Source organism: Triturus cristatus, chromosome 5_1, assembly GCF_964204655.1.
Source record: "Triturus cristatus chromosome 5_1, aTriCri1.1, whole genome shotgun sequence".
Classification (NCBI taxonomy): Eukaryota; Metazoa; Chordata; class Amphibia; order Caudata; family Salamandridae; genus Triturus; species Triturus cristatus.
Genome location: NC_140587.1, coordinates 489,780,768 through 489,852,856, shown reverse-complemented (window position 1 = coordinate 489,852,856; position 72,089 = coordinate 489,780,768). Strand labels below are relative to the sequence as shown.

The window sequence follows — 72,089 nt, the reverse complement described above, 5'->3', positions numbered from 1 at the left end:
TGAAACACTGATGGAGTTAGCTGTGATGGACCACACTAGTGCCCAGCAGGGCCAGAGGCCTAACTGCCCTGATGCGCCACTTTGATGACTGAGTTCAGGGACACTGCGGAGCGTGAGGCTCATTACTTGGGGAAATATTCTAAGGCCCGTCATTATGGAGAGGGAGAGCGGCTGTGATATAAGCTAGCTAGTCTCTTGTGAGCCCCTGTATGTGCGTCCTACATCTCTGAGTCTGAACAACACCGGGAGGATGGCACCCATCTTGTCGGCTTGGTAGATGTACAGGCTAAGCCACTTCGCTATTACCCTGATCTTAACACCCCACGCCTGGGTGATAATGACACTGAAAGCACAGCTTATCTGTGCGAGATTGCCTGGCTGTGGCTCACCAATGCCCACCAACAGTTTCCCAGTGAAGCCTTTACCACTGAGGAGATCGTTCATGCAATTGATTCGATGGATAGCTCCAAGGCCCCTAGCCTTGATGGCTACACCAGTGCCTTTGACAAGGCATACAAGCATCTCTTAGCCCCACACCTTCTAGCCCCAAACTCGAAGGCTCTGGAGAATGGTGTTCTGCCGCCTATGCACTTGAGGCTGTGACCACTTTACTCCGAATACCGGGTACAAATCTGCAAGATTGCAGCTCCTACCGGCCACTCTCTTTAGTAAACTTTGATAATGAAGCCTTCGTTAAGCTGCTGTCAACCAGCCTTGTGCTCTTAATGGATCAAATTATCTCCCTAACCATGTCAGGCCTAGTTCAGCATCGCTCAACATCTCTAAATCTCCATACTGTGTTCGCTGTACTTTACAGGAAATCTCCTGTGGTGCCCGCTGTGGTCACCCTCTTGGATGCGGAGAAAGCCTTTGGTTCCTTGAAATGGTCCTTCTTGCATGCTGCACTTAATAAAACGGGGTTCCTGCATAATTTCTAATCCCTGGTGTCACTCCTGTACTCACTTACAAGGGCCCAGATTAGGGTGAACGGTTTGCCTTCAGCCTCCTTCCCAATTATGCTGGGGACACAGCAGGGTTGCCCTTCTTTGCCCCTACTTTTCATTATAGTGACGGACCCACTAGTGTGTCATCTACAAATCCACACAGCGGTTTGCAGTTTAAACCTGGCCTGCTCCTGATCTCCCTCTATGTGCACGTCATCTTACTCTTTGTACGTCATCATGTGGACAACCTAGCCCTGATACTTTGGGAATTAGTCTGATTTGGAGTCTTGTCTGGCCTCAATATTAAATGTAATAATTGGGAGCTATACTAACTGATGCGACTACTCGGGTACACTGCGACTTCCCACTGAAGTGGTGTGAAGGTTCTCTTCTCTACTCAGGCATCCATATTCACCAAGATAAAGAACAGGTCATACATCTGAACTATGGCTAGGCAGTGGACAGGTTAACTTCGCAAGTAGAATGCTAGATCTGCCTCCCAACTATCCATGGTGGGAAGCATCGCCATTATAAAAATATAATAGTACTCCCTCATTTTCTTTATTTTTATCAAAACATTTCAACAGATTGTGTGGGCGAAAAAACAGCCTCATATTGGCTGGTGTACTCTGGTGCGCCCTTACGAGGGCAAAGGTTTTGGGGTTTCCCATTTACATTTATACTATTTGGTTGCACAGTGCCAACTTGCAGCCACGCCGCCACTGAGAGCGCTCTTACCAGAGGGCCTCCCACTAGATCCGGAAGAAATACAGATATTATCCACGACCCGCTGGGCTTGGAGGCGGCTGATTAGAATGCTCAGTGGTCAAATTCTTTACTGCCCTGTGATCCCCCTGGCAGACATCCCATGGCTACCCAACTTTAGGGAACGGTTGATACAACATACATTAACGGCGCACCCTTTACATACTTTTGAGGCAGTGTTCCCAGATAGGCATGTTTTCTCTCGTATAGCCGATCCACGCTTTGTGGATCCTTCCCTTATGGACCATTTTGTGCTTCAACGGCTCCAGAGTGTATTGAGGGCCCAGATCCCATTCAATTGCCCAGCCCCCCCACCCCTGCATTTACCCCATTGTCAGTAGCAATCAATGCCTCGGAAGGAGACCTGCTTATTTTCTAAACTGTACCACTCCTGCCTGCGACTCCTACCGACCCGTGACTCCAGATTTAGACTTGCATGAGAGACTGACTTGGAAGACTCTGTAGCAGACAAAGTGTGGGCTACTTGTTGTGTAGTAAGGAATCCCTTAATACGTACATACATTGTTAAGTTAGCATAACCACGTTAGATGTTAGAAAGCCATCTTGCTGCTTTTGCGCACAACACTGCGTCTACATGTTATTGTTTAAACAAACTGCTGACTCGCGCTTTGCCTCACACGAGAGCAATCTGTTGTTACCATCCCGAGCTCTGCGCAGCGACCTTGGTCTGTACATGGTGTAACAAACAGTCTGGGTCGTTAGACAATGCATGTTTTCCACTCCAGGTTGATCGACCCACTATTTAGCCATAACACACAGGCAGCTGCGAATACCTGAAAGTTGGTGCTTTTAATATTGCAGACATCATGTTTAATATTCAGACCGAAGACGAGCCTTCCTGCGAGAAGACTTCTGATGCTCCTGTGATGTGATTTCACTAAGCTGATCTTTGAGGTATGGGGTCCCCTGTTCAAGCCTAAGAGACCTTTTATTAGCATAATAATAATATTAGCTTCTTAGTTAAGGGAAGGTGGTAGTATCCACTGTCATTTATAACATGATCACTCCCTTTATATTCTATGGTATTGTAACGATGCTGATGGTTTTGATTATAATCATTTGTCTGCTTGTATTAGCCAAAGTACTGCATCTTAGGACACGTGGTCTATAAAAATAAACTCTTTTTATTTTCACTGTGTCTCTGTTTATTCTTGTTGTGGACTGATGTGAGAATAATATACGAACAGGTATTTCCGATTCCCACCATTCCTGAGAGTACACTGAGTCGCTTGTTCTGGGTTGTCTTTTCATTGGGACCTCCGAGCTAAATCTCGGATAACGAATGGGACACTTATGCTAGCCGGATACTGGGTTCTGGGTTCTGAGGTGAGTTTTTGGTACACCACTATTCACTGAGGTCCTGGGGTTCTACGCATAGTTCTGTGTATAAGCAGAATCCCTGCAACAGTTGCGCGCAGATGCACCTAGTCTCTCTAAACCACTGTTGCAAGCGACTGCATTGTAAGTTTCTGTGCAGAGCATATGCCACACCTGAAGTGCTGGTGTGCATTGATTTCACTCACACGTCAGAATGCCCAAAATGCTGCAATGAGTGTGCGGATTTCACCTCCATGGCATTGACATGTCCTATGCTAGTATCATTTTTGAGGAAGATATTCACTAGACTTGCTTTGATGACCACGATTGCGCTCGACCCTTCCCCTTTACTCACCTTATTGGGCTATGACATCTCTAAATCCATGCATAGGTACACTACCATCACCTAACGTTTAGCCAAATGAGAGGTCACCATGCGTTGGGGAGGTAAGCACTCACCTACAGTAGCTGCATGGCTACACAGCCTCATCCAATGTCATAAATAGTGAAGTTTATGCAACTCTGCAGCCTCCCACCTCCAGTCCGAAAGATATATGGCAACTCCTGAGGGATTATCTACAAACTCTGCCCACACGCGACTCTACCCAATAAAAAGGGGATTCTCCTTGAGGGTACGGACTCTGCACTCCCGCTGTGACACCTGGACAGACTTTGAGACGTTTTTTTTTCTTGTGTTGGCATAAGATGACATGCACTATTACCATGGTATGCACTGATATGTCTCATTTCTTGGTGTTATTTACATCGTGCTCTGACTACAGTGTACTTCTCTTTTTCACCATTGATGATGCTGCCCTGTATGTTTATGATCTGTTTAAAAATTCAAAAAATAAAGCTCTAAAAAAAATGTTGAACCACAGTGTTAAAGGCAGTGTGTCGGTCAAAAACCACGCAGGACTGGAGCTGAGTTGGAGTCAGAGCAGTGCATCCAGACATCGGTGAGGTGGTGCTCGAGACTCACGCAGGGTCGGATCTTCGAAGGTGCTGCGGCAAAGTGGGGATGCACTGTGAGTCGTGGTCAATGTGTCATGCATTCAGTGATTTGGGTCCACAGCTTTGGTGTAGGCAGCGGAAATGCAATGATTTCGCAGGGATTCGCCGATTCCGAACTGACGCTTTGGAGTCTATGAATCAGTTTCTTGGTTGCAGCACCAAATTTATCTCCAAGGGCCTAGGACTGGGTTTGGCACCACTTGGCAGATCAGGACTCACAGCAGAGGATGCAGGTGCTGATAGCAAAATGCAGGTGAAGTCTTTGATGTCCATAAGACTTCAGCAACAAGAGGCAAGCTCAGTCAAGCCCTTGGAGAACCTCAGAAAGCAGGCTGCAGAGTAAACCAGGTTTTTAGAGGAGAGAGAGCATATGCACCTTAGCATTGATTAGCAGGGGTAAAGTACCCAAAGTCTTAAAGCCAACAAAAAGAGGGTCAGAAAAATAGACAAAGGAAGGCAAAACCTTTGGGGATAACCATGCAAAAAAGGCCAGGTCCAACAGAGTGCATGACATTATGATTGAACCAAGCTAGCTTCGTCCCTCTCTATTGTTTGGTAGTTGCTAAACTTCAACTGACCTGTGGAGTGATTGATGCTCTGCCTCCCAGTTATGGCATGTTGTTGTATGATGTTCTCAGAAGTTTGTCTCTGGAGAAGGACATAGCTGCTGAAAGCAGGATATTTGAACAGAATGGAAACAGTAATTAAGTTTGGGATATAGTTAAATGACAAAGTAGCGGGGTTTAGAATATTTCCTGTTATCTGTAATGTTATATTATCCCACATAATTAGCACTATATCTTTTTATCTGCTAACCAGTCAAGTGTTTCCTCTCAATGCCTTTTTAATACTTACATTTTTCCCCTGTGTATGTATGATTCCATTCTTTGTTTAATATCAGAGTATAAACTGATTTCACTTGTTTTTGTTTTGCTTTACCTGTCAAAATAAAAATAAAATAAATGGTTAGGAGTTATTTATCGAGAGATAATAAAAATAATTTTTGAATTAGAACTTTTGGGAGTCTGTTTCATGTTAAACGTTAGAAATTGGAGAAGAGTCTCAGTTCCAAAGGCCATCGTGATGTAATTGAAGATTATGGGAGATAAATGTACTTGTAATGTGAAATCCTGAGGTTTCTCAGAAAACGGTGTCCTTGCCTTGTTTTTCTGGGTGTCTCTTGGGTATGATTACAAATGGTTGCCCTCATCTACAGTACGTGTTTCATTTGTCATTTATCCATTTCCTACTTTTTTTATTTAAAAAATGCATTTGCCTTGAGTTTCATTATGTCCCCCCTCTCAGTGGCAGTATCTGTGTACGGACATCAACTGCATCCTTCAACAAAGGCATGGATAAAGCAGTTTAATCATGACTGTGTGTTGTTCTTATCATGTCTTCACTAGTCTTACTGGTTCCCTTACTCACAAACTAGGGAAATATGACTGGGTTCTTGACGAGGATGATAATTTCATTCTACTTTGTCACCACCTGATATTAACTCTAATGCTATTTCCTGGAGAATATCAAATTCTTACTACATGGTCTCAGAAGGAATTCTCAATGCATGTCAACTATTAACAACTGCTTGTAGACTCCTTTTCAAAACTAGCATTTGTAGAAAAAAGATGCACGTTACTATGTCCTTTTAAGGATGCGCTATCGAACAGCAGGAAATATATCAATCACCTGGGAGACATTTGATCAAAGTTTCTAGCCAGTCTAGCAAAGTGTAGCAAGCAGTTTTGTGGAGTGTTGTCTCCACCACCACTTTCCAGCTACAACAAAGTACTTACCAGGTCAACTCAACACATTTACAGATTAGTATTCCCACTAGTTTAGGAATTACAGTGACGTCAAACTCCATGTTCAAGTATTTCAACACATTCAAACATCATGAGGTCCCCTGTCACTTAATTTGTTTGCATTCAGACTGAACTAGCAGCTTTACGAATTTTGCAGCAGGCGACTAAATTATTCAACAATAGATGCAGATGTGCTTCTTCATCTACGAAATCAGGGTCTCCCTTACGCAGTTCCTTCTTTTCAAAAGATCTCTTGATGCTGCTCCAAAATTAAAAGAGATTCAGTTTCCATGGAGATATTCACACCATTTTCGCCACCCCAAATTTGGGTTCTATACCTTTTACAAATGTCAATTGGCATTCTAGCTCTATTAACTCATTTACCCCATCTTCTTCAGAATCCATCAGTACATTATCACAACCTTATTCTTGTAGGCAACCTCAGTGAATTGACTTGGAAGTTATCAGGGTTTGTCTTTCTGAGGACTTTCATCAAAAACTCTCCATTTTATCGATAAAGTATGGGTTCGAGAAACAACAAAAATTTACAAATTAGCTTGATCGTCTTGGTCTCACTAATGTTTGGGCTGATACAAAAAAACATTTCATCTTCTTCTTCCATAGCAAAATATTTAGATCATGTGTCCCTATGTTGTAAATCATACAGAAGAGTTAACATCCATAGATCAGCCATTTCGTCAGATCACAGCCATTTTGATGGAAAACCGGGCGTTGCCCATCCATTAATCTGAAAACTACTTTTCAGAGAGAGAATTCTGCTTTTTCTGTACATGAGGCTGTATCTGATTAAGTTGTATTGAAACTGGACACCTATGTAGCGGCATCCGCTGCGCCTCTAGAAGTGCTGGAAATATTACCATTTTCCAAGTTCCAACTTTTCAGGGTTTCTGGAGCAGCTCCTCTGTGTAACTTTTTAAAGACTTCAGAGACAGCACTTTGAGACCAGGACTCAGTTCAATGAGGCCATCAGCAGTGTGCAGCCCAGTTCTAGTTGTTGCTGGTCAATTGGTGACATCAGGAAAAATAGATCTTTTAACTTTTTGTATTCCTGTAGCCACACAGGAGACCAGCCAAGTGAGCCTCGGAGTCCACTTCGTTGTTCTTGATACAACGGGGAGTAGGTCCAGACCATTAGAGCTTCTCTTGGGTTAAAGCAAGGGGATTCTAGTCCTTTCCTGGTCTTTAAAAGGACTAGAAAGTGTTCTGAGGAGGATTAATTTAGGTTCCACATTGATGGTTTGCACCTGCCAGTGAATAATGATAACTCCCTCCTCTTCCTAACCAGTGGGATAAAGGTTCTCACTAAAGTGCCCCATTTATTAGCAGTTCCTGTTTGCCCTACTGCTAAAATACCATAATGCACCTTACTTCTAGAATCCAAACTGGGAGAGCCCTTCCACTCTTGTGCAAAGTCCCTTTTGTTCTTTCAGAGGTGTGTTCAGGGAAATGAGCAGTCCCCTCCCCTGTGTCCATTCCATAGGAGTTCTGGGGTAGCTTCCCATCCACTGGGTTCAGACCAAACCTGTAGAGTATGGGTCTGGAGAACAAAGGCGTTCACCCATCCAGGTCTCTCCTTACACTAAACGTTGCATATAGAAGCTTAATCTCTATCCTTTACAAGTTGATGGAGTTCCTGGAACCTCTCCAGCTGTCCTGCATTGGTTTGTTGTAAATTGTCAGCGATTGGATTAGCATTAGCGGAATCCATCTTGTATTTAGAGGCTATCTTGTCCATTTTGTGGAATCCATTTTGTATTTCTGGCAGCCATTTTGTTTGCCATGTGATGCCATGTGCTCACCATGTGCTTTGTCCTCCCTCAGTGTTGACTGCTCTTGTAATCTGCCTAGAAACAAACTATATTTAGCATCTTCCACCTTTGCACATGCCCAGTGAGTTTTCAGCTGTCCTTGCAGCTGTTAGTAGTATGTAACTGTCAGGATTTGTTTACTAGCATTGGCAAACTGTTAACTCCTCCTACTTGTCGACTGTGCATTTCTATATGACCTTATATGTACATAAAACCTTCTCCTGTACTTGTACCGCCCTCTTTTAAGCCCCTGTGTGGGTATAAATGGACCATGCTCCTTCTGTTCAGTGTGCTACTTCATTCAATACCGAAGGGTGCTGTGTGAATGTAGTTCCACCTCATGAGGTTTATTAAACTTTGTATTTTCTATTCCAGTTTCTGTGCCAACTTCTTCCTATTGGTCTGAGGACTCTGTGCAGAGAAGGGCGAACCCCTTGCACTGGTAGGCCTAGCTGAGGCCCACTTCTACAGGTTGAGCAGCTGCAAGCAGGCTAATGCAAGTTAGCCTCCTGAAGCTTCAGTAAGGGAAAAGGGAACATTCTAACTGCACTAATGAATTGAACTTTAAAAAAATGAAAAATAGCCTTTGAATTCCTATTCTGGTCATTTCTGTCAAAAATTGCATATTAAAGATTTGATATTTTCTAGGACCCAGCTACAGCCCAATCCAGTGAGAAAAGCATTTGGGAGGTAGTCACTCGAGGAACAAGCCAACTTTAACTTTGTTTATGTTCCACTTTGAAATATCAGGCACCCTACATAGTAGGCAACAAGGTGTACTTAATGATGACTTATTGATATTTAGAAGCAGGGATTCACACCTGTGAGAACTAGATATCTGAACATATTTGAGAGCAGTTGTTAAAGACCCAAGCCACAACTCGGGTTTAGGGCCTTTAAACCGACATAGCCCTTGGCAAAGGGCTATGAGGCTATATTCAAACGAGTCAGGCAAGGACTAGTGAAACTGCCTCGCTCCTCTGTAAATAGTCAAATTGCCTAAAACAGAGTAACCTTTACTGACAGCAGCCTTGCAAAAAGCTCTGAGATGTATAAAGTTGTCATCAGGTGAAACTCTTGCAACACATCCCATAAAACTCCAATCTGACTCATACAAATACACAGTAGAGAGAAGAAGGGGTGGGGGATTGTTCCAGCATGGCAACGGCAGGCAGTAGTGGAAGCATTGTGCGGCACCTTCGCTTGGGTCAGTGCAAAGCAGCAGGGTTCCGCATACTCAAGATCAACTCTACAAGGCGCGCCGAGTGCAATAAAGGGAACTCAATGTGCTGCAGGGGAACAACGGCACCAGAGGGATGGTGCTGGGCCCCTCGGAGTGTACGGAGACAAAAAAGTTATGCCTGGCAAAAGCAGGGAGCCGTGGGAATGCCGTCGGCCCACCCAGTACGCTGAGCGTCTGGAGGTAAAGCGAGGGAAGTTCCCTGCCAGGCCCGAGGTGAGCAGGGGGCCACCTGGTCGAGGGGGTAGAGACCTCAAGCTGGACGAGGACCTTGAGGTGCATCTGACCAAAGCGCACCAGCTTGTTTCAAGTCGGGGGCGTGAGTCAGTGAGCCAACAGGTGATGGCATAGCAGGGGGTGCGGGCCTGCGAAAAGGCCCAGGCTATCGAAGGCCTCTCAGTGACCAGGCACAGGAGGAAAGGATAACATGGAGGGTAGTACTGTTTAGAGCAGCATTCGCCTTGGCATTCTTTGGGGCAATCATGGTGAGCGAGCTGATAGCCTCCTCCAAAAACAACCCAGGGACAGCATGCCTGCGGGGGGAAGATGTCCGCATAGGCGAAGGGCATATGACGGTATATCTATGTAGGTCCAAAACAGATCAGGAGGGAAAAGGGAGTAGCTCCAGCCAGGATTGCCTACAGTATAAGGCATGCTGCCTGGTATGCCTCATGCAAGACTATTTGGGGCTGGTGGTACATGAAGGAAAACCAATGTTCAGCCACCAAAATAGATCGCATTTAAGCTGCTTACAATTTTTACCTGTATTGAGAATGGCAATAAGCAAAGCCGGCTTGCCAGCCAAGGTGTTTGGGAGGTATTTATTTTGCAGAGGGGCAGCGACCACAGCAGCGGTTAGTGGACTAAGTGAAGAGTTCATTAAGCAGATAGGTCACTGGGTGTAAGGGGCCTTCAAAGGCTACATGCGACCCACAATGAGTTAATACTTTGTTTCTCCAACAGCAGGGCCCCACGGAAATGGGTGCAGAGTGTGGATCCTGAGACATTCGTACGTCCTGGGAGAGCAAAGGTGGGCTGAGGTGCTCAGGGTCCTCAAGGGCATTTGGCTGCGAAACACGTCTGTGACATGGCTGTGGCAGTTGGTTATGCAATGGGAGCAACTGCTACCCGCTATCCAAGAAACACTAGGGTGGGGAGAAAGGCCAGACCCAGTCCTGGTGCACCTTGGGGGGAACGATCTAGCAACCCTGGGGAAGGAAAGACTTATTAGGGGCCATAACATCAGGGTTAACGGTGATCACGAGTCTGATCCCCCCCCCCCACAGACATAATATGGTCTGAGGTCATAGAGTGGCATGAATGGCAGGGTGCACAGAACCATTTGAAACGTTAGAAAGGTCTAGAAGAAATCTGAATAGTTCAATGGTAAAATCTGCAGGTGGAACGGTTGGGGTTCCGTGAGGCATGGCCTCATCAATCTGAAGACATCAGGATACTACGAGTCTGACGGGGTTCATCTGACTGGGTGGGGGTGGATACATTCCTGCTTAACCTAGTAGGGCCTCTGGAGCAGTTGGGGTTTTCAAAATGAAGCTGGGGAGAAAGGGGGAGTTGCCAGAGTTCAGGGAACCACAGGCAGCATGGCGGAAACAGCACAAAGTAGAGAGACACGAAAGCACACTAGCCTAGGGTGACGAGCCGTGAAAAACAGTGTCCTTGGGATGCCTTTCGGCAGGGGCCCTGAAGGAGCAGGCGAATGGCCAGCTTGGGATCTGCAGCAGGCAGTCACGACACTTGCAGACCGGGTTGGGCCCGAAGGCCACCCACTCAGATATCGGTAGCAAGGGAAGCCTGGAGACCGCAATTGCTAGACACCAAAGGGGGAGGGGCATCTCTCAGGGGGCTGTGCTGGAAGTGCTGGAAGGAGCTTATGGGCCAATTCATCACAATGTGATGATTTTTTATAGATGTGATGCAGTGTTGAAATCATGGAGCGTACGCATGACAAAAAGAAATGCGATGTTTGTTTCCTGCTTTCAAATAAACTGTGGCTGTTTTGCACCAGCTAAGCCTCCGACTCTGATTACCCGATTGGGGAGGTAATGGTGTGTGAGTAAGGCCGTGGGCGGAGGGGGTTCACTCACTGGGAGGGGTTCCGGAATTGTTTGTAGTAAACTGGATCTACATTTAACATTTCTATCCGAAAATTGGTTCCTGGCCATGAAAAAAGAACAGAAAATAAAAATGTTTTTCAATGATATGGCCATTTAAACATAGATATCCCTAGGTTGAAATTGGCTTAGGCAGTGATCTTTTGGTGTTTCAAAGTTCTGTGAGGTTTCACTTCCTACACTATTTCTTAAATGATGAATCTGCGTGAACCATATTGGTGCACCTTATGAATAATTAGTTTCTAAATATTACCTATTACCCCGTTTTGTTGAATAACATGGATTTTGCTACCTACTGCACAAATATCCACATGGCCTGGCAACTACTGACAGTATTCAATGTTAAAGTCTGGCAGGCTTGACCAGGTAAAATGTAACTCTGAAGGTCAGGTATTGAACTTGTTAATTACCTTGGGTGATAAAGTCTGCACAACTTATCATTTGGCATCCTGAAAAATGCTCCAGGCACTGATATGGGTCAAAGTCAATACATTCGGCCTGGATGGGCTTTCCCCCTATTAAGGTATGCTCCCCGATATTTAAGCCAACGCTTTTAGTCAGCACTGTTTTGTCTGTGTTTGTTATAGTTCTTTCTATTTTTGTAGATCATCTGACAACACTGGCATTTGCAAATTCTGTTCGTATGAACGAAATAATTTGAAAAAAATGTATCAAAATAGTAAGCTATGTTGCTGAAATAGTATTTCTTAGAAAATGTAATTGTTCTGTGAAATGAATTACCTACCAGAAAATTGTACTACTGAGTACTTAGTTTATTTTCAAACGAGAGTAACATACATTGCATAGGGCATCCGGAGAGGACAGGAAACATAAACGAGTATGTTTATATGCATTAACCTTAAAATATTATAGCTACATCGGATTGAATCAAAACATATGGAAATCTGAACGGGTCCATCATTGCCAATCATGATGAAAAACAACAAACGCGTTGATTTCCACAACACTGGAGTCACCGTGGGAGTTGACTCCCATCACTAGCGCATTTATCATGAAGGCGTTATGGAATGACACATTTATCAGCTACGCGTAGTCAGCGAGGGAGAGCCTTTTATTTGCTACCCTTTACAGAGCTTATCAGCTTATACCTTATCATACGTGTAACTGGCACCACCACAAAACTTTCTTAAGCTAAGAAATAGTCATAAAAGCAGCTTTGTGCATAATAGTTTACTCATGTTTTTTTTCTTTGTGTGAATATGAGTACCTATACATTCTCATCATGAAAAAAGAACATAACCTACCAGGGTGCGTGAGTCATTTTATTTTTTATGCGTGTTTAGTATGTCAGTGCTCCTCATGTACGCAGTTGGCAAAAGATATACACGGAGGCTGGCACCAATTGGGCAATACTATTGTTGACTACTTTCTCCGAACGCTTGGTAGTATAAAAGTCACATTTATTTATTTATTTTTGAGTTTTATATAGCGCTAGCTAGACCCGAAGGTATCAGAGCGCTTTACAAGTTATGTGAATGAGTTTACTCAAAGTACATGTGGAGATTCTTATGGGTTAAGACAGTCATAGAAAAAGTATAGCACAACGCTGCATCAAGGTAGTTCAAAAATAGTCACAACAAGTATGTAACAATACTTCATTAAGGTAATGAGGTGAGAGACAGATTAGAGACTGAACGGGCTATACTGCCACTCCAACGGGTCTAGTTGGTGTGGGTGGTATCTTTGAGAAGTGTTGATTAGCTTGTGCGTGTGTTGAAGTAGTTGTTGATTGATCTTCTTTATGACATTCCTGATAATTTCAAATTTTATAGCATTCGTGAACAAGAATTTTCACTTCTATTAAGGACAAGGAAGTGAAGATTATGCATTCCCTTCTTGCATTTATTAAACAGCAGCCATGTAAACAACCATAAAGAAAAAATGGGTGAAAAGTATCAAAGACTACATCAGCCAATATGAACAAAGAGAAAACTACACGTCCAATGGCTGGGCCCAGTCCTCCAATCACAGCCAAGGTACCCTTATAAACAGTTGTCACTTCACAAGGAACGCCTCTTCTTGCTGCAAGACAATGGTTGCTTGAAAAAAACCAAGTACTGAACTTTTCCCTTCTTTTGATCTACAACTGAAAGAAAAATCTTTAAGTGATTTTTCAAAATACTAATAAAGTGGTAAAATCAGGTAGATCAATAACATAACAAGTAAAGTGATAAAACAAAACTAACACCGGTGGGATCTGTTTTCTGGTCAGAAGAGAATTGTCTGGCCATTCTTGAAGATATTTTAACACTACTGACATGTCCTATAGGGAATGATATTTAGGATGAGGAACAGAGGAGAATCTGATGCCTCTCAAGAGCTTGGAAACTATAGGATGTTCTCCCATTGGCCGCTTAGCAATAGGGGCGTAACCCACAGACATATCCGATCTGTAAGAGTTTACATTTCTGTAAGAAAGTCCTTAAGAAGCCAAAGGTGCTAGAAAATTTGGGACTGCGATCACATCTGCTACCACAGGTACAGATCCTTTTACATGCATCAGCAAGACCATCTGTTCCAAACTGATTGTATCTCTTGTGAGTGGCATCGGACCAGGCCTTGTCAATAAGGGTGAGAGCTTGTTCCAAACGTTCTGGCACTTGCCAGTGTCTCCAGAAACTCTCCAGGCTACCACAGTAAGAAGATGTTGAGTGATGAAAGGAGGAAAAAGGCCTAAAATGTCCCAAAGGAGATCAGGAAGATGTGAAAGGATAATTGGGCAATTGCAAGATCGTTCCAGAAGGGGAAACCAGCTTGAGTCCTCCACAATGGAGTTATCAGAATCAATTCTGCTATTTGTTTCTGGACTGCAAGGGCTACTCTGAGAAACATGGAGAACAGTGGGAAGGCATGCTACTTCTGCCAGGGGATCTGGTCTCCAGCTGAAAAACAATGGTAATTAGAAAGTTAGATGAGATGCAAGGAAAACCACATGGCATGGACCCCACATCAGCATTATATTCAAAAACAAAAAGAGTTCACTTTCCAATCACTGACGCCCTTGAGGAAACGTGCGTTCCAATGTGCTATTGAATTCTGTTTGCCTGGAAGATGCATGACCACTACTGAAATGCTCTGGGACATGCAGTAATGCCAAAAAACCCTTGGCAATCTCTGCCAGGATGCTAAACTTTGTTCCCTGTAACCAATTGACATATTGGACCGCTGAGATGCTGTCCATTTTCAACAGAATACAGCAGATGGTCAAATGAGGAGAAAAAGAAGAGATTGCAAGGGAGCCTGCCAACATTTCTAGACAATCGATATTCAGTGAGGTCTCATCCTTGGACCATCTGCCTCCTGAAGAAAGGTTCCACATGGAGCACCCCAGCCGATGTAACTCGTGTCTGATTCCATCACCATGTCTGGAACAAGATTTTATATGGCCGTCCTGATCCAAGCATCCATGTGATCAAGCCACTAGCTGAGCTCTTGACGTACCTCTTCAGTCAAGAGGACCGGATTCAGGAAGGATAGTCTTTTCTATAAGTGACAAGTCCATAAGCAGTGAAGAGCCCGATAGATAGTGAAGCAGACACAGAGAAATTGTCTGGATGGTGGAAGCAAGAAAACCAACCAACCTGGCCAACCAGCAAAGAGTAAGGGATTGCTTCATCAAGACTTTGGGAATCTCTTTCCTGATAGCTTAAATTTTGTGGAGAGGCAGGGGTAGCTTGGCTGAGACAAAGTCTATTGCAAAGCCTAGGAAGGTAATTTTTCTGGGAGAAGTTGATTAGAAATACCAATGCTTGCAATTGATAGATAGTCAGATTCAGATGTTGTTTTAGGAGATGGGGGTCCAATGCTATGAGTAGAATGACGTCCAGGAAAATAATGAGGCAAAGGCACCCAGCTCACAGACACTCCGTGACCAGTTCGAGCTACTTGGTGAAATAACAAGCTGTTTAAAAAAGTCTGAAAGGTAAAGGCAAGAATTTGTGTACCACCATTGAAATTGAAGGAAGCTGGGATGAGGAGGGAAGATGGAAACTGATAGATAGGCATCTTTCTGAACTAATTTTACCATAAAGTCAGCTTCACTTAAGAGGTCCTGTAACAGGTGAACACCCTCCATCTTGATATGCCTGTAAAGTATCCAGATATTGAACTCCTTGAGCAGTAGTGACCCGTCCCCTGCCAAAGAGGTGGGGCGGGCTGGGATGAGGAGGGGAGAGGGAGGTGGGGGGGGGGGTAGGAGATACAAATAAAAAATTAAATAAAAATAAAGAATAAAACTTACCTTCAAGCCGCTGCCGCCGTCTCCTGCCCCATCGTGCTGTTCCTGGTTCTGGTCACAGGCTCCCAGAATGCACTGGGGCTAATCCGTACACTGCAGAAAAGCAGCTTCAGGATTATCCTGAGTGCCTGGAACTTGCGCTCCCATCCAGACTGGGACCCTGTGCCTGCTCTCTCCAGCCCCAGAAACCCAGCTGGGGCTGGAGAGAGCTTCACTGCGCATGAGGTGTTTGGCTGGCCTGAGATGGCCAGCCAAACATCTCATGCGCGGTGAAGAGAGTGTTCATTACTCCCCCATTAGCAGTCATCTCCTGGACCCGCCCCATTTAAAACCCATTTTATTATCATTTTATGTGCTGGGGGTGGCTTTCGGCCGCTGTCCTTGAGATTGATGACAAGGTCCACCAGGAACATGTTGCTTAGAAAACCTGTGGGATGTGGAAGGCAAGGCGCTATGGCTTTTGTTTTGTATAAAAGCTGAGATTTCTTTCTCTGTTTTTTTTAGTCCTCATATATGACATAGTCAGGAGATATAATTTGGGAGCAACCTGGGAGCGCAACAAGGCCATTAGTAGTTTAATCTCCTTTTCACGCCTCCAGCAATCCATTTGTGGAGAAGTTCTGTGACAGCCATCACCATCCTCCTCAACTGTTGACGTTGTCTTAATCCTCAGACTTCTAGGAGTATGTGAGTATAGTTTTGTTTATAATCCTGGACACTAAGGAGATCAGGTCACCCCGCCGTATTACTTGTAACTGAGTAAATGGAATCCCACATTTTCTTTCTTTTTAGTGAACCATCAAAGAAATCCAGTCTACCAATGTGTTTAGCAGAATCCACCCATTCAGAGCAAAATGGTGGTATAGTGGAGACCCATTTTGTACATACTTCGCTTTGTGCAATTATTATCAGAGTAAAAAGCAGTTTGACCTGAGATTTCCCCAGTTTTGTGAAAGGTTCCCTCGCCAGCGAAAATTCCCAAAATAATCAAAGCAAGACTTACCTCTATGTTTTCCCCAAAGATTCCCGTAAGAACTTTGCCCACATCTTGCCTGAAGAGTTGGAAATCTGGACACTGCCATAAAAGATGCACATCATCCACGTTCTCTAGCGTGCATTTAGGGCAAAACCTCTTCTTGCTTTCTCCCATCTTCGAGAGCTACTTAGGGGACCAATACGCTTATATAAGGTAAATAAATGATTCTTCCTAACGGGGGCCGATCTCACCATTACTCAAAGTGCAGCCATAGATATTTACCATATATGTAGAATGTCGAATCTCAGCAGGTCCACCTTCCAGATCTCCTCTGGTAGAGTTGGGGGCCATTTTCACCTAGTACCAAAGTCCAGTACCACTTAGACGCCTCTTTTGTGTAGGACTGATTTCTCTGTATCTCTTCCTCCATTTCTGTTTTAATCCCCATATTGGACTGTTCACTGGAACAATTTACTAACTGGTAGTATTTCAATCTGGATTAAACTGTGATTCGTGCTCTTTGCTAAGGAATTTTATGACACCAAAGATTCTTGTTCAAATAGCTGACCCCAGTGTACCATACCCGCAGTTCGCAGTTGGGTAGCAAAGGTGTCTTGTAGGTACTGGGATGGCCTCTGGGGATTTCCGTGTTAGGGCATTGCTGCTATAATAAGGAATCCCGATAATCCTTTTACTTGCATCCATAAATTGCATCCTGCCATTAAAACTTTGAATTTATTCTTTTTAAAGTAATTAGGGTGCCCAAATTTAAATAAAAAATATTGCCCTTCGTCAGGAAGGTTTTTTGTTAATTCCCTGAATCGTGATGTAAAATGTTGATTGTTATTCATTAACAGCTGTCTTGTATTTTGCAAAAAAGAAGGCCGAATAACATAGTTGAAAGTCCAGGAGTACTATTCCTCCATCTATTTTCTTTTTCTGGAGTTTTTTTCTATGCTATTCTTATACTCTTGTTCCTCCATATAAAACTACTTAATTCTCCTTTTAGCTTTCTAAACCACTCTGTTTTGAAGTGCAGTGGTAAAGTGTTGAAAATAACAGTACATTTCGGAAGGATCATCATTTTGAATATGTTTGTTCTGCCTAAAATAGAGAGAGGTAAGTGAGCCCATCAATGTAGAAGCTTTTTAGTTTCCTACATAATCTTATTAAAATGTATGTACACCATTGTATCCAAATCTTTAACCATGCTTACCCCCAAGCATCTAATTTCTGACCTCTCTAAGGAGCTGTCCCATGGCCCATTCTTGGTCATAATCTCAGTCTTGGCCTCAATGACTAAACACCCAGAGACTCCCAGTCACCAGTGACTCCATTATTATTGGTAGTGATGCTTTCCAGTTGTGTGTACAAGTGGTAGGATTGTCTGCATTTAAAAGCTTCTTTTTCAGCCCAGTCTAAATATTGAAAGGGCAAGATTTTCTCTTCTGCCCTTATTCTGTCTAGTGTATCTATATACAGATTGAATAGCAAGGGCAGCAATGGGCAGCCCTGCCGGGTACCTATGTCTATGTGAAATTGTGAAGTAGGAGAGCCATTGAGCAATAATCTTGCTCTAGGGGTGTTATATATAGATCTTATTGCTTTAAGGAAGTTATCCCCCAATCCATTTTGCTTAATTACTTCATACAAAGAAGGCCAGATGACTCTATCAAAAGTTTTTGCAGCATCCACCATAATGATGGTTAGGGGGGTTTTTGTTACCAAGGTCATATCAATCGTTCTTACCAAACCTTGAGTTAGGTCGTGAAGCTGCCTGTGTTTCATGAAGCCTTTTTGATTTTCATGTACAATGTCGACTAACACGCTTTCTAGCTTTTTGGCAAGTATTTGCGTATATTTCTTGTAGTCGTTGTTTAGCAGGGATATTGGTCTATATGACTCGCATTTGTTTGAGTCCTTACTAGGTTTTAGGATTAATGTTATTACTGCCTCATTCCATGAGGATGGAGAGGGCAAATGGTCAATATAACTGTTGTTCATCAATTTGGTGAGATACGGAGTGAGCTCTTCGTATTAAACCTTGTATAACTCATTAAGTAGATCATCGGGACCTGCCACTTTCCCCTTCTTTATTCCCCTAATTACTTTATCTATTTCCAGGGGAGTTATTTTTCGATTGAGTGATGTTTGTTTATTCTGATCTAATCTAGGAAGGAGATCCAGTTGTATCCACTCCTTAACTTCTGCCTGTGTTGTCTTTGCGTCATCAGTGTATAGATCCTGGAAGAAACACATAAAATCCCTCCAAATACTGTGATCTTCCAGACAACGTTCTTTGGTGATGCTGATCTCTACCTCCTTAATCTCATTCCGGAGACTTTCTTGCCTTGTTTTTCAGGCTAACAGTTTCCCACAGCCATTTCCATGCTCGTAATGAGCCAGCTTACTGGCGTTCCACCTCTTTTACACCCTGCTGTCCAAATATTTTGCTAGATGTTCCTTGGCCTCTTTCAATTTCCTGTGAAGCTCTTCTTCTAAACTGATATGTACACAGTTTGCCAGATCTTTCTGAATCCTATCAATTATTAATTCATGTTCTCTCAGTTAATTTTTGCCTTTTTTCTTTTTACATGCCACATATTTTCTTAGCCTTTCATGCATAAAAGCTATAAATGCATCCCACACAATGTGGGCCAGGAGCTGAGTCCTCATTTATGTAGAAAAGCAGTGTCTTTCTTAAGGGAATTTAAAACTTCCTGAGCCACTAGAAGGCTTCTGACTAGTGTCCATCTAAATGGAGGTTGATGGCTCTCGTCAGAGAACACCAAATTTACTGCGGTATGAACCAATAGATGCTCTGGTTGGTGTACAACTCTAGTAATGTTTTTGCTCAGCTACATCTGTTAGGAAAATGTGGACCTAGAAGCATGAGAGTATTTTGTGTTTTGGTGAATAAACTCTTTCCTCTGGCCTGCCCTCAACCTCCAAATATCTACCAAGCCCAAATTCTTCATTAATTGATGTGTACTCTTCCTCATTTTGGATGAATTTGCTGTCGGTCTTACTGTGGATTTATCCACAACAGGATCCAACAGTGTATTAAAGTCTCCCCATATGAGAATATGATGCATTGTATTGAGTAGATGTTTATATAATTCTCTAAGTGGGGACGGATCATCTACATTCGGCCCATAGTAGCCCACAAATGTATACCCATTGCTATCTATTTTAACTTTGCTAATTAACCATCTGTCCCCTGGGTCCACAATGGAGCTCTGTAGCTTAGCTTGTGCCAAGCTTTTAAATAAAATCACCACCCCTTTCACATTGCATGACAGATTAGTGCAGGCGAATTGAGTAATTCACTTGTGGTTCTTCAGAATTTTGTCCCATTCCTCACAGTGCAAGTGCGTTTCCTGTAATATTATCATGCCGTTATTAGAGAGTTTTAATAATTCTAGGATCTTCTTTCTTCTGCTATGAACACTTAGACCATTCACGTTCCAGTATAGTACCTTTATTTCATGGGTCTTTTTCTCTTCCTTTATCATCATTTTAGATATATATTTGAAAAGCCCTGCGCCTACTAGTACACCCCCTAATGATATGAACGAGGACTTTACATTTCTTTATCTTTTCCTATATGCTCCCCACCCAGTGCACAAAACAACTAACCATGCGTAACCACTCTTTCCTTACCCCTCCCTTACCCACCCTGGGAAACCCTCCCTGTATCCAAACGGGGGAGTGCATTTATACCCCTTGAGTTTCTACTCTCCAGTTTATCTTTCTAAGAACTCTTCTGTATTTTAATCTGGCTAATTAAACCCTCAACCATGGATACCTCCTTCATATTGTACATTTCGTTGTTCCACATGACCCTTAGTGATGCTGCGAATTTTAGCCGTGCATTTGCCCCCAGTAATTTCAAGTCTTGAATACCTTTCCCTAACTCTCACTGGCGATCTTGTGTCACTTTCACAATATCTGACCTTATCGTATAAGAACAATCGTTCTTCTGAATTGTTTTTACTTCGAGGGCTGCTGTAAGAGTTGACTCTTTTATTGTATAGGTGCAGCAATTTACTAACATTTTCCTTGGTTTATCTCTTGTTGAGTTTCTCTTGAATGGATCCCGGTGGACTCTTTGAATGTCTTGTTCCAAATCAAAAACAGTGATTTCTGGGATGGTTTCTTTGAGCAAGTCTATTACGAAGCCTTTGAAATTTCAACCTTCTGCCCCCTAGGGAATATTTAACAGCCTTAGGTTATTCCTTCTTTAGTTATTTTCTAATGACTCCAGTTTATTTCTGAGCTCTTTTAATCCAACTTTTAAAGCTTGAATCCTTGTAGTTGAACTTGACCTCTTCCCGTAATACCCCGAGTGAGGCTTCCATCATGGATAGCTTTTCTGTGATGTCTACCATTTTGATCTCAAGGTTTTCACCAGCCTCATGAATTTTTTCTTGATTAATTTTGGAAATTGCAAAGTTTTCTTTGATGTCTCTAGAAATTGAGAGCAGTAAAGGGCCCGTGTCTATGATCTCTGTGCTATTAGATTGAGATGCACTTTCTATACAAACAAGAGGCTGTTTGCGCCCCGATATTTTCAGAAAATGCAGAGACATGGTTTGAGTGAGAGGAATCCAGAACCCTGGTTGTTTCTGGATGGGAGACCTGAGAGAGCTTGGTTGAGACCATACTCTGTGGAAGACTTGTGGGACTTGAGGTAGGCATAATATTCTGCAGTTCAGTCTCTCTTATTTTAAAATAGGACCTTATTGACAGAGTAATTTTAATTTTACCTCCTAGAGCTCTAATGTCTCTCTGGGTCCCTGACTGATTCTCTGTGTTGGATGTTGTCTGAGTACGGGTGTTTGTATGTACCGATATGGAGGGAGAAGTAGTTGCCCTGTTTGAGTTTTGATCTTCATTGGGTTTTCCCACACCCTGGAATTGCAAAAACCCAAACCCAGTGCTCCTCAGATAGTATCTATTTTTACCTGTGACCGTGACTGTTGTTGCAGTTGCGGCTTACGTGGTGGTTAGTTCTGTCATGCTGTCCAGTTGTCTTCCTTTTTTCTAGCTCCAGCTTTCCTTGCTAAAGTAGCTTGAGAGAACGGTCGGGGAACATGGCGTCCAGCTAGCGCGTTGACCGAAAGCTCTGCTCTCTCCGACAACATGTAACACACAGAATGAGCTAATCTACTCTATAATTAAACTTTTATAATTCAGAATTGTAACTTAAATCGAAATTTAATGAGCCTTTGTCTGTATTCCATAGTTGGCAGCCCCAGGTTCTCCATGGTTACTTGCTGCTCGACAGCTATGACGAGATCGGTTGGCGGCCACCCGCATTGGCTTCCAGGGCTCCGTGGTTGCAGCCGGCAGGGACAGCACAGGCCGACAGGAGCTGCAGTGCACATTTGAAGGTGCAGAAGAGGCAGAGGGGGAAACGCGGTATAAGCCTATGACCCCAAAGAAGAGCGCCTCTTCAAGAGCTGAGCTGAGATTTCTTGCTCTATGAGTAACATTTTTTCATGAGCAGCAGTCTGAACTGGTGTTGCATAAAATTAGAACCCTTAAATCATCTTAAGAATCCAAGCATCTTATGTGATCATATGCAGACAAGAATGAAGTGTTAAATCTGCCTCCCCAACTCAACTCAAGATGGGAAGAAGGAAGAAGGCTCACCTTAAGTGTTAGAGGGGATGTTATGGAAACCATCTAGTTGCAAACAGCCCCTGGAACCTCTGGATAGGAATGAGAAGAACAGGGTTCCTCTCTCGTTATTGTTCCAGTCGTAATGTTGTGGTGTGTTGCCTCTGTAAGAGGGAGCCTCAAAGACTAAATGATTGGTGGAGTGGTACACCTGCATTGGCGAGAAGTGAGGTTGAAAAACTTTCTTTAGAGACGTTTGAGCATTGTCTAAAGAAGTAAAGGTATTCACGAATTGAGCTACCTCTTTTACAAAAAGGTTGCCAAACAAAGGTCCTTCAGCTGATGGGCCTGCCTCATTCATGTTCAGGTCGCATAGTTAAGGGGCCCAAACAAAGAAGACTGGATCTGTTCCGTTCAGAAGATACAGTACAATTGTTGTTCCCTAGTAAACAAATAGCACGTTGAGCCCAACCCGCCAGAACATCAGGGTAAGTGGTGACATTCTGTTCTTTAGCTGTTCTTTAGCTGCGAAGGACAGCTCTAAAAATGTTGCCAATGGTCCAGACAGGTCCATCAGCTAGTCTTGACAAGCATTCCAAGACCTGTTAATGTCTTTTTTAGGGGTTCTTGACAAGTTTGCCTGAAAGGTGGTCATCTTCGGATGAAAATCTGGAGTCATTGGCTCTTTCCCTTTAAAGGAAGGGTGGGGAGTTTCTGCTTTGAGTTTATTGGGTGCTACCTCAGGGAAAGACTTGCACAAACAGCTTTGGAGGTAAGCCGTAGTCTTAAGGGATGGGGTCCATTCCAAAGAGCGAGGATGAATTTAATCCTTGGGATCAAAAATACCTCACAGGAGGATGGCATCAGGGTTGAATTGACCATTTTCAGCTGGAGGGTCTTCTTGTCTCTGAAGTTTGGTATCAAGAGCCAGGAAGAGGTGAAGTAATCGTCATATCTGGGGGTCCCTGGGGTCAAAATCAGCCCAGTGAGGCGGGCTGCTCAGCTCTCCTGCCCCATTGAAATGTGGCATGCCCACTCACACCTACAATGACAGACTCCTTATCTACTCACACATCCACTCATAGACCCAGTCAGGCACTCATTCACCTAGTGACAGACCCACTCAGAGACTCATGCACCCACTCACAGGCCCACTCAGATCCTCATTCACTCTCTCAAAGATCACCTTAGATACACACATCCACTCACAGGCTCAGTCAGATACTCACGCACCCACTCACACACCCAGTGAGACACTTATGCAGGTACACTCAAACACTCAGACACCCAGTAACACACCCATTGAGAATTTAAAAAACCTTAGCAATTCACTGAATAAAACAAAGGTTACAGGGAAGTTATAGTTAGGAAATTGAAATAGAAATACCTTAGAAATTCACTGAAAAAAACAAAGGCTACAGAGACATTATAGTTAGGAAACTGAATTTAAAAAACTTGGAAATTCACTGGAGAAAACAAAGGTTACAGGGATGTTATAGTTAGGAAATATAATTTTAGAAAACGTTATAGGTAGGCTCATGTTTCACTCATATAATACCAGTGAAATCCAGTAGTTATAGTTACTTGAGTTAACTATAACTTACGCCCCCGCAATGCATTGCTTATGACCTCACATATTACATCACTCATGACATGATCAAATGACATCACTCATGACATCATCCATTGAGTGTACAAATAAAGAAAAAGGGGAAGTGTAGGAATGACCTGACCCCCAGATATGGTTGGGGATAAAAAGCATTTTTTAATTTTGCCATGGACTCGCGGGTGGATCTGAGAATCTGCTGCAATTTTCTTTTAAAAAGCAAGCACAGGCTTGCTTAGATAACACCCAGGTGGGCCAGGTCCCATGGGCATATGGCAAATATAGGAGGGGCACACTGGGCACCCCTCCTCTGGCTATATTACGCCCTGGGGACCGCCACCTCCCCGGGACATTTTTAGATTATGAATGCGGGCAGGCCCACTGGGCCCACCTGCAGCCCCGTGGACCACCACCTCTCCAGGGCTCTTTTAATTATGAATGCAGGTGGGCCCGCCCGCAGCCCTGGGAATCACCACCTCCCTGGGGCTACTTGCAATTATGTGGGGTGGCTCGCGGACCCCCCTTCCCTGGGGACCCCCACCTCCCTGAGGCTAATTGAAGTTATTCCTGGGGTCCTTGCAGACCCTCCTGCCCCTGGGACTTACACCTCTGCAGGGCTCTTTTAATTATGAATGCAGGTGGGCCCCCGTCTGCAGCCCTGGGGTCCGCCACCTCCCTGGGGCTAATTGTAATTATGTGGGGGCCTCACAGACCCCCCTACCCTGTGGACCGCCACCTCCCAGGCACACTGGTATTTTATGAATACAGTAATTAAGGGGTTGCCTTGCAGACCCCCAGACATGGGGACCACCACCTCCTGGGGCAAATTTAAACAAAGGCAGTGGCCACGTGGGCCCCCTCCAGGAGCCCTACATGGCCCTCAGGACCCCCAACCCTCGGGCCGGCTCCAGCAATGTCCTGGGGTGCCTCACTTGGGTCACTGCAGTTTGCAATGGCATGGGGGAGCACTGCTCCCCAATGCCAAAGCAAACAGTGTGCACCACTTTGAGCATGTGAGAGCATTTTGCTCTCACTTGCTCAAAGCAGAGCACAATTTTGCTGTTTACACTCAGGGAGCTGCATGTCAGCAGCTCCCTGTGTGTAAAAAGCAATGCCGGCTCCCAGAGGAGGAAGGAGCGGCAGGGACCACAGAGACCTTCAAGCTTCCCCACGGTCCCCAACAAAGTGGCCTGGCCCGGGTGATGGGGTCCCCATGGCCAAAAATGCCCCAGAGAGGGGGGCCTCAACTAGGAGTGTGCCAGGAGGCATGTTTGCAGAGTCATAGAGAATGGAGGTGTGGCCACCAAAAGCCTCCTAGCAAACCAACTGTGTGGGACTTGCTGGAGGTAAGAGGAGGGGTAGTTGGCCCCCAAGAACCCTTAATAGCCAAGGGGACTTCCTCCCCCTATTAGTAGTGCACCAGGAGTCGTGTTTTCAGAGTGGCAGAGAGAGAGGGGGCGTGGCCTCCAATTAGGTCCCTGCAATCCTGCTGTGTGGGACTTACTGGAGGTAATAGGAGGGGTAGTTGCCCCCAAGGACTTCCAACTACTCCTCATGTTATCTCCAATAAGTCCCACAAAGCCCTATTGCTAAGAGATCTTAGGAGGCCAGCCTTATTTATACAGATAGTGATACATACTCACTCACCTATACTGTCAGTGACACAAGCATGTACTCATCCATACAGCCACTCTCACAATCGCTCACTCACACATACAGTCACTCATATACTCCAACATTCACCTATACTGCCTTTCACATACCCATACATCCACTGACTCACCCACTAACTCATACATGCAGGCAGTCATACACCATCATCCACCCACACACACATTCATACACCCATACAGGTACTCAGACAACCAATCAATCACCCTTACAACCACTCATGTACCACTCACCAACCCAACCAACCACTCAGACACAAACTAACAGACTTATAGAGACATTCACATAACATAGTCACTTACCCATACATTCACTGAGACACCTAATCACTCACGTATACAGTCAGTCATGCACCCACTGAATCATCCATAGAAGCACTTGTACACCTACTGATTCATCAATACGCCTTGGTGTTTATATGTTTAACACTCATAAACATATTTAAAACACTCACAGTCACTGGATGATGTCATCAGTGATGTCTTTTGAGATGTCATCAGTGATGTCATCAGTGATGTCACTGACCATATCATGAGTGCTGTAATATGTGAGGTCATAAGCAGTGCAGTACGTGGGTGCACGTTATAGTTAACTCACTATAATGTCTGAATTACTCTGGTTTTGTACGAGTTAAACCTGAGCCTAACTATAACGTCTCTGTATCCTTTGTTTTTTACAGTGTAAGAACAATCGTATAAGAACAATCGTTCTTCTGAATTGTTTTTACTTCGAGGGCTGCTGTAAGAATTTACTCTTTTATTGTATGGGTGCAGCCATTTTCTAACATTTTCCTTGGTTTATCTCTTGTTGAGTTTCTCTTGAATGGATCCCGGTGGACTCTTTGAATGTCTTGTTCCAAATCAAAAACAGTGGTTTCTGGGATGGTTTCTTTGAGCAAGTCTATTACGAAGCCTTTGAAATTTCAACCTTCTGCACCCTAAGGAATATTTAACAGCCTTAAGTTATTCCTTCTTTAGGTATTTTCTAATGACTCCAGTTTATTTCTGAGCTCTTTTAATCCAACTTTTAAAGCTTGAATCCTTGTAGTTGAACTTGACCTCTTCCCGTAATACCCCGAGTGAGGCTTCCGTCATGGATAGCTTTTCTGTGATGTCTACCATTTTGATCTCAAGGTTTTCACCAGCCTCATGAATTTTTTCTTGATTAATTTTGGAAATTGCAAAGTTTTCTTTGATGTCTCTAGAAAGTGAGAGCAGTAAAGAGCCCGTGTCTATAATCTCTGTGCTATTAGATTGAGATGCACCTTCTATACAAACAAGAGGCCGTTTGCGCCCCGATATTTTCAGGAAATGCAGAGACATGGTTTGAGTGAGAGGAATCTAGAACCCTGGTTGTTTCTGGATGGGAGACCTGAGAGAGCTTGGTTGAGACCATACTCTGTGGAAGACTTGTGGGACTTGAGGTAGGCATAATATTCTTCAGTTCAGTCTCTCTTATTTTAAAATAGGACCTTATTGACAGAGTAATTTTAATTTTACCTCCTAGAGCTCTAATGTCTCGCTGGGTCCCTGACTGATTCTCTGTGTTGGATGTTGTCTGAGTACGGGTGTTTGTATGTACCGATATGGAGGGAGAAGTAGTTGCCCTGTTTGAGTTTTGATCTTCATTGGGTTTTCCCACACCCTGGAATTGCAAAAACCCAAACCCGCTGCTCCTCAGGTAGTATCTATTTTTACCTGTGACCGTGACTGTTGTTGCAGTTGCGGCTTACGTGGTGGTTAGTTCTGTCATGCTGTCCAGTTGTCTTCCTTTTTTCTAGCTCCAGCTTTCCTTGCTAAAGTAGCTTGAGAGAACGGTCGGGAAACATGGCGTCCAGCTAGCGCGTTGACCGCAAGCTCTGCTCTCTCCAGCAACATGTAACACACAGCATGAGCTAATCTACTCTATAATTAAACTTTTGTAATTCAGAATTGTAACTTAAATCGACATTTAATGAGCCTTTGTCTGTATTCCATAGTTGGAAGCCCCAGGTTCTCCATGGTTACTTGCTGCTCGACAGCTATGACGAGATCGGTTGGCAGCCACCCGCATTGGCTTCCAGGGCTCCGTGGTTGCAGCCGGCAGGGACAGCACAGGCCGACAGGAGCTGCAGTGCACCTTTGAAGGTGCAGAAGAGGCAGAGGGGGAAACGCGGTATAAGCCTATGACCCCAAAGAAGAGCGCCTCTTCAAGAGCTGAGCTGAGATTTCTTGCTCTATGAGTAACATTTTTCCATGAGGAGCAGTCTGAACTGGTGTTGCATAAAACTAGAACCCTTAAATCATCTTAAGAATCCAAGCATCTTATGTGATCATATGCAGACAAGAATGAAGTGTTAAATCCGCCTCCCCAACTCAGCTCAAGATGGGAAGAAGGAAGAATGCTCACCTTAAGTGTTAGAGGGGATGTTATGGAAACCATCTAGTTGCAAACAGCCCCTGGAACCTCTGGATAGGAATGAGAAGAACAGGGTTCCTCTCTCGTTATTGTTTCAGTCGTAATGTCGTGGTGTGTTGCCTCTGTAAGAGGGAGCCTCAAAGACTTAATGATTGGTGGAGTGGTACCTGCCTCCACCTGCATTGGCGAAAAGTGGGGTTGAAAAACTTTCTTTAGAGACGTTTGAGAATTGTCTAAAGAAGTAAATGTATTCACGAATTGAGCTACCTCTTTTACAAAAGGGTTGCCAAACAAAGGTCCTTCAGCTGATGGGCCTGCCTCATTCGTGTGCAGGTCGCATAGTTTAGGGCCCAAACAAAGAAGACTGGATCTGTTCCGTTCAGAAGATACAGTACAATTGTTGTTCCCTAGTAAACAAATAGCACGTGGAGCCCAACCCGCCAGAACATCAGGGTAAGTGGTGACATTCTTTTCTTTAGCTGTTCTTTAGCTGCGAAGGCCAGCTCTAAAAATGTTGCCAATGGTCCACACAGGTCCATCAGCTAGTCTTGACAAACATTCCAAGACCTGTTAACGTTTTTTATAGGGGTTCTTGACAAGTTTGCCTGAAAGGTGGTCATCTTCGGAATGAAATCTGGAGTCATTGGCGCTTTCCCTTTAAAGGAAGGGTGGGGAGTTTCTGCTTTGAGTTTATTGGGTGCTACCTCAGGGAAAGACTTGCACAAACAGCTTTGGAGGTAAGCCGTAGTCTTAAGGGATGGGGTCCATTCCGAAGAGCGAGGATGAATTTAATCCTTGGGATCAAAAATACCTCACAGGAGGACGGCATCAGGGTGAATTGACCATTTTCAGCTGGAGGGTCTTCTTGTCTCTGACGTTTGGTACCAGGAGCCAGGAAGAGGTGAAGTCATCGTCATATCTGGGGGTCTCTGGGGTCAAAATCAGCCCAGTGAGGCGGGCTGCTCAGCTCTCCTGCCCCATTCAAATGTGGCATGCCCACTCACACCTACAATGACAGACCCCTTACCCACTAACACATCCACTCATAGACCCAGTCAGGCACTCATTCACCTAGTCACAGACCCACTCAGAGACTCACGCACCCACTCACAGGCCCACTCAGATCCTCATGCACTCACTCAAAGATCACCTTAGATACACGCATCCACTCACAGGCTCAGTCAGATACTCATGCACCCACTCACACACCCAGTGAGACACTTATGCAGGTACACTCAAACACTCAGACACCCAGTAACACACCCATTGAGAATTTAAAAAACCTTAGCAATTCACTGAATAAAACAAAGGTTACAGGGAAGTTACAGTTAGGAAATTGAAATAGAAATACCTTAGAAATTCACGGAAAAAAACAAAGGCTACAGAGACATTATAGTTAGGAAACTGAATTTAAAAAACTTGGAAATTCACTGGAGAAAACAAAGGTTACAGGGATGTTATAGTTAGGAAATAGAATTTTAGAAAACGTTACAGGTAGGCTCACGTTTCACTCATACAATACCAGTGAAATCCAGTAGTTATAGTTACTTGAGATAACTATAACTTACGCCCCCGCAATGCAGTGCTTATGACCTCACATATTACATCACTCATGACATGATCAAATGACATCACTCATGACATCATCCATTGAGTGTACAAATAAAGAAAAAGGGGAAGGGTAGAAATAACCTGACCCCCAGATATGGTTGGGGATAAAAAGCATTTTTTAATTTTGCCATGGACTCGCGGGGGATCTGAGAATCTGCTGCAATTTTCTTTTAAAAAGCAAGCGCAGGCTTGCTTAGATAACACCCAGGTGGGCCAGGTCCCATGGGCATATGGCAAATATAGGAGGGGCACACTGGGCACCCCTCCTCTGGCTATATTACGCCCTGGGGACCGCCACCTCCCCGGGACATTTTTAGATTATGAAGGCGGGCAGGCCCACTGGCCCCACCTGCAGCCTCGTGGACCACCACCTCTCCAGGGCTCTTGCCCGCCCGCAGCCCTTGGAATCACCACCTCCCTGGGGCTACTTGCAATTATGTGGGGTGGCTCGCAGACCCCCCTGCCCTGGGGACCCCCACCTTGTTGAGGCTAATTGAAGTTATTCCTGGGGGCCTTGCAGACCCTCCTGCCCCTGGGACTGCCACCTCTGCAGGGCTCTTTTAATTATGAATGCAGGTGGGCCCCCGCCTGCAGCCCTGGGGACCGCCACCTCCCTGGGGCTAATTGTAATTATGCGGGGGGCCTCGCAGACCCCCCTACCCCGTGGACCGCCACCTCCCAGGCACACTGTTCTTTTATGAATACAGTAATTAAGGGGTTTCCTTGCAGACCCCCAGCCCTGGAGACCACCACCTCCTGGGGCAAATTTAAACAAAGGCAGTGGCCACGCGGGCCTCCTCCAGGAGCCCTACATGGCCCTCAGGACCCCCAACCCTTGGGCCGGCTCCAGCAACGTCCTGGGGTGCCTCACTTGGGTCACTGCAGTTTGCAATGGCATGGGGGAGCACTGCTCCCCAATGCCAAAGCACACAGTGTGCACCACTTTGAGCATGTGAGAGCATTTTGCTCTCACTTGCTCAAAGCAGAGCACAATTTTGCAGTTTACACTCAGGGAGCTGCATGTCAGCAGCTCCCTGTGTGTAAATAGCAATGCCGGCTCCCAGAGGAGGAAGGAGCTGCAGGGACCACGGAGACCTTCAAGCTTCCCCACGGTCCCCAACAAAGTGGCCTGGCCCGGGTGATGGGGTCCCCAGGGCCAAAAATGCCCCAAAGAGGGGGGGCCTCAACTAGGAGTGTGCCAGGAGGCATGTTTGCAGAGTGATAGAGAATGGAGGTGTGGCCACCAAAAGCCTCCTAGCAAACCAACTGTGTGGGACTTGCTGGAGGTAAGAGGAGGGGTAGTTGGCTCCCAAGAACCCTTAATAGCCAAGGGGACTTCCTCCCCCTAATAGTAGTGCACCAGGAGTCGTGTTTTCAGAGTGGCAGAGAGAGGGGGCGTGGCCTCCTATTAGGTCCCTGCAATCCTGCTGTGTGGGACTTACTGGAGGTAATAGGAGGGGTAGTTGCCCCCAAGGACTTCCAACTACCCCTCCTGTTATCTCCAATATGTCCCACAAAGCCCGATTGCTAAGAGATCTTAGGAGGCCAGCCTTATTTATACAGATACTGATACATACTCACTCACCTATACTGTCAGTGACACAAGCATGTACTCACCCATACAGCCACTCTCACAATCGCTCACTCACACATACAGTCACTCATATACTCCAACATTCACCTATACTGCCTTTCACATACCCATACATCCACTGACTCACCCACTAACTCATACATGCAGGCAGTCACACACCATCATCCACCCACACACACATTCATACACCCATACAGGGACTCAGACAACCAATCAATCACTCTTACAACCACTCATGTACCACTCACCAACCCAAACAACCACTCAGACACCAACTAACAGACTTATAGAGACATTCACATAACATAGTCGCTTCCCCATACATTCACTGAGACACCTAATCACTCATGTATACAGTCAGTCATGCACCCACTGAATCATCCATAGAAGCACTTGTACACCCACTGATTCATCAATACGCCTTGGTGTTTATATGTTTAACACTCATAAACATATTTAAAACACTCACAGTCACTGGATGATGTCATCAGTGATGTCTTTTGAGATGTCATCAGTGATGTCATCAGTGATGTCACTGACCATATCATGAGTGCTGTAATATGTGAGGTCATAAGCAGTGCAGTACATGGGTGCACGTTATAGTTAACTCACTATAACGTCTGAATTAGTCTGGTTTTGTACGAGTTAAACCTGAGCCTAACTATAACGTCTCTGTATCCTTTCTTTTTTACAATGAATATACATATATATAGAGAGATTGACAAGGGCTTCTGCGAAACGCATATCACTGGTCGCAGGGGTCGAGAGAGACCCAAGAAAATAAATAATGCTGTATCCCTACAGCCTTGTGCACGTGCCTTCTTCAATTGGAGTAGGAATATATGTTTATATATATATATATATATATATATATATATATTCACTGAAAAAACCATAGGTTTTAGGGAAAGTTATAGTTAAAACCATAGTAATTCCCCCGTTATAGTTAGTTCAGCTAACTATAGCTCAGCCCCCGCAATGCACTGCTGATGATGTCACATATTGCATCACTCATGACATGGTCAGTGACATCACTGATGACATCTCAAATGACATCACTGATGACATCATCCATGTGATAATTTCATGCATCTTCTCACACCCTAATATAACTTTAGATACACCCACTCTAAGTTACAGACTGCCGTTCTCAAAACCATAGACACTCCAACACCAATAACTACATACCCACTCACTGATTCTTAGGTTTACACACCCATCCACTCACTCACCCGTACAGTCACTCATACTTATGGTCACTCAGTACAGGACTATCATATGCACTCATACACCTATATGGAAACTCACACACCGCCACTCATCCATAGAGGTATTCATTCACACATCTAGTCAGTCATACTAATAATTAATCACACTGCCATTTACTCACCTGTACAGTTATACACACACCAGCTCACTTACTCATACAAATACTAGCACATACTTACGTTCTTATACAATCACTGATACAAGCACAGACTCATCCATACTGCCACTCTCACAATCACACACTCTCACCTATAGTCATTCATATCCTCCAACACACATATATACTGCCTCTCACATATGAAGTTAGTAACACATATACAACTGAGATACATATTCACTCACTAACACCTCCATACACACACTCACCCACTCATACAGTCCATCACAGATGCACTCTTTTAACCATGCACCCAGTGACTCACCCACTCACACATCTATGTACAGAGTCACACACACCCCACCCACTCAAACACTCAGGCACCCATACAGATACTCAGACAACCAATCAATAACCCATATAGACACTCATGTAGCTATTCGCAAACCCATGCAGCTGATTATACACCAACAGACAGACAGATACAGACATTCACACAGTTTACTCACTAACCCATGCATTCAGTAAGATAAGTTTAATCACTCACTTATAGAGTCAGTCACGCACCTACTAAATCATCTATTCAGACACTTATACACCCACTCATTCTTCAATACGCCTTTCCCTATATATATTAAACATATTAAACTTTACAGAAACACACAGTCACTGGATGATGTCATCAGTGATGTCATCAGTGATGTCATTTGAGATGTCATCAGTGATGTAACTGACCATGTCACGAATGATGTAATATGCGACGTCATCAGCAGTGCATTGTGGGGGCGCGAGTTATAACGGGGGAATTTCTATGGTTTTGTACGAGTGAAATGTCCAACTAACTATAACTTTCCCTAAAACCTATGGTTTTTTCAGTGAATTTCAAAGGTTTTTTAAATGCTAATTTCTAACTGTAACGTGCCTGAAACCTATGGTTTTATCAGTGAATTTCAAAGGTTTTTTAAATGCTAGTTTCTAACTATGCCTACTGAGGTAGGACATGTGATGAAAGAAGAAACAACGCACAGAAAGAAAAAAAAGAAATGCAGAAAGAAGCAACAGAAGTCCACGAAGAAAAGTGCAGGAAGAAGAAGAGATGTGCAGAAAGAACCAACAGAGGAGCAGAAAGTCCTCCTGTGCCCACAACTTTTTCAGACGGGTACTCATGGTAACTGACTCTGACTAACCAGGCCTAGAGCCAGTGCTATGCTAAAAGACACTTAGAATATAGTGAAAACACCTACATACACTAGGGAACACTATGCGTTGTAGTTATAGTTAGGACCTTGTTTCTATTCAAAAAGCGTTTTTTTCCCCCAATAACTTTGTCACCGGTTGATGAATCTTCGCGAAATTTTCAAACGATATGGCCCTCTCCGGTCAGCTCCTAGCCTGAAAGTTTCGGGGTGAATCGCCAAGCGGGGGCCGAGAAAAAAGGGGAGTGCCAAAACGCGTTTTCTCCATGTTATTTACCGTAGGAAACTTTAGACACGACTACAGCCCGAACTGCAGAATGGAATTATACCAAATTTGGGAAAAAGGTAGCCCTTGGTTCAGAAATAAACCTTTTTTTTAAATGGTGTGAATCCATTCAGTAGTTGCTGAGAAATTCAAAAAATAAGAGTCAAATAATCAGATTCCCATAGGAAACTTTATGCAAGGCTGCAGCTGAAACTACCAAACGGATTTACCCCAAATTTGGCAAAAAGGTAATGCTTGGTTCAAAAAGTGACCTTTTTAAAAATGGTGTAAATCCGTTCAGTAGTTGTAGAGAAAATCAAAAATGAAAGTTTCGATATTTAGAGGCGCGGTGGATCCGCACACCCTGCCGATCACGAGCTGTATTCTAATTGGCTGTCAACACTTCAAACCAGGAAGTGTTGGCAGACATCTTGTGCTTCGGTAGAACCGAGGCACAAGAAAACAGTAAAACAAATGCGCAAAACAAGAAAAGTGGGCAGGGTAGAAATACCCTGACCACCTAGGCCTGCTTAGGGGTCCCACAAGGACCCCCAGGGCCAAAAAAAGCATTAAAAAAACAAATCGCAAGATGCGTGGAGGATCCACAGATCCGGGTGCGAAAATAAAAAAAATTAAGCGTGGGCTCCCGTGCTTCGTTATTTATTAGCCCCCGGGTGGGCCAAGTCCCGGGGCTTCTCAAAAAATATTTGCGGGGGCCCAGGGGGGACCACCACCCCCAGGGGCTTTCTATAAATATTTGAGGGGGCACACAGCCCCCACCCCACAGCCCCGGCGACCGCCACTGCGTTGTAGTTATAGTTAGGACCTTGTTTCTATTCAAAAAGCGTTTTTTTTCCCTAATAACTTTGTCACCGGTTGATGAATCTTCACGAAATTTTTGAAAGTTATGGCCCTCTCGGGTCAGCTCCTAGCCTGAAAGTTTCGGGGTGAATCGCCAAGCGGGGGCCGAGAAAAAAGGGGAGTGCCAAAACGCGTTTTCTCCATGTTATTTCCCATAGGAAACTTTAGACACGACTACAACCCGAACTGCAGAATGGAATTATACCAAATTTGGCAAAAAGGTAGCCCTTGGTTCAGAAAGAAACCTTTTTTTAAATGGTGTGAATCCATTCAGTAGTTGCTGAGAAATTCAAAAAATAAGAGTCAAATAATCAGATTCCCATAGGAAACTTTATGCAAGGCTGCAGCTGAAACTACCAAACGGATTTATCCCAAATTTGGCAAAAAGGTAATGCTTGGTTCAAAAAGTGACCTTTTTAAAAATGGTGTAAATCCGTTCAGTAGTTGTAGAGAAAATCAAAAATGAAAGTTTCGATATTTAGAGGCGCGGTGGATCCGCGCACCCTGCCGATCACGAGCTGTATTCTAATTGGCTGTCAACACTTCAAACCAGGAAGTGTTGGCAGACATCTTGTGCTTCGGTAGAACCGAGGCACAAGAAAATAGTAAAACAAATGCGCAAAACAAGAAAAGTGGGCAGGGTAGAAACACCCTGTCATAGCAAACACTGGTTTTGATTTTGGAAGAGAGAGCAGGAAACCTGCTCTCTCTTCCAAAATCCAAACCAGATTGCTTTTCCACACGGGGAGCTGCATGTCAGCAGCTCCTCGTGTGGAAAAGCAATGTCGGCTTCCGCAGGACGCGGGGAGCCGGCAGGGACCGTGGGGGCATGGGGCTCGCCCCACAGTCCCCAACGAGAGGCCAGGCCCGGGGGGATGGAGTCCTGGGGCCAGAAGTGGCCCGGGAGGGGGGCCACGTGGCCCCCCTCCCCCATTATATATTTTTTGTAAAATATGCAAAGGCCGGCCAGGGTTGGTGTCCCTGGGGCTATAAATGGCCTGAGGAGGGAGGCCACGCAGCCCACCTCCAAATAAAAAAACTAAAAGAATGGCCAGGCCCTGGGGGATGGGTTCCCCGGGGCCAGAAGTGGCCCGGGAGGGGGGCCACACGGTCCCCTCCCCCTTGAAAAAATAAAAAAGAAAGGCAGGCCCCGGGGGATGGGGTCCCCGGGGCCAATAGAGGCCTTAGGGAGGCCATGCAGCCCCCTTCCTATAAAAAACAATGTTTGGCCATGCCTCGGGGGTTGGGGTCCCCAGGGCCAGTATTGGCCACGGGAGATGGGGCCCACGCGGCCCCCTTCCCGTTATATATATATTTTTTATTTAAAGTGATCAGGCTCTGGGGGATGGGGTCCCCAGGGCCCAAACAAAGGGGAAAGAAGGGGGTCCACACAGCCCACCTTCTAACAAAAAAAAAAAAAAGACCAGATCGTGCCAGAGGCCCCGCCCCTTCCCAGAAACACTCTGAAGAGGAATAAATTCCCCAACTTAATATGCGCCACAGGGCGTGTTTGCACACATGTCAACTCAGGCCCCGCCCCCTTCCTTCACCACTGTGCAAACGCGCCCCATGGCAAGTTGTAAGTTGGGGAATTAATTCCCCTTCAATCCTGAGGACCTCTGGGGGCCAATTAGCCCACCAGGTGCTTCCAGTAAGCGCCACTGTGCTGTGTTGCTGAGAGGTGGTCTAGGCCGTGCCCATTTTTTACACCTCTCTGCAACACAGCTCTGTGGCGCTTACTGGAGGTACCCAGTGGGCTAGTTGGACCCCAGGGACCCTCAGGATTCAAGGGGACGTTATCCCCAACTTAAAACGGCCACAGGGCGTGTTTGCACACATGTCACCTCAGGCCCCCCCTCCCCTCACCAGTGCACAAATGCGCCCCGTGGCGCGTTTTAAAAAGTAGTTCTAATCCCCCTGCCCTATTATGTACTAGGGTCTTACAGAGGAGGTCATGCTAATCACGCATATATACACATATGTGCAGTTTTTGCCAAAACGCATCGCAGTGAGATCATGGAATTAATAACTTTATTACCAAAATCCCTCCATGTCGGTGTCTGGTTTCGAATTGGAAGGAGTCGGATGTGGTGTTCATATATACACATATATATATATATCCCCTCACTTCTCTCGAGTATTCCTTGCCACACCAAACCGAGAGTTGAGTCGTCGCTGAGACCCCTCGAGAGCGGGACCTTTACATCAACTTCCAAGATTGACGCCGCCGTGTGCGGTTTAGAAATGTATTCCGCTATCAAACGCGTTTTGACTGTAAAACAGTGAACAAGACTGTTTTACAGTCGAAACGCGTTTGATAGTGGCAGCGGAATACATTTTTAAACCGCACACACACATCATTCTTGGAAGTTGGAAGTATATATATATTACCTACTGGCGGTTGCCAGAAGGTAGTTATAGTTAGAACCTAGTTTCCATAGGAAAAGCGTTTTTTTTGTTTTCCCAATAACTTCGCCGCTGGTTGATGAATCTTTGCGAAAGTTTCAAAACTAATGGCCTGCTCTGGTCAGCTCCTGTCTTGAAAGTTTCGGATTGATTTGCCAAGCGGGGGCTGAGAAAAAAGAGGGGTCCCAAAACATGTTTTCCCCATGGTATTTTCCATAGGAAACTTTAGACACGGCTACAGCTCGAACTGCTTAACGGAATTACACCAAATATGGCAAAAAGGTAGCCCTTGGTTCAGAAAGAGACCTTTTTGTTGAATGGTGTACATCCGTTCAGTAGTTCCTGAGAAATTAAAAAAATAAAAACTTTACATATCTGGGTGGGACCTAACCACACAAGCACAAGCTTGGCTCTGATTGGCTGCCAGCAATTCAAATAGGAAGTGCTGGCAGCCATCTTGTGCCTCGGACAGAAGGAGAAAGAAAAGGTGAGTAAAAGATTTTCTCCCTTGCCTGTTCTAGTGTTTGCCTGTTCTAGTGTTTAATTCAGACAGTGCCTCGGCAGGAGAGCATTTCATTTTGAATTGCTCTCTTGCCTGTTCTAGTGTTTGATGCAGAAAGGCAGCCCAGTGATGGGAACCTCTGAAGACATGTCCCCTATCGGGGCTGCGGACGCTTCAGGGGGGTCAGCGTAATTAAGACGAAGTGGCGCAAGAGCGGGAAATGCAGATGGTTGCGTGACTGGAAGAAGCTGATGCGGCTCTGCCGGCAGATATCCATCAATTATCTTGCTGCAAGCGGTACATCCGGCACTATCTCCTGCAGAATGTGAATGTGACTGTGGAGACCGGTGGGCACTTTATCAGTTCAGAGGTGGAGTGCAGGAGACCTCGCAGAGCCATAGGTTCGACTTCGTAGCTGGCAGCCTGGAGGAGTATCGCGGCGGTAAAATGGATGCTGCCGTGACTAGAAATTGAGGCTGGTGCTGCTGAAGGCCTACATGGGAGCTGCGGTCACCCCCCAACACCGGGTGAGACTGGCTCTGCTGTGGTGAGGGCACCTGGTGTAGAAGAACCCGTCGGCTCGGGGCCCTGTGCGCTGTGCGGAGGTGAGAGTTGCGGCAGTGCTGGGGCTGCCGGAGCTGATTCAGGGGCCGGACTTCACCGTATGGCGCTGAGGACTGTGAGCTACGACCCCCCTGTGGGATTTGATCTGCTGCCCAGGAGTGGCCAAAGAGACTGCGACAGATGTTGGGCGGGAGGTGCGCCCGCGGAGCCTGGCTGCTGGTAGCCCGCATTACATTCCAGATGGGAGCGGAGCCCTATGATTGTGTCTCTGGGCGGCCGCTGGGCCTGGTAAGGCAACTAGGGGTGGGCGGAATTTGCAAAATTGCCTTTTGCAAAATTTCGCGAAACGGCAAAAAATCTCCGCAAACACGCAAAATTTAGCGTGCTCGCGGACATTTTGGGCTTATTAATGCGTTACTGAATTTGACCTTCAACTCGGGCTCCTGCTTTATTTATATCTGTAAGTGCGTCCTGTTGAGGTTTAATTTTTGTGACAGGAGCATCTTGCCAGAATGAATACTGCCCTGCATGTTTACCCAAGAAGATGCCACCGTTTTGTACAATACCTCTACTCAACTGGAGTACTTTCTACTGGCAAATCAGTAAGTGCTACCTCGTTGGGTAAATGTATAGTGCTTTTCCTACACTACAGCTGCGTAAAGGGCCAGAGTTGTCTCCCGTGACCATGTGTGTCTGTAACGTTGCCACCGCTCCGATGGGCACCGGGGTTCCTTGAGTGAACTGTCCATCATAGTGGGGGAAAGGGAGGGAAGACGTTGCACACCGCTGGCGTGTGGGCTGGGGCCAAACGGGCGGGACTTCCATGAAGTTCACATGCCTCTTGTTTATAAAGGGCCAGAGACCGATCAGAGCAGCAGATGAGGAGACGGAACCTCCTGGTGTCAGGAACTACAAAGGGATTGCGCTCGAGAAACTCATGGGTGCACAGAGCTCCATCAAGGATTACAGCAAATTGTTGACGGTAGATATGGGGAGAAAGCACACCTGCCTAGCCTCGACCATGCTCAAAAATGTTTTGTGCTGATTAATGCGTTACTGAATTTGACCTTTAACTTGGGCACCTGCTTTATTTATATCTGTAAGTGCTTCCTGTTGAGGTTTAGTGACAGGAGCATCGTGCCAGAATGAATCCTGCCCTGCATATTTCCGTTCTGCTGCGGATTGCGGAAGCTTCGACATTTTCGCGTTCTGCGCGGAACGCGAAAATGCCGAAATTTCGCAAGTTCCGCAATCGGAACGGAATTTGTTGCCCACCCTTAAAGGCAACATCAATATACTGGCACATGCAGTGGACGTGCAGTGGCAACAGGAGTGGAGGCATTGAGGGCTGGCACAGCCCGAGCATATTATACCCACATTATACCCACTTTGGTTGATGTAAAACTGCATAGACTGGCACCAGATGGAGTAAGTGACTGACTTTGGGTATCACGTGCATGCTGTGGTGCACGCTCAGAAGGTGGTGGTGCTGATTCACGCATTGCCCTGACTGTGCCAAAAACATATAGTTTGTATAGATGCACAGGGAGATCAAAGAATCATGTGTTTAAACAACGTAATGCTGATTTTTCTTTTTGAAGTAAGCTCGGACACAGGTCTGCGCAAACACCTCAGCTGTGAAAGATTTGATTTTAATTGAAGGTAGTTTTGCATTTGCACAAGAACTTCAAATAATACAACATTTCTAAAACAGGGATAAGAGGGAAAGAGTAAAATACAATATTATGATTAAAGAATAATGAGGTACTCTACCTCCTATTAGTCAAAATACAGACAGCATATACAGGATTCTGGATCAGAGAATGTACAGCTTATTATGAAGTCAACAATGCCAAAATTCCTTTGAAATTAAATTACTCAAGAATCTCCCGCTAAAGTAAGACACGCCAGCATGTGCACCTGCTTTTGAATTGGTTAAGAAGCACAAAATCAAGATAGACCTTTACAAGATGTATCAATTTCATGTTAAGCTGGATGAATCAATGATCAAAACGTTACTAGTTGATAAGGAGGACTCGTTTAAAGACTACTACTTTTGTAATGACTTTGATAAATTTGATAAATAAGTAGCTTATTGTTTCCTTCACCTAAATATTCACATTACCTGTGCATCGTAAAAAACGAGTAGTTTGGATGACTACCCTCTGTTGGGATACTGGAATGCTAGCTGACCTACTTGAAACAGATTTGGCCACTATCAGGGCTTTTATTTGCTATAGTTGATTGACTAGGAAGGTAATGAAATGCAAAGAGATTGTGTAGGCAGAAAATTAACACACAATGCTAGACATACACTAATTGTTGCTGCAAGATTCATTATCGCATCAGTGTTGCAGTTATAACACTCAACGTGAGGCTACAAATACAATGTTCAGCAAGAAATAAGTTTAATTTTCATGCAGTGAAAAAATATATTTATTCAACACTTGTTGCAGTACAATACAAGAACACAATTGTAATATAGTTATTTTTGTCCTTTTGGTGTTACATTGCAACAACGAAAAATTCCAAATTCTAAATCTGCATTTTTATTTTTAGACATAGAAGTGTGAATAGTGTTGTCCATTGTTGGGACCTTTACTGTAAAAGCCTTCAGTGAACATGTGTTTGAGCATGATAAGCGTCTGACAAAGAGGCACGAGACAAACTGATGACAATCATTAAGTGTGGGGTCCAGGTTGACGTCTTTTGTTTGCAGTAGGAAACGTAGGCTAGAAGTGGTGAAAAGCAGGTCCAGGGCGAAGCATGTTATTGCTTTACAAATAATGTAACAACAATGAACTTGTTTAGAAATATTCTGCATCCTAACAAAATAAAATGTTTATTTTAGCCCCAATTTCTTTTAGACAAAAAAGAGTTAAAGCAACTCAGATTATCCTTGTAAAATAGTCAATGGGGCCTCAAAATGAAATTTTTATATTAAACCCATTGCCCATTTTTGAAACCAGAAACATAAATGTTGACATGGGCTGCATTTTTGTTTGTTCCTGGAAAAAGCAACATGCCCTTCGTTAGTTTGCTAACCTCTAGCTTCCGCATTGACTAATATTCCTTCTGGTAGAGAATCCCCTTAAATATAAATATTATATGCCTCTTTGTGCACTTCTCTTACCTGTTTCTGCACTTCTCTTGCCTCTTTCTGCACCCCTTTTGCTTCATTCTGCACTTTCCATGCTTCTTTCTGCACTTGTCTTGCTTCTTTCTGCACCCCTGTTGTCTCTTTATGTACCTCTTTTTCCTCTTTCTGCACTTTTCTTGCCTTTTTCTGCACCTCTCTTCCCTCTTTCTGCAAGTCGTTTCCTCTTTATGCACTTGTCTTCCCTCTTTCTGTACCTTTCCTGCCTGTTTTTGCATCTCACTTGCCTCTTTCGGCACTTTTCTTGCTTCTTTCTAAGCCTCTGTTGCTTCTTTCAGCAATTCTCTTGCCTCTTTGTGCACTTCTACTGCCTGTTTCTGCACCTCTCTTGCCTCTTTTTGCACCTCTGTTGGCTCTTTCTGCATCTCACTTGCTCCTTTCTACACTTCTCTTGCCTCTTTCTGCATCCCTGTTGCTTCATTCTGCACTTTCCATGCTTCTGTCTGCGCCTGTCTCGCTTCTTTCCGCACCCCTGTTGTCTCTTTAAGTACCTCTTTTGCCTCTTTCTGCACTTTTCTTGGCTTTTTATGCACTTCTCTTCCTTCATTCTGCACCCCTCCTGCCTTTTCTGTACCTCTCTTGCCTCTTTGTGCACCCATCCTACCTTTTTCTGCACCCCTCTTGCCTCTCTCTCTACCCCTCTTCCCTCTTTCTGCACCTCTGTTGGTTCTTTCTGCACTGCTTTTGCTTCTATCTGCACCTCTGTTGCTTCTTTCAGCAATTATCTTGCCTCTTTCTGCACTTCTCTTCCTTCTTTCTGTACCCCTCCTGCCTCTTTCTGTAGCTCTCACCTCTTTCTGTACCTCTCCTACCCCTTTCTCCACCCCTTTTGCCTCTTTTTACACCTCTGTTGGTTCTTTCTGCACTGCTCTTGCTTCTTTCTGCACCTCACTTGCCTCTTTCTGCACTTCACTTGCTTTTTTCTGCACCTCTCTTGCCTCTTTCAGCACCTATGTTGCTTCTTTCTGCACTTCTCTTGCCTCCTTCTGCACCTCTTAGTTAAAGGTAGTTTTAATCCCCCTGCCCTATTATGTACTAGGGCCATACAGGGGAGGTCATGCCAATCACAGGGGTACCCCAACCCATAGTGTACCCTAGTGTATGTAGGTGTTTTCACTGTATTCTAATTGTCTTTCAGCATAGCACTGGCTCCAGGCCTGGCTAGTCAGTCAGTTACCACCAGTACCCGTCATCAAAAAGTTGAGGGCACAGGATGACTTTGCAACTAGGCCTCTTTCTGCTCCTTTCTTGGTTCTTTGTGCACATCTCTTGCGTCTTTCTGCACCTTTCTTCATCTTTCTGGACTTCTGTTGCCTTTTTCTGCATTTCTCTTGCTTCTTTCTGCACCTTTCTTCCTCTTTCTGCACATGTAGTCTTAGTTAGAAATTAGCATTTAAAAAACCTTTGAAATTCACACGTTTTAGGGACGTTATAGTTAGAAATTAACATTTAAAAAACTAACCATGTTATGAAAGATGTAATATGTGATGTCATCAGCAGTGCATTGTGGGGGTGCAAGTTATAGTTAGCTGAACGAACTATAACGGCCGAATTTATCTGATTTTGTACGAGTGAAATGTCCAACTAACTATAACGTCCCTGAAACCTGTGGTTTTTTCAGTGAATTTCTAAGGTTTTTTAAAGGCTAATTTCCAACTATAACGTCCCTTAAACCTGTGGTTTTTTCCAGTGAAAATATATATATATATATATTTTTTTTCCAAGTGCTATGAATGAAACAAAGCGTGGCGCACACTCGAAATATAAATCAAATTATTTTATTCTGCTCCCATCGCAGACAAACGCGTTTATATATATCCAGTAGGTAGTTATAGTTATAACCTAGTTTCAATAGAAAGAGCGTTTTTTCATTTGCCAATAACTTTAGCATCATTTGACAAATCCACGCAAAATGTTCATAACTAGCATGATGCCCACTCCAGCTGCTGTCTTGAACGTTACGTGGTGGCAGAGAAAAAGGGGTGGTCGTAAAACGTGTTTCCCCATGTTAATTCTGATAGAGATTTTAGACACAACTACAGCCCGAACTGCTGAATGGATTTACACCAAATTTGGTAGAAAGATCCATATAGCTACCTTTTGTAAATTGGCATAAATCTGTTCAGTAGTGTTCGAGATATTAAGACAAAAATGAATTGTACATGTAGGAATGCAGACCCTTCGAGGATTTAACAGTCCTGGTGCTGAAATCTCAGTGGCTGCCAACACTTCAAGTAAAGCAGAGAGGGAGCCACACAAACTCAAAGGAACATGGCACCATGTTAGACTATTAAGTCAAATTTAAAGCTCCTGTTGGGCTTATCGGTTAGAACCAGGCATACTTTTGTTCCAATCTCATTCCATATTTCATACGCTCCTCCGATGGCATTAAAGTTCAAACACCACACCCATGTGTTTAAAAAAAAAGAGAATAATTCGCTTCATCCCTTTATTCATATGTCATATCTCAACTAAAAACCAGTAATTAGATCATATGTTAATGCTAGATAACACATTACCAAAGTCACAATTATATAAAATAACTAAAAACAGTTGAGTTCATCAGTATGTACCCCTTTATAAAAAAAGGGAGGAGCTCTATTTTACAATATGAAAAAAATCATCACAATAGCATATAGACATAGACAAGGAGAGTACAGTAGACAGTAGCATATGTCTTTACAATCACCAATCTATCTAGACCATTGCTTGTGTCACAGAGTATCATCAAATCATTATCTACTGTGTTTTTTAATGTCTTCCAGATTTAGTGGCAAATATGCATCGAAGGGTTTTGGTGGATACTCAGGGGCAGATTTATGAGCCCCTTGCGCCACTTTTGCGTCACTTTTAACATGGGAAAGTATTTAAAGGCATCTTCTTCAGGATAAATAGATTTCTACCATTATTAATAAAAACAGATTCGCCTACACAAGGAAACATGAAAACAAATAAAAAACCGAATGTATTCTTTCATATAAATATACTATATAAATATATATATCTCGTTTTCTCCTCCACATTCAGTTTTATCACACCCTTATAGCTCCCAATTCTCACTATATTCCATAGGTACACATTTTTTTCTTTTTCCTTTTACTCTATCCTAATATCCCATTCTATTGTCCTACTCATCTTACTTTTGTCAGGGACCACCACCTCCCCAGGGCTAAATTAAATGTAATGGGGGTTGTGCAGAACCCCCTGGGCAACAGGGAACACTACCTCCCCAAAGCCAAAGTAACTTTAAAAGTGGGAGCAGGCCGCGTGGCTTCTCCTTCTGTGCCATTCTCGACCCCGGAGACTGCCACTTCCCTGGCACAGGCCCTACTAGGTGAAAGGAGGGGGGTCCTTGCGTTATCCCTCCTGGAGCCATAGATGGCTCTGGGAACCACCACCCCCTAGGTCAGGCTCCTGCTTTGTCCCAGGGTGCCCACCACCAGGACATAGCTGTTTGCTGTGGCTTGGCAGGAGCTTTACCACTCCTGCCAAGTCTCAGCAAGCACTCTGCCTCCAGCAAGCAAGAGCGGAGTAATTCTCTCGCTTGCTGGAAGTGGAGCATTTGTTTGTTTCCATGCCCGCTGTCAAGTAAGCAGGGAAACAGACAAATTGCTTTCAGACACAGGGAGCTTTATGTTTAGCAGCTCCCTCTGTCTGAAAACAAGATTGGCTCCTGCTGAAGGTGGGGAGGCAGCACAGGCCGCAAAGGCCTTTAGACTCCCCCTGCGGTCCCTGTGGATACTGGGTGCCCTGGGGCACCCAGGAGATGTGGCCGGGCCATGGGAAAAGGGATCCCCAGGGTTGAATTCAGCCTGTGGAGGGGGGCTGCGCAGCCTCCCTCCCCAATACAAAATACAAAACTGAACAGGCTGCCCCCCTAGGGATGGGGTCCCCAGGGCCGAAAATGGCCCATTGAAGGGAGATGAGTGGCCCTCCTCTCTTATTACAAATAGGCCTGGCCCCCGGGGATGGGGTGCTCAGGGCTGAAATCGGCCCAGGGAGGGAGGTTGTGCGGCCCCTCTACCCTAAAAAAAACATATTGTTTTAAGCGTCAGTCCCCAGGAGAAGTCACCGGAGGCCCCACCTCCTTTCTCAACCACTCTGCAAAGAGGTCTCCTGGTGTAAAACTTGTTGGTGAATGTAGTCCCTTTAGCTACTGAGCGTCTTTGGGGCCAACAATCCTTCTTGTTACCTCCAGTAAGTCTCACACAGTGGGATTGCTGAGAGGTAATCTGAGGCCCCACCCCTTTATTCACCAGTCTGCAAACGCAGCTCCTAGTACACTACTGGTTGGGCGTGAATTACCCTTGGCTCCTGAGGATCCTTGAGGGCTAATATCCCCTCCCGTTACCTCCAGTAAGTCCTACCTGGCGATATTGCTGACAGGTCATCTGAGACCCCACCCCCTTTCTCCACCACTCTGCAAATGCACCTACTGGTGCTCTATTGGTTGGGGGATGAAGTCTCCTTAGATGCCTCCTTAGATGCTGATGGCCCTTGGGGGCCAACAACCCCTTCTGTTACCTCTAGTAAGTACCACAAAGCGGACTTGCTGAGGATTTATGGAAGACACCCACCCCTTTCTCCACCCCCCTGCAAACACATCTCCTGGTGCACTACTGGTTGTGTAATGAAGTCTTCTGAGCATCCTTGGGGACCAACAACCACTCATGTTACCTCCAGTAAGTCCCACACAGTGGAATTGCTGAGAACTGATCAGAGGCCCTGCTCCCTTTCTCCACCACCCTGTAAACATACCCACTGACACAACCATGTATACATACAGTGCTATTTAGGGTAAGGGATACAAGAAAAACAAAATAGACTCACCTGTGCAGAGTAAGCTCTGCAATCACTTATTATTACAGCCATGTAGGACAATAGGGCCGTAAATTCTATGTTTCTATTGCAGCCCTGCACAGGTGTCTAGTCAGGGAGTATAGAAGATAAATAAATGGGGTGTGAAGAAATGTTCTTGCAGCTCAAGAAAGAGATGGGCGTGGGTCTGGTGCGGGCCAGGTTGGAGGTGGGTAGATGACAACTGAAAAGCAGAAGGGAGAAGCAGTCACGAGAGCGATCGGTAGAAAAAGGATCAGAGTGAGTGCTCCTAATCAAGAAGAGGAGAGGGAAAAAAACACTTCTTGTGCCCTCAGGAGTATGACCGGCACCACTGCCGACAGACTAATCAACAAAATGGCAGTGGCGTGGGAGACTTGAGGAGGCACTGTTCTTACACCAGTGGACAGAAAGTGAATTAAGAAAGACGCACACCGGCAGTTCCGAGCCGTGGATCACACACAACAGACACAAAGAGATTACCTAATAAGAACAATAACTAGACAAACTAACCCCAGAACAATGTTCAATAATAATTAGGTGACAGAAAAATTACTAAACATGGTCACTGAGCAGCAAAGAAGAGGGAGTTCATGTGATGTGGCATTAGATTACAAGGCCACCTTGACTGTGGAGGGGCTGGGCCCATAAATTCTGGACTGATTCTAGAATCACAATCTGATGGTTCTTTTTAGCAGCATGTTAGCGTAGAGGGGATAAACTTTGTGAATATTAACTATCAATAACTCAAGAAATCATTTGGACACATAGTAACCACGGACAGCTACGTAAGGTTAGTTAATTTATTACAAAGCCAAAAATAACACAAAGACACATCAAGATGAGAGTGTAGTAATACATCAGGATCAGCATAAAGCCAAATCTGCATATCCAATTTAGACGATGTAACATTAGCAAAACAATCAATTCAAGAAATAGGATGCAAAAGATCAGAAAGCATGAATTCAAGTTTCCCTGCATCAGGGGTTGACGAATATAAAGCATTAATCTATCCCTACACTAACGCTAAGATGACATACCTACCTAAGCATCTTCATAAAAAGTAATAAAAGGTGTCAGCATGTGGAGTCTTCCTAAGAAGTCTCTCCACCATTGATGAGTCAATAGCATAAAGCTATCGAGACAGAGCTTTATCTTAGATGCTCTCTATCCAAAGGCAGAAGAAGTGGGCGCTTTCCCTATTCCCAATAACACAATATTGAGGGTAGCTTTCCCAAGATCCTTTGCAGGTCACGCCATCAGTTCTGGGTACCATCTTAAAGGTAGTTTCCCAATGGATAACGGTGTTATTCTTCTAAATACATTTTGTCCTTGATTCCTAAGCCTTCTGTGTGAAGCACAACAGCCTTCCTTTATCGACTCAAACCATACGATGTAACTTTTCCTCTTCTTGCCTGAATAATGAAACCAAGACATTATTCTAGCTAACAAGAGTGCTTCGTTACCTGCAACATAAACAGCACGCATGAAATTCAGCTTGTTCATTCTAAAGCAAGAGTTTCCAGGGAAAATGCATTTCAGGACTACAAGATTTGGCTAACATAATAAAAATGGCATATGAGCTTTATGAAGTTGCATAGAAAATAAGGCACATTCAATGAATACATTTACCCGCACGTAAAACAATATGATTGATAAGCACATTTAATACATGAATGATTGTTGCACAACACAAGTTTTTCACGTTAATGTTTTCTGCTAGTTACATTCACTTTCTACGTTATTTCTGCATGTAACTTTTCAATGGCCTAAACATATCACGTTTCAAATTAATATATTTCAAGATTCTAACACCTCATGTTAATACGACGAAATATTATATGCGTGTGCACTCTACACGTGTGATTATAATACACCCCTACAAATAAGATTCGATTTCCACTACATCAACTGTGATTGCTGAACTGTGGCCTAACCATTGCACTTGCACTTTTTTTCTCTTTGTGCATATTGAGAGTTGTACTCTTTGACACGCCACGAGCGGCGTCACTATAGGGGTGCGGGAAGTGCAGGGGGTGCGGACCGCACCGGGTGACACCCTCACATGGGGTGACACCAACATGGCCGGTGTGTGCAGTGCAACCTAACCTTTCAGGAGGAGGAGGTGCCTGTGCGCAGTGCGCACTATCTCCTCCTCCGCCACGTCTGCGTGCCTCTCTAGGCCCGGGTGCAGGCGGCTGATGTCATTCCCGCATGCGCATTGGGCCCTAAAAGTGCACGTGACTGGCCTGCAGCAGCATCACGAGTGACGAAGAGCAGAGGCACTGTCTTGTCCACCGGTTTCTGGGCCGCCATAATTTAATTTTATTCCTAGGCTAGCCCGCTGGCCGCCGACGTAGCCCCTCCCTGTCTGCCAAGAGTGAGTGACTTGTGACTTCTTGAGCAGGGCGCAGGGCGGAGGCAGTGCGAAGCGAGGTGGCCTGCCTCTGATCACTGATGACGTCTTCTACGAGTTGTGGGCCCATCTTTTGAGCTGTCGGGAGGCCTGCAAAGGCGACTTTCAGGCACAGCTCTGTGTACATGCTGAGGCCTCTCGCCTGCTAGCGCGGCAGTTCTTCTCTTACTGAAAACCGTGACTTCAAGATGGGGTTCTCACTCTCTTTCCTCTCCTTTCTATTTTTTGCTCCCCTGTGACATGGATCCAAAAAAGAAAATCACATTTGCTGGAAATCAATATCGTATTTTTCTGACATTTAATTCCAAAGTGCAGCATTGGGAATAAAAGTTTAAAAATATGAAAAATAAATAACTAAATAAAGTACAACAGAGTGGTAGCAAACTGGCCAGATTGATTTTATTTACACCCAAACACATTAGGGCCACTTTTACGGAGTTTGCCAGTGAAGCACTATTTTTGTTGTCTTGGCTTTGTTTTCCCTGGGCTTGGAACTAGTGCACCAATCCTGGAGGTACTGCAATGTGAGGAGTGAAAAACAAAATTTGTACTGCTGCTCTGCATCTAGGGATGTTGTCTTTTTTTTCCATAACGCTTACGTTTTGTAAGGATATAAGCAATGGCCATTGAAATGGGTCCATTCAGGGCTCTGTAGTCATGTCCTTAACTTTTCAGGCAAAAGTACTCACTGATTTCTGTACAGTGAGTGTAAAAGAGTTAAGGTAACCATGTTGTCCCTGTTTACATTTCACATGGTTTGCAAAATTTTGCATTCCCTATGATTGTTTGCTTTTTCCAGGATGCTGTCTTTTTTGTAGGCCACATGTTGCTCTTGCCTAGTGCGTAATTTAAATTGAGCCGCATCCAGGTCTTTATAGCTGGCAACAATTGGGTTGTAGTTGAAGGCAGTCTGAGTTTTTCTCAGTGCGGCAGTATGGTGTTCAGTGGGGGAGAGGATGTGGCACTATGGCCAGAGCTGTTGAATTTTGAACTGGGGAACCAGGTGCAGCCTTATTAACCAGTCCCCCAGACGACTCTCCTGAGAGAGCACTATCTCATGCTAGACCTTAGAAGGCTTCGCAAGACATTAGAAGCTCCGGTGTCGTAGCACCAGCAGGTGGACCCTAGCATGACAAGTGTAGGTTAACCTTCAAGGCTCGTCCACCAATATTCATACTGAAGTTCACCTCCAGTCTTGCGGGCAGGCCTATGAAGCAGCACACCCTAGAACAACAGTGACCCTGCCACTGAGATCACAGGACCCTTGAGAAGGGCCAGCTCTAGGGCGGTGCAACCGGTATGCCCGCACCAGGTGCTGACTTTAGGTGGAGGCATCATTTTTGCAAGTATAGTATGGTTTTAAAAGTGCTTGCTGCCTCCTTCCTGGCCCCCAGCAATTTTTGGTAACAATAAAAATGTCATGATGACTGGTGATTAATGTTCTTCCTAGAGAGAGATCGGATTTTGTCTAATGGAAGATTTGACTCGTGGAAAGGTAGCTCAGAGGGTTAATGTACCTGCTGCAAAGAACATGTACCATGCAGATGACAAAGTGCACATAATGTAAATAGGCCAGCGGGCTACTGCTTTTGTCAGAGAGATCCCTTTGTTACTTGCAGTTTATAAGTTAAAATCCTAAAATAGAACAATGAGCTATTAACTGTCATCTACTCCGCAGCAACACAAGTCACATTTTTTATTAACTTTTGATACGTTTGAGCTACAAACAATTTATTAGTTTAAATGGTCAGATCATGCTGCAGATCTTGCATTATGAGGCAAATATGGCAGAGCCATTATTATTTAGAAAACATTTGCAAACTAGGATATTTAGCCATTCATGTTTGAACTGCTGTTGTGGAAAAGGGAGAAGTGTTGATGACAGAAACTCCATGGCTGGGAGACAAATGGCTTATGCTTCCACATTTTATCGTATTTGGGGACATTCTGTGATTAGAAGCATATCCCACTTTGTGAAAACATTTTACTGTCAATAACTCATTATAACCTTAAATAATCATGTGTATCCATTGGTTGATAAAACTGGGCAGTGAAACCAAACAAACACAAAAAATTGGGATGTTTGTGCATTCTGGCCACACCTCTGGCTCCGCCCACTGATCCAATCCTTGGGTTATTTCTGCCCTCTGATTTTCCGCCCACAGTTCCCCTACTTTTTTTCCCCCACATCGACCACTGATATATCATGTTGCTGGATAGTGGGAACACCACACCAGTACAAAGTACCATACCTATGATATTATAAATTCCATTAAACTGTTGACTAGCAGGTAGCCCACTGTACAACCTGATTAATGAGTAATTATCACACAGTTGTTAACAGGCACATGGGTCTCTGTCTGCAGAGGCACGGCTGGGCGCTCACGGTCTACACAGATTTGGGTGGTAGAAGAATAAATTGGTTATATTTAAATTCATGTTTCATGCTCGACATTTCATTTTTTAGTGTTCTTTGTAGGAATGTCTGTGAATTATGACTGGGTATCCTGGTGCTCTATAAGGTAATCATTTACTATGCTTTAAAAGTTAATACAATCTAATATGTAATGAAAAATGTGTTGAAAAATGCTTTGTTTTGGCCTTTCTGTCTCCCAAATTTTCTTGGGGGGGAGAAGTTCAACCCCCCAAACTCCTCCTAGTAGTGGTTGCTCACTGCGCTTGCTCGCTACACACCATGTGGGGGCTGGTCTCACTTTTACTTTGTTTTCTCTGATTCACTACTTGTGTCTATTTTTGGTGCTCTCTGAAAGTATGTCTATGGGTACATATGACTGGGTGGGTAACCTGATGTTCTTTAAGGTCATCATCTACCATTTACTGTGCTTTGAAAGTTGATACAATTTGAATATGTAATGAAAAATGTGCTGTAAAATTCACTATCATGTGACCTGGTAGCCATCTGTAATTTGAAATGTGAAGACGACACAAGGGGTGAATCTGTGGCGCTATCATTTTTCAGATCATTTACTTCTGTCACTCCCATCAGAGTACAGGAAGGGGGCGGAGGGCTATATTTGGCTGCCCTGTATTGGGCATTTATGTACTATTGAACTGAGACCCTTATTTGGAATAGCTTGTAGGAGCACCTCCCCCCCGATGTCCAAGCCTGGGTGGGAGGCTCAACTACGGTGTCATTGTCACACGACTCCACCATGGTGGAGAGCTGCCTTGCAGAAACGCATCCACCAGTTAAATCTGGTTAAACCGCCAGGCACGCCCTGAAATGAGGGGGAAGCCATCTCCTTGGGGCAAGGAGGGCTGCCCCCTCCTCAGGAGCAATGATTATAGACTTCGCTATCCCCCCAAATAGGGGTGTGCAAAATTTACATAATTCGGTCCTGCATCAGCACATGAAAATTCAGCAAAATTATGTGAAATTGTGCATAATATTGCGAAATGCAAAACTGGCATATGGTGCTGTACTTTTAGCAAGAAATTCACACTTGTGTCCACTTCGAATGTGAGAATGTATTTTGCGCTAAAAAAAGTACAAAAAAACACAAAAGCACATCAAACAACAGCCGCTCGCTCTGTCATTCACGTTGCTCCTGTGCAATGGGCATTCTCTGTAACTTTTTATGTCGAACAGTGCGTTATTACATGATGTGTCATAATAGGGTATGACTGAATGATGACCAGTCCACCTCTACGGAGGGCTTTCCACTGCACTGGAGCACTGGAGCACTACTCACACATTTTTCTTAACTTTTGATTTACTTCACCTAAAGACAGAATTTTATTTTTGCTAAAATCTACAGGGTATGCAGCAGGGCCACATTACAAGAGGCTTGCAATAATGCCATGATTCCCAACTGTGGTTAATAAAGCAGAAATAATCATTCTACTGAATTCTATATTTTCATTTGCAGTGCCTGTCTTTATTATTAAACCCTTGTACTGTATAATTGAACATGTTTGTTAATGATGCTTATAAAGAAAATGCAATAATGAGCATGTTTGCTCAGCGGGTGATAGTCAATCCCGGCTTCCGTCTTTTACAGGCTTATAACCATCGATAAAATAGGCGACAAGTATGAAAACAAAAAAAATAAACAGCGGAACAGGGCGACTCACAAAACGACCAAGATGAAAACCTCCCAAATCATTTGCACAAACCACTCTTACTAGAGGTGACACTGACATCCTACATTTGACCGGACCCGCAATTTTATCTGCCCACGCCCACTACATGAGCTTAAAAACACGCTTTGTTTTTGTCGTTGCTGTTGTTGGTGTTTTTAAAGTCGCTGTTTTTTTGATAATAATAGTTCAAGGATATAATATATCAATCATGGAATACATACATCAAAGAGGCCAAGTGGATGCCAGCAAAGAAAAGCATAAAAGGAAAAAAATGAATCACTCTCAACACTACGTGGATCCATGCTTCAATATGTCAAGAGACTAGATGATGGCCAGGGTAAGGGTTCATCAAAAGACACAGTTTCTCGGCCACCAATTGATAATGCTGATCCTGATGCTAGTATGCATTCTTCAGAAGAGGAAGGAGTTGAAATTGAAGAAAATGAAGCAGAAAAACAAGGAAAGGAAATGGAAATTCAAATGAATGAATTTGAAGCAGAAGAGAGTACTGAAAGTGACTCTAACCATCATACTGTAAATGAGATGATGAATGAGGTTAAGGGGGAAAATTGGAATATTTTAGATGATGCTTCTTTTTAGAATATACCAGTTCCAGATCATTTGCGGGTTGTAATCATCAAAAGAGGAAGTGCTTCTTTCCAGAACAAAGATGGCCCTTTCAGAATTGCGACAAGGCAAGATCCAAAAGCAAAAGGAGATGTTCGCCAGCTATCAAAAGAGTGGTTTTACAAGGTGATGCCAAATGCCGAGAAAGAGTTGCGATCATGGATGGTTTACTCACTCGTCAGTGAGAAATTATATTATTGTTGCTGCCGACTCTTTGCCGTTAATCATGCTACAGACACGACATCCAAATTTGTGACTGGGTTTCAGATGGGGTGGAAACTGAGCCCGAAAGTGCATAATCATGAGACATTCGAAGAGCACTTACATTGCCTTGAAAAATGGAAAACATTTACAGCAGGACTTAGACTGCACAAAACAATTGACACCGAAAGTATTGCTTTGATGGGCATAGAGAAGAAAAAGTGGAGAGACATCTTGCACAGGTTGCTCGATATCACATTGTTTTTTGCTAAGCAGGATCTGGCATTCCGGGGCCACAATGAAGATGAATCTTCATTGAATAAAGGAAACTTTCTTGAAATGGTTGAGATGCTTTCTAAATATGACCCCAGTACTGAAAGAGCACCTAATGAGATTGAAGCGAAGCACGTGTAAACTCAAAGCATCAGTATCTTATCTTGCACCAAAAACTCAGAATGAGTTTATACATGTCCTAGCAAATCATGTGAAGGAGAAGCTTGTCATGGATAAAAAAATCTGCCAGGTATTTTGGGATCATGTTTGATAGCACACCTGACACATCACACACTGACCAAATGTCCGAAGTGATCAGATATGTGAAAATCCAAAATAGGAAAGTTGAAGTGAGAGAAGTATTTCTGGGATTTTTCCCTTTAAAGGGGAAAAAAGCTGTTGACCTCAGTTCTGATATTCTTAAAAATCTGGAACACTCTTTTGCTGAAAATGCTTTGTGTGTGACTTTTTATGGAACTCTTTAGACAATGTTTTCCTTCTTTGCTGCTTCCACTCACCGATGGGATGTTTTAATGGACCGCACTGGAGTCTCAGTGAAAAGACTATCAACAACATGCTGGAGTGCTCACCATGCTGCAGTAAAGGCAGTGAAAGAAAAATTTGATGAATGTGTGGCAGCAATTGGAGCTCTATGTGATCCAGATGAAAATTTAGACACAAGAGGTACAGCCCGAGGTCTTTTGCCTGATGTCTGCAATTTCACGTTTATGTGCTACCTCTACTTTTGGTGTGATGTACTTGAAGAAGTTAATCTTACACAGCTGTACCTTCAGACTAAGGGCTTAACTCTTGACAAGGTGGTGACAAAGCTAGAGACGCTAAGACTTTTTCTGTACGACGAGCAGCACAATCATCTAGTGGAGCAGGCAATTGAACAGGCGCTTTTAAAATCAGACCGATATGGAATTTCAGTAGAGAGCAGACCCAGGTTCAAGAAGAGGATGACAGGTGAGAAGACAAGGGATGCTGGACTAACTCTGCAAGAAGAAAACAAGAGGGCGATGTTTGAGTGTATTGATCGTTTCCATTCTGAACTCCAGATCAGATCAAGAGCCATCAAGGAAGTAGCAGCCATGTTTGAGGCTATTCAAGCCAAGAGTTTGATATCTGCCACTGAAGAAGAGTTACTGGTGTCCATTTCAAAATTGTCCACTTTCAATGATGAGTTATCCGAGGGAGAGCTTTTATTAGAAATACCAAGGCTGAGAAGGCACCTGAAGGCAGCAGAGATTGATCTTGAAGAAGACAAAAACTGGTCAGTATTTGACGTTTTGAAATTCATAGCTGAATGGGACTTCCTAGAATCTCGCCCATATCTCTCAGTCAGTCTACAATTATTTCTTATGATCTGTGTGTCTGTGGCTTCATGTGAGAGGAGTTTTTCAAAGCTGAAGTTTATAAAGAACTATTTGCGATCTACCATGGGACAGTCAAGGTTTTCTGATCTTGCAATATTATCAATCGAATGTGATTTGGCGAAAGGAGTTGATTTCGATGAAGTAATTAACAAGTTGGCAGCTTTTAAAGGCCAGGAAAGGAAAGTTCTGATTAGTTGAGATTTAATGTGACATTGTAATTTGTACTGTAGCATACTATTCTGGCAGTTGCTGATTGTGCAAACCCAATACAGAACGGTTACAACCTTATCTACTGTAACAGTAAAATGTAAAGTTTAATGTTAAAATAAAAATAAAAAAGTGACATATGTTCTATGTAGTTCTTAGTTCTTAACTTCTTACAATCTTTTACCTCCGACCTTGTTGAATTCAATTTTTCTTCTGTTGCCTATGTAAATATAAGACCTACATTTACAAACGTTACTAAGGATTCTGTATGGTCCCGTTATTTGCCAACTGTGTCCACTGGCAGACTCGGAGCGGAGAAGGTCCATGCGGTAAGTCGTGAGGGGGTGACACCATGAGTTACCTGCACCGGGTGACACCAACCCTAGTGACGCCACTGCACTCTACATCCATTTTTTCTCTATGGTTGCTTACATGGCTGCTGATTAAGAAATGCAAAGAAGGGAACGCATAATCTGAAGCCTCTGGTCCTGACACGGAATCTCATTTCAGGTGGAAGCTGAGTTTTTGCACAAATTGGGATTATGGCATTCGCAATACACTTGGACACGTTACACCTGTGAAAAGCAAGTGGAATTTATTCGAGGGTAAGTAGATAAAATGAAATAACATCATTTGAAAATTGGTGCACAGCAATGAATTTCTGTTAAGTGTGGTAATACCATACTAGATAATTTACTGTTTTATATAGGGAAGTGGTTGTAAAATGTTTCATTCTCCCATATTCCTTACCTACCTTTCAGGGTTTTTCAACCATTTTGTAAGCAGTAACATTTTTCGTTTTGTCTAGTCCAAGCTTGACTGTCACATGTGGAGACTACAGGCTATGATTAAAGAATATTGCAATACCATATTTCTGACATAAACAACACAAACACCACAAACCTATAGAAAGTGTTCACTTACAAAATGTTAAGTTCAATATAAGATTTATTCTACGAGCTATAAAACATTCATAAAACGTCCATATTGTTGGAATAAATGACAGTGCATTTTAGTACTTTTATGTGTATTGAGGGGACTTCGTCTTTGTTCAAAGATTTCATTTAGTACTTCTTTTCAAATGTATACGATGATAATGTTGGTTTGAGCAATTATATCAAAACTATAGGGATATGTACCTTGAAAGATTTTTTTGTGGCAGTGCATGAAGACAAATAGTCTAATTTAAGAGCTCATCCCTCAAAAGGAATATGACAACTTCACCTTCCAGTGCACCCGATGCCACCTTGAGAATGTATATGACTGATGAGGATATTTATGATGCTGCATTAAACCCAGTTTTGTCTTCTGTGCACAGGTTTGAGTCAAGTCTCTATAGCACTATCTACTCTACTTACAGTGGTCGAAGTGCATTAAAAATGTATGGGAACTGTAATCCTAAATCCAATGGGGGTGGGGTCAGTGAGAGTGGGGTCAGGATCAAATGCGTGGATAAAAAGAACAAAGGGGCATATTTACAAGCCCCTTGCGAGACATTTACGCCGCCGTTGTGTCACTTCTGTGACTCAGCGGCAGCTTAAACGATGCACCATGTTGCGCCTTATTTACAACGTGACGCATCTAGGGAGATGCGTCACGTTGTAAAGCCCTGCGCTACATTAAACCTGCGTCAGGTTTAATGTATGCAGGGTGGGCGTTCCGTCGGGAAAAGCTTTGGAAAAGTGACGCAGTGAAATCTGCAAGATTTCACTGAGTCACTTTTCCGACGCTGCTGCATCGAAACCCTGCGCCTGCTTGAAGCAGGCGTAAGGCATGATGCAGCATGTTAGGTATGGGCAGCCCCTGAACATTGCTGGAGTTGCGTCGTGCTTGCGACACGACTCCAGCAATGCGCCACCCTTATGGTGGCGCAAGGGTAAACTTGCGTGACGCATCTTTCCTGGCGTATGCCTGCTGATTTGCAGGGATGCGCCAGGAATCATAAATCTGCCCCAAAATCTTCTGTTACTATTTTGTTGCTCTTTCACCCTCAAGTAACTGCACATAAAATAACACACACCTTAAATGAAAAATAAAAGGAAGTTAAATTAATTAGTGAGAGATCCACTAATTTATGTGGTGAAACCTCTATTGGTTAATGCGATCAGTGCAGCTATCTGTGTGTGTAACCAAAGAGCCACAGAATTCAATTCTAATTGGTGCAGTGGGGAATAGTGACGTATTTTCAATGTTAGAAGGTCCCAGTCTGTGACAAAAAGCATTGTGAATATGCATGTTATTATTTTAAAACTACATTACACACAGTATAGAATAGATGGCTACAAAGTGCACAAAAAGATTAGGTTTAAGGTTAAAAAAAGTGCTTCCTAAATATAGATCTGAGTAATATGCACACTGTACTTAGTGCACATTTTTTTTCATAACTGTCCATTAAAGCAAGCACTCTACAGCTGATCTGGTCACCTTACAAAATTTCTGAAAAAGAATATTCTTCTGGTGACTCCAACAATTAAATCCAACAGCAGCTTCCAAGCAGACTTTCTGCTTGCAGCTAAACCAAATGAGCACATTTACTTTTCTTGCAGTACGCAGATAACCTGGCAAGAAGGATTGTTCTTGAGCAACTATCTGTCAACCCTCCCCCCCTCTACCCCCGACTTCACAGTACAGAGGTTTTCTCCCCTTCAACTTCAGTTAAAGCATCTAAAATGGTTGCCTGTTAACATAAAGAGTGGACTCTTTTTGTTTCATTAAAAACGTATGAGCACGTCGCCCCCCTCAGATCCCACCCACTTCGACCTCTGTATCTACAATGCATGGCCTTCGGGCACGTGTGGCAGACAGTACAGCTCGAAAGCACAGAGTCTGTTTCAAAGGACAAACACCAGCAAATGCAAGGAGATTGCCATAGGAGTACATAAATAGCAGCAGAGAGAGCCCTCCATTACCTTTCATCTGAAGCTCATAGCTGATGAGCATGACCTGTGATTTCACACAATTTCACACAAAATTACTGCTGAGGGTATGTAAGAAGCAACATGCTTAATTAAAAAGCTGAAAACATCTCAGTTACTGTGTTTTGTACGCAGGTTTGAGAAATCCAGCGTTTGCAGCGCTATCTAAAGTGAATACAGCCCTGCCATGCGTGGCAGAGAGAATATGAAATTTCCACAAGTGGTATTTCCATGCATTAGTCACATTTCTGGTCAGTACAATGTTTTACACTTGCATTGCAAAAGTGCCTACACACACATAGCAGAGCCTGTTTCATAGGCCAAACTCCACCCTGTTCAAGGAGCTAGCCAGTTTGAATATTCAGGAGTGCATAAACAGCAATAGTGAGAACCCTACATCATCCAGGGCTAACTTTAGTGTTGGTGGGATCTGGTGCAACCTAGTGCAACTCCTTCTCGGCACTCCCCCATTGAACTCCTTCTTGGCGTGTTTCCTCACTACCACTCTGAAATGGTACCCCTCATAGTCCCTCTCTCAGGTTTATTTCATGGTGCTACTCATCCCAATGTAGAGTGTCAGAGACCCTTGAATCACACCCTCATTATAGAGACAGTGAATGATACAAACGTGTAAATCAATGGGGAATATTCTCAAGAACGTGTGATAAACATTGCAAAATTAACTTAACACATTTTTGCATATCGCAGTCTATATCGTGGGAAACAACGCCGTGTTAACGTAGTATTCTCAACACGGCGGCACCATGAGATAGTCCCTCGAATACGCGTCAAATGACCGCGTTAAAATCAATGTGATGCCGCAAAAATGCGGAACACGAATGCGAAAAAAGTTGCGATGACTCCAATCGCGACACAAAAATCAGCAAAAACCAGCCACAGGCCTGCAATTACCACGCGTCAAGCGGGAACATGCACTATAAAAGTAGAAAAAACAAAAGTCAAACAACTGCGAAGCACAATGGAGGTAGCCGGAGCAAGTACAGAGGACAACCAGAACCCCACAAGCCCCCCGGAGGACCAGCCTGGGACCTCGGGGTCAGGGAAGGGCAAGGACAAGAAGAGTAGGAAGAAACGGTTCAGTCCGCAGGAAAACAGGATCCTGATAACGGAAGTGGTAGAACACCATCAACTACTGTTCGTCACCTCCACTATGTCACTGGCAACAAAAAATGGAATATGGCAGACCATTGTGGACAAGGTGAATGCAGTCGGAGTGCTGAAGAGGACAATGGAAGAGGTCAAGAGGTGATGGAATGATGTGAAGCACAAAAAACAAGCAGTAACTCGCAAATAACCGGAAGGCAGCAATGCAGACTGGAGGTGGGAGCCCAGCGCCACAGGAGGAGCGGACGAGATGGAGGAAATGGTGTCCACAGTCATCAGTGGGGAGATGGTTGCAGGAGTTGGGGGCCCGGACACTGCTCAACAGGACCGGACACAACAGCAACAGGGTGAGTAACGACCAGGGACTGGGGGGACGGGGGAGATGGGCACAATGGCACACATGCACAATTAAGCATAGCACATCTGCGGACAAACCATGCCCCAGACCCTCAACTCCCACCAAGAGACCAATGCACCCACGTATGCAACATTTCAGCACTGTATAAGGACAGAAATCAGAGGCACACCGCATGTAAGTGATAAGGGGCAGCTAAATCAGAGCTGCAGGGGCGACTCCCCCAAAATGCAATACACACACTTTGCATGCAGAGCACATCAACATTGACAACGATGTGGTACAAACCGCAACACGTCCACAACATAACAGAGGACACAACTGGTGCCGCATGTAGGTAGAAACTGGCCAATCACATTTTGCATTGCAGGGAAATGTGAGTTGACAATGTACAAGTACAAACACACATCTGTGATGTTGTCGGAATGTCCACTGTCCCGCATCAAATAGGCAGCTGCCCCCAAACAGTCACAATGTACACTGTCATGCAGTCTGAATGTAAACATGTACAATGCGACAACATACATGGGAACCCAATGTTAAACTGCATCTCCCCTTCACATTGCAGGGGGAAATCCAACACCTCCTGCAGAGCAGGCCGAACCTCTCTTCTCTGATGATGAAGAGGACCACCACACCTTCGACTCCGATGCCCTCCAACAGCTTGTGGTGAGCCTCCGCAGCCCACTTCCAGGAGCAGGGCAGCCCAGCTGCTATGAGGAGAACCCACCCCTGCACAGAACACACAGCAGGCAGCACCCACCACCACTGCCACAGCAGAGGAAGAAGATGCGGATGAATCTGCCTCTGTGGTCAAAAGGACACAGTAGCATTCATCTCCGTCATATGGCCTGTTCCTGCTTGGTTCTGCTCTCTGCATCATCACCTTCCACTGTCCCCCCGATGCACTCTGTGACACTCACCTTGGATCTCGACATGGACTGCCATATTCTGTTTGGTCACCAATGGCACAGCTATCAGACTGCGGATTCAACTCATCCTCATCTGATGTACTTGTCATTCCCTGAAGGACTCTGGCTGGTCCTCCACGGCCCAACAATGTAAAGTGGGGTTTGCATGGCCCTGTACTGCTCCAGCTACAACACTCCACTGAATGTGCATTAAACATTCATATTCACACAGATGTGTGATGTCTATGATCTTTCAAGTGTGGAAGAATGGATGAATGTTGGGTCAGTGATTCCCCCTTACGTCCATGTTGCTCATGTTGTGGGACTTGGGTCACAGGGTGACACACTGCCGATTGCGGTCCGGTTGGCGCCGACACTACAACGGAGACACACGCATTTAGTTACTTCCTTGTCCAGCCCAGGACGGAACCACGCCCAGAGCTCCGGGGTCATTGTTCACACCCTTACTCTGGACTGGCATACGTCAGGCCAGCCCACTCCGCTTACGCTCACAGGGGGGACGACAACGCTACATGTCCCAGGTCTTCCCTGTAGGGATCTGCTGCTCACAGATCTAGTTGTCAGAATGCCATGGCCACTCCCTCACGGCTGGTTTACACCCATACCACACCCATCCAGCACAGCCGTCACAGGACATGTGACCCTGCCAATAAAAAGGGCCTGGTACACGTGCTGGATGCCATTTCCACTCTGCAACTGGGTGTCTCCGTGTGGTTATCATTTATGCATGAGGGCCTAGGGCCCTGCCACCTCATATTGCCCAGTGCCGGGGGTGACATGATGGCGTCCGCACCACGAGACTCAATCATAAAGGGTCCATGGCTTGCAGTGGACAGACTTGGTGGCACTGGATACACTGCGGCAGGCACAGGCACACCGCCATCGTACGGTGTCTTTCGGTGCACTGAGGTAGAGGCACCTAAAGTGATGAGCGGGTGTGCAGCCTGCGATGATGCGCCGTCCTCGTGGTCCGGACTGGTAGGATTAGTGTGAGCCCTGCTGGACAGCAGTGTAGGCCTGAGCCAGCGGGCAGTGTGGGCCTATGGCCACGTGGCGTCGCCTCGCGGTTCTAAGAGTTAGTGGCACCTCAAGAGCTGAGCGGGTGTGCAGCCTGCGATGATGCCGTGTGCACTGATATGATCTCTGCCATAGCGAAATCAAGACCCAGAATCAAGTGTGTGACCTGGTGGCCTGCAGTGCGGGGCTGCATGATGTGGAGGGTCCCATGGTCGCAGGCCCCGGGCTTGGAGCTCCCACTGGCACGTGGTGGGCCCTCTTGGAGACACGCCGGTGGCGAAAGGTGAGCTGTGAGGCCAGGTTGCGCAGGGGCAGGCAATCACCGCTGGGCAGTGGGAGGGGCTGGGGTGCAGCAGCTTGTGTGCGCAGGGGAGGGTAAGCGATGATGGCATGTGCAACTGTATGGGCTCTGCCATTCATGTCTCTGGAAACTGTTTCAGATAAGGGACCTGGGGGACTGCAGTGTATACCGGCACGTGGTTGGAGACACACCGGTGGTTGCAGGTGAGCAGTGAGGCCTGGGTCCGCAGTTTTGGCACTCTCTCTCCCTCTCTCTCTCCCTCTCCCTCTCTTTCTCTCTTCCTCTCTCCATTTCTCTCTCCCTCTCTCTCTTTCTCTCTCCCTCTCTCTCTTTCTCTCTCTCTCCCTCTCTCTCTCTCTCACTTTCTCGATTACTCTCCCTCTTTCTCTCTCTCTCCCTCGCTCTCTTTCTCTCTCTCTCCCTCTCTCTCCCTCTCTCTGTCTCTTTCTCTCTCTCTCTATTACTCTCTCTCTCTCGTTCTCTCTCCCCCTCTCTTTCTCTCTTTCTCTCTATCTCTCTTTCTCTCTCTCTCTGTACTTTGATGAGAGCTTGACACACCTTCTTATCTAGGTTTTTGTCTTGCAGGCTGACTTACAGAATGTCCTGAGAAGACCCGCCATGACTCTTCAGAATTGTTGTTTTGGGTTTATTCTGTTATAAACGGATTATTTGGATATTCTAAGATGAATGTATGATTCTCCTTTTTCTGACCTTCCATGTATGTTAGGTGTTGTGTTTGTGCGACTTTCATGATTTCATAGAGTCGATGTGCAATATTTTTGTCCAAAAGGGGGAGGGGTGCCTGGGGTAGGGGCCCGGGGAGGGGGGGGTCCTGGAGGTGGTGGCAATGGGTGTTGTTGCCCTATTGGGTCTCCAGGCTGCATGTTCAGTTGCGCCAGGGCATCTGTTCTTCTTCATGTGTGGCTCTGGGCTGCGCTCCCCTGTCTAGTGCCGGTTGTCGTCTGACTTTACACCAGGTATGAGCAGGTGTTAATTTCCTGCTGCTAACGCGCCTTATTGCCTGTTATGGGATCTTATCACCGATCTGGCTGGTTGTTGAGAATAATGAGGTGTGGTGTTGTCGCGGCTTTTTGCACGGGAACGCCTACTCTGCATCTCATTAGCGTTAGTTGCCGGGGTCATCTGTGGTGATGTTTTTTGCTGCTGCTATCGCGGGTAAACTGGTGATATAGGCTGTTAGCACCAGCTTGTGAATGGGGCGATATATTTATCGCGACTTTGGCTGTGATAAAGTGCCGATAACTCCACGATAAGTCCTTGAAAATATGCTCCAATGTGTTTCACTCAAAATGTTGCAAACATTCATGGCATGTAGTCAACCCCCTACAACACTTTTAGCCACTGTTATTATGTCCATGCCTACAAATATATGTTCATAGAGCATATCAGGATTCAATTACAGACGCACTTTTCAAGGAAGGCAGCTCAACGGTTATCTTGAGCAATGATCCATATGTCACCAGAAGACAATACATTGCTGGCCCACTTCAAAGGGAACGTCAACATTGTTCTTCTGATTTTCTTAACAACAATGTAAGGACAAGGAGATGCTGGTATATCAAATGATGACTATCTACAACTCAACACGCATTTTGCCTTACAGCCCCTTGCATCCATTTATTTGCTAACCAGTAGGGACTATATTTTTGCATGCTCAACCAGATAAATCAACTCTCGGTTCAAGTAGATTATCCGAAAAGGAGCAAACAAATGAGCACCTACAGAATGAAAGCACCCAACAGGGAAAAGTACTGGCCAAGTGCAAAAATAAATAGTGCATAGTGAATGACGCCTTATTTTGAAAGACCTGATGTATCAGATTGAGACATTGATCACAATCTCTACAGAGGCCTGGGCAGTGAAATCGACTCTGTTTTGCAGTGGTTCCAATCAGCATACAGACTTGAGTCGGCGCAGTGGCGTAACGAAACTTGAGGGGGCCCCCTGCAGGGTACGTGGAGCGGCCTCCTCCAAACTCAATCTAGAGCTCTCCAGCCATAGTGCGGTGCTGAGGGGGCTCCCTGGAGGTTGGGGGCCCCTCTCCACCACGGGGGCTGCAGTGCCTGTGTTACGCCCCTGATTGGGGGGAGTGTCCCAGTTCTTTGTTTTCATCTGTCTCCTACATTAAGGTCACTCTCAATATATTCTCCATTGAGAGTTCTTCCGGAACATTTTCTGGGAGCACAAATATGCTATCTTCCACCCATCCTCCCTTCCCATCCCTATCAATAGAGATTTTAGCTGAACTTATTTGTTCCCAGCGTGCCTGTCTTCCTTTTAGACTCCCAATCGGAGGGTTCAAGCCTCTGTACAACATAAATCTAATGGAATACTGTTACAAATGGGGTTTCTGGTAGGCTAGGGTATGCACCTAAGCCAGGCTGTGCTCACCCCCTGGTAGCTTGGCACAGAGCAGTGAGGCTTATCCCCACAGACAAAGAGTAAAGCGTTTGAGCAACACACTCACACCAGTAACACAATATATACACCACAAAAGATACTCCAAACAGGATTATATAAAAATATATCATTTATTGCTCATAAAACATAGACCAAAACAACATTAATCATAAGTTCTGTGCATAATATGCAACTCCTGGCATAATACTCGTTATCCTGACAGCGCAAGGCATAAAACGACATACATCAATATATTAGGGCTTGTGAGGTAACAAATAAAGAAATAAGAATAAAGCACTTAAATCATTTCATGTGTGTACACACATAAATCACCCTATCCACCATAAATAGTTTGCCAGCAATGTAGTCTGGCTCAAAGGCACCCTCATACAACGCCCAAAACATAGAACTCTGCGCTTCTGTGCTCCTACTACTAGTATTACAGTAGACGGAGTATTTAGAGAGGACACGTAGGGCTCGGGAACACCTGTGTCAGTACTGCGTGTTATCCAGTAATTCAGGATTCTTACATTTCGCAAGTTCGGATCGGGGAGGCCTCCATTGAGGACTCCCGGAAATTCCACCAACAAACAACTGCTCCTCGGGTATGTTGCTATACGGGGAGAGGAGCACATCACAGCCTAAGTCAGCATAGACCATGGCAGCTGTCTGAAAACATGGAAGAGGCTGTCCAAAAACCTGGTGCTGTCCCAAGATCCCTGTGAGGTTTGTCTCCCTCTTAGCTCCATGAAAGCCCAGAGACAAGGCACCAACAGCTGCTGCCTGCGAGGGTGCGAGCAGCTGCCAAAATCCAGTTCTGGCTGGCCGTACCAAAGTAAAGGGAGACCCAGGGGTGCAGGGACCCGTGAGACCTCCTTGGTCCCCATGCAGCACTCCATCATGGAACGGCTGCATACAAGCACGTGGTGCAGCAGGAGTATCACTTTACTTCTCCCTGGTCAGGCGGGGGTTGCTGTGAGTGAGAGGAAGACATCCCAGGCTTCGGGCCATGTCCTCTTTGTGGCTTGACAGCTTTCCCGCATTCAGGACCCTCAATTGCAGCTGCACTCAGTGCCACTCCAGAATGCAATGTAGCTCCTCGTTGGCCGCAGGGCCCATCCCCATGCTTTCTTGGGGGGGGCTGAACAACGCTGATGTCGCTAGGCTTTCCCCTGCAGCTCCAGCCATGGGAAATCAAGAAAGTGCAGAAATGAGGCCTTAGTACCGCAGGGGGAGAGATGGGCAGTTTCACAGTGCTGAGCTCTTTAAAAAGTAAAAATAAAACAAGAATTATACACTCACCATATACTATTTACTGACACAAGCTGAAATGCCAAGGGCAGACCTCACCATGCACTGGATGTAGATAAACAGCTAGGTACACGCTTATTTCAAACAAGTACTCCACATGTTGCATTCTTCTTGTAAAGGGGGAAACACTCCACACGCTTGTGTCCCAAATGAAGCTCTCAACACGTGCTGTGGGTTGGGAGGTTCCCAACACACGTTGGGCATTAAATTATGTCAGGAACAGGTAGGGAGCCACCCAGTCCCTGGAGAACAACTGGGGAGTACTCAGGGGGTAGTAGGCAGGTGGGCCAGCACACAGAGTCACTTGGAAGAGTGTCAGTCCCTTCTGCAACCTAGGAGGCAGCAGGTTAGCATAAGTAAGCAAGTAGTCCCCAAATGGTGGTTCCTCCTGGTAGCACAGCAGTCCTTTGGTGCAGTCTGTAAATACGGCAACATCTGGTTGCAAGTACATGCAGTGTCTAAAAACATAGGGTCAGGGCCCCTGTACCTATACTCCAAATGTCTTTGATGTAGAGGTGACTTCAAAAGATACCTTAGAAGTGCACAACACCCACTCTAAACCCCAGCCATGGCTCCAGAGATCAGCAGGGGGTAAATCAGCCCTTACTGTGAGGGTGGGACACAGCCTATACAAATGTAAATCTGCCGCTCCTCCCTTTCTCCCAGCCTAGGAAGACTATCAGTATGCTGATGTATCCCTATTACACACAACATTTCCTGTTTGATAGCTGTCTGGAAAGTATGCACAAAGTGTAGCTGTCAACCAGGCCCAGACATGGATTGGAAACAGGCTGCAAAACACTAGCGTTATAAGCAAAGAGAAATTCCCACTTTCTAAAGTGCCATTTCTAAAATAGTGATGTAAAACCCAAATACCTCAGTAAGCAGAATTTATCACTAACATTCTTAACATACCAAATATGGCAAACCTACTCATTCAGGATCAGGAATTACCACTTAAAGATGTGTAAGTGAATTCCCATTGCTAGCCTATGAGAGGAGTAAGCCTCACAGTAGTGAGAAACCAAATAGGCTGTTTTCCACTACCAGGACATGCCACACAATAAAGGCACATGTCCTACCTTTTACTTACACAGCACCCTGTCAACAGGGCTTCCGAGGGCCTTCCTTAGGGGTGACCTATATGCAGTAAAACGATGGTCTAAGGTTGGACAAGTACTTTTAAATGCCAAGTTGATGTGGCAGTAAAATGTTCATGATGGCCCTGTAGTAGTGGAGCTGAGACAGGTTTGAACGGCTACTTATGAGTGAGGGACAAGCAGGGCTGCAAGCCCACTAGTAACATTCAATTTAAAGGCCGCCGCTACATGGGCTACCACTGTACAAAGGACTTACTGGTAAATTAAATATGGCAAACAGGCTAAACCAATCATACCATGTTGAAAGGGGAGAGCACATTCACTTTAGTACTAATTAGCAGTGTTAAAGTGCCCAGAGTCCTAAAACCAACAAAAAGAGGGTCGGAAAAATAGGAGGAAAAAGGCAAAAAGCTTGGTAATAACCCTGCAAAAAAGGGCTGGGTCCCGCAGCTACATTTGAGTTCATTCCATTTGTTCATGCTAAATCCAGGCTGGCTCCATTTCCATGACAGTTTTAGTGCGAATATTTTATCTAATGTTTGAAGAGTGTGTCAGCCTTGTAAATGTGATTTATCGAGCAGGAGGCTAAAGCCACATCATGGTTCAATGTGGCTTTACTCCTTTGAGTACACTCATGTCAGAATGTTACTGTGAGCTAATACACCATGCCAGACATGCTATGCCCATAGGGCTCAAAGGGCTTTAGCCCTCCCCTATCGTGTGTGTCAGCCAGCTGAAGCAGCTTCCTGGACACGCACACACCGTTCTTGAGCTGCTGTGGGCTGGCTGGTCTAGGGTCTTATCACAGCCGCACCCGAGTATTTCACAGGTCTTTAAAAGACTATTTACTTGATAACAAAGCTTTGTCGTTTTTTCACTGGTTTCTAGAGCCCCTGCCTGTCCACTCTGCCTATTCCTTACAGTTGTAAATGACTTTTGCTGCCACAGTGTGAGATTGCATTCCCTGAAAAGTAACCCTTGGCTTTGTCTTTTTTGCAGTTTTATATAGCTCAAACTCCAACCAATGTAATTGAGGCAATTTATATGAGCACCAATAACATTTTACAAGGACACATTCATTTTTGTAGGCACGGGGTGATAAAACGATTTGCCCAGAATCACAAGATGTTGATCTAGTGACGAGACCCGAAATTTGTACACCAACCTCAAAGTCAGCAGTTCTGGCAGTTATGCCAAATGATTTCCAATTTCAAGGCATATCAATATATCACATATCAAGGCATATCAATATTCTGAAAGTTTGTTGCAGGACCCACAAATTATTTATTTCCTCCACCCTCCATCCTTGATCGATGCCATAATAAAAAATATATCTGAGACCCCACTCGCTACCATGGATAACAAACATTCTCAGTTACTCAGGGTCTGGCGTGCATTCAGACAACTAACACATCATTCTCAACACTCACCTTGCACTCACAGCGATCACACTGTATTTACAACGATCATCATGCACTCATGTCATTCACCCTCCTCTTACCGTGCACCCACAGGAGCACACCACTTACCTGTCACTCTCACCCTGCAGCCTCACCATTCACCCTGCACTCAAAGGGATTACACTGTACTTACACCGCTCACAATGCACTCACGCCCTTCACCCTGCACACATTTCATTTACCCTGAACTCACATGACACTCCACTCACCAATCTCTCTTACTGCTCACCCTGCAACCTCACCACTCACCCTGTACTCATTCTCAAAAAAACATCAGTCACCATGCATTCATTCTTCCCCCTCTGCACTTTCACCCGCACCCAAACTCAAATGGGCACATCTCTCACCCTGCACTCATATCTCTCACCCGGCACTTAATCCTCTCACCCTACTTTCATACGGGCAAATCATTCATCCTGAACTTACAAAGGCACTCCGAGTCACTCACACAGCTCACCCTTCACCCACATGGGCACACCACTCTCCCTGCACTCAAACAACTCACCCTTCATTCCATTCTCTTACCATGCACTCACTCTGGCACACTGCTCAGCCTGCACTAACACAGGCATAGCATTCACCTATCAGTGACGCAGCTCACGCTTCATGCACACAGCCACAATAATCTGCCAGAACTCACAGGGACACACCACTCACCCTACACTAACTTCTCTCACCATGTGCTCACTGCTTACTCCCACTGCTCCCCTTCACTCTTTTTGCTCACCCTGCACTCACACAGACACACCGGTCACCCAGCATGCACACAGGCAAATCATTTACTCTGCATTTACACTGCTCACACCACGTCAGTCCTCTCATTCTAAATGCATTCCTCTCATCCTGCACTCAGATGGGTCCTTCTCTACCCTGCACTCATGTAGCTCACCCTGCACTCACATCAGCAAATCTTTCACCCTACACTTGCAAAACTCATGCTGCATTCTCTAACACTATTCACAATCACTCAGCACTTAAATGAGCACACCTCTTATGCTGCACACATAACAAAGCAATGGCAAAGCCCCTTGTTGTATAACATATGTCTCGTAAGCGAGAGTGCATGCGCAAGCAGTGCATGCTTTGTCATAGGCGAGACCTAAAAATTACCCAACTGTCATGAATACAAAGGCACCGGCAGAATAATTGTTTTTTTCTGCAGAACTAGAATCCTAGTCAGTTCCTTCTGTAACTAAGTGGCCGGTGCAAGAGGGGAGAATGATGGCAAAAGGAGGGAGAGTGGGGCTGTGGCTTTGGGGGATGGTGGATCAGTCTGAGGTTGTCGGAATAAGCTGTGAGCAAGTGTTTATTTGGTACAGGAGGAGAAAGCAGGCAAAGGCTGCTGAAGGGGAATGCAGGCACAAGAGGCTAAGGATGAAGAAATGCGGCAGAGACTGTGAGCTGGTGATGGAATAGAGTGGGGACTTAGACCAATGGTGCATTACTGGTGGGAGAAGTAGCACTGGGTCCAGAGTTTATTTTTAATCCTTCACCTGAGTGCCCTTGACCTGCATAGGAGGACGGTGTTTTTGCAGCTGCTGAAATCACAATGTAGATCAGTGTTTGGACCTATTAGCCTGCATGATGCCAGTGCTCTGTGGAGGCAGGTAACATAGTAGAGAACTGTCTGAGGCTGTGCAGCCCCAGTTTCTGTAGGACACATGGCTCAAGTCCCAACAATATTTTACCTGAAAGGCTGGGGCTTGTAAAAGCACACCAAAGCTTTGGCTTTGCATGGGAAACACAGGTGCCAGCATTGGGTTTTCTGTCCATCTTCTCAGTTGAGACACTTTCAGTTGCTGCTACTACACAGCGTGACCAAAGGGTTGCAGGTGATGCTATAGCATTGGTCCTACAGCCCATTGGACCTGTCACTGTGGTAGAAAGTCCATTATTAGCAAGCTTCAGTGTTTTAGAGGAGTTTAAATATTTGACAGTTATCAATAGTATTCTAACATCTGCACATGGCATGGAATATTTGTGCATTCACCACTTCACTGCTTAATCTTTGCTTGGTTCATAACAATTAGGCAGAAAATCACAGAGTGAAACTTGCTTTTAAACGTTTTACATAGTTGCCCAGTGTACTGTGTGACACCTTCAGACATTTCTGGCTTTACATTCACCACAATGGTTCAAAACGAAGTGAGTGTGTTTTTTTTAGGGTTTCTTTTTACATTGTATGTTGGGTCTGAAAATCCCAACATGCAAAGTGTTACTGGATAAAAAACTTCTTTTCCAAAGGAGTCAAACATTTTATAAGATCAATTGGATGCTGTGATATTCATTTTTAAAAAGTGGGTTAGTTTGTTTATGATCCAGCGCGTGGTCAATACCTGATCAGGGATCAATACTCAATTCATACAATTACAATGGCCCATACACATTCACCCAGAATCCCTGATGCACTGGGTTCAATTTGCTTACGTTCAATACTTTTCCCTTCTGTGAACCATGTATAACGTCAATAGAATGCCTACTAATTTAATTAATCAACTTTCCTTCTATTTGGTCGATGGACCAATTAGTTGAATAGTTAATGATAATAATTATCCTATCTAATTTAACCCTACAATAACCACAGACACTTGGTAAAATAATGAAGCTTTATCTTAATATAAATGCAGATGTTCATTGCATACAGTCACAAATGCAAATAATTAAACTCACAAAGAGTGAGATAACATCAGCAAAATCAAATTAATACAAACTCATCTCTTAAACCATGACATTATGCATGAAAGAGTGGATAGATTAAGAGACAAAAGTTTCAGCAAAAATCATATGTTCAATTGCATCTATAACGGAGTGGATAGGTGGAGAGACAAAAGTTTCAGAGATAAAAACACTTTTGCAAATAAATTTGCATGTATGAGTCAGAGACAGAACACAAACCTAACGGTCTGTGGGAAAAACCACCCCCTCGGCCTAGGAGATGATGGGGGTTCCCCGAAATAGGGTCAGATAACAAAGATTTCAGGTCTCAAAGTAGGACAGAGGTAGAATACAGCTAGGCATCTCTGCATACCGACAATCAGCGATGCATTTAAACGTCTTCTCTTCCTCCCCGCAAGTCTAACCCACACCCCTAAAGGCACCCCAGTTATACTCTAAAACCTATATGTCCATCCCACATAAATTGAAACATTGCTTAAATCTAAGCAATTGATTGGTGGGCTTTGGGGGTGGCTCTGTCACACCATGGTGACTTCACGTACAATTTAGTCACTTTATTGTTCAGCATCCTTTCTTCCAGTTAGGTTTTTAACACGTGCTCACGTTTTCTTTCATAAGATATATTTGAAGACTTTTATTCATAAAATTGTCAACATCCACGGAATAAGACCCTGGTCCCACTGTCAATTCTATCACTTGGCAGACGAACGGCATTTTGACCTTCACTTGGGCATCTTTTCTGCTGTGCACAGCGCCTCTACCTCGCTGCTGAGAGCTCAGATCCACCCCTCATCTCACCCCTCCCACTCAGGACAAATTAAGACAAGATGGAGTTTTCATCCAGCACACTATAGTAAATTAAAACGAACATTTATTAATTATATGACAATGTAGTTTTCACTGTGTATGCCCCTCCCTTGCACTATTCCTCATTAGAGTTACCTAGCATAAGCTTTAAGCGCAAAGCAGCTTTACTCTTTGTTTCAAAGCAAATGCAACATGCAACTACGAAATGCATATGTGGCCTAGTCATGCATTTATTTTTCGTTTTTCTCCAAAGCATACTGCAAAATAGGTTTTAGTTCTTTCATATATTATTTCATATTAGTGCATACATGGGCAAAGCTATCTCCCTCGTGTTTGTGTCAGGTGCACATTAGTTCATTTACTACTTACTGTTAGGACGTATTATGGGGGTATTAATTCAAGCAGGTTTCTTTTCTTGAACCACTGCTCCATCCTTTCCAATAGTGTTACTACTTGTATAATACTGTGATGGTGCTTTAAGAAAAGCACACCACAGCACTATAC

At 44.6% G+C, this 72,089-nt stretch overlaps 1 pseudogene; it reads left to right on the top strand.

The window, feature by feature from the left end:
• Nucleotides 1-52,778: 52,778 nt before the first annotated feature.
• LOC146831105 (uncharacterized) lies at nt 52,779-54,064 on the top strand (annotated as a pseudogene).
• Nucleotides 54,065-72,089: the final 18,025 nt, after the last annotated feature.